Source organism: Streptopelia decaocto (assembly GCF_964273445.1).
Source record: "Streptopelia decaocto genome assembly, chromosome: 4".
NCBI lineage: Eukaryota > Metazoa > Chordata > Aves > Columbiformes > Columbidae > Streptopelia > Streptopelia decaocto.
The window spans coordinates 73060813-73132901 of NC_138658.1; positions in this window are offsets into that span (position 1 = coordinate 73060813).

A 72089-nucleotide genomic window follows, 5' to 3' on the forward strand; every position below is an offset into this window, starting at 1 on the left:
ATTCATTGTTGCCCAGTGTCGAGATTGTGAGGATGCATTGGATGGACCATTGCTCTGTTCTGAAATGGCAATTCTGTGTTCCTGTGTTCAGAGGAGGGAAGTCATGGGCAATGTTTAATGAGGCAGATGGAAAGAATTTGTATCCTTGAAAATTATTTGTTCAGGCTCATACTTTCCTACTTGTCGTCCACCTCCCACCTGCCTGAAATTCTCAATGGTTGGTTTCTGGTAAAGCAAGTGAGGTTGTCTTTTTATGTTCAGGCAGAGTGGAGGGAAGAGCCACTCTAGATGCAGACTACAATAAAAAAAGTCCATCTGCTTCAAGGGGGATTATCTCCATTCTGGCAAGAGAGACATCAGAAGAGTGACAAGACTGCAGAATAACTGGATAATACTAAACTTTCACTGCCTTTCATCACTAGATATAGGAAAGGGATGGCTGAAAAACAAAATGTCAGTGTAGCACATTTCCTTCCATTCTCTCAGCTGAATGACTGTTGAAATGAATAGCCTGGCTGATCTGGAGAAGCAAAACATGAGACTCATGATGCTGGCCAAGTCTGAATTGCCTGGAACTGCTTCCTGGTCTTTACAAACCTTTCTTTGACTTAGTCATATCAAAGTTTGCAGACATATCAAGCCAAATCTGCTCCAGTGAAGTCAAGGAGCATGTGTGGATGTCAAGTGTTACAGCTGTGATGTCTCCTCCATTGTTTCTGTGCCTCATCTGTGGAGATGCTGAACAATTCTCAGAAAACAAAAGCTCATCTCAAATAATCCTATTGTCAGTACCCACAGTGTGACCACTAAATAGAGGGCAGGCTCATTTTAACAAGGGGAAATCAAGCTGCTATTTTCATAGTTGTCCAGAGTTTGCTTGGCCTGTCATCCAGACCACTTAGATGTGAGCCAGCTCTGGAACAGCTCAATAGCTAATGTGACACAGAGCCAAAGACAATAAATAGGGCATGCAGAGAGGAGAGACACCTATGTTTAACACTGGATCTGCAGTGCAGTGTGCCGTGAGCTTTACCATGGCTTTTTTTCCTACATCTCCATTAGTCCCAGACCAGTGGAAATGTCATAATCTCATCTCCACCTGGGGAACTGGCCTGTGCTCCCTTTTCTGCAACCAGCAACACAGCTCACCATCACCAGCTGCATGTTGAGGCATCTAAAATCTGCTGCAGGTGTGAGGTAATCTGTCCTGGGAGGTTAAATCAGTGAGACAAATACTCTCCTGAAGGGGACTGTAAGAGGAGTGAAGATCAGTAACCCCAGTGCCACCTTCTGGTAAAGCTTTTATCATAGGAGTGAAGTCCACTTGGAAAGACCAGTTGGAGAGCTGGAAACAGGTGAGAGCAGAGAACATCTTCCCACAACCCTGCCCCCTCTGAAACTTCATAGTCCCCTTGTATGAAACGTTCAGCAGTATTACAGTGTTTGGCAGTCTCATGACACAACGTTTGGCATGAAAAATGCCAGGAACGTCTCTCTGTAGTAGTGTAGGTGGACTCTGAGTTTATCCTGTGGCAGCCAGCAGGTATAACCTAAAGCTGAGCATCTCAGCTTGTATTGATCTCTCTGTCTGTCTGGAGAAACTAAGTGGTCCATAGGCAAGTGGAATTAAAGGCTGATTAGAAATTGAGAGTTGCGTTGAGGTTTTTTGATCTCTGAAGCTCATTTTCCAATCATTTTGGTTGGAAGGATGTTGAAGAATCATTTGGGAAAAAACAACAACAACAAGTCATACAGGTTTTGTCCCACAGCAAAGTTGAATTCATACTGAGGGACTGTGTCATGATCAACTCAGGAATCAAGGTACAGAATGATAGTGTTCATAAGCCCCATTGTTCATTAACGTGTCTAACTCCTCTGTTTAAACTCTAGAGGAAAACCTAGTGCATGGTGATGGATAATTGCATGTCCAATTAAAAAGCTTTGGTGCAAGCTTATTTTGGAAGAATCAGAAGGAATTTCCTTTTGTTTTGTGAGTAAGAAACCCAGAACTGAACAAATTCATAAGTCTTTTACATTGCCTGTGATAATGAATGAGACTATCAGTCTAAAATAAGGTCCCGTTCTGTTTCCCACGAAATAATTGTTCCTGATTTCCATCTTCTGTATACTTTAATACTAGATGTGTATTTATGGCACACTGACATATTTAGCTGTTTTAATTAAAATAGATGCTATTGAAATTATTCATGCCATTCAGCAATGCCTTATTTCAGCATCTTTATTGCATGCCCCTCTTTTTAGCAAGTAGACTGTATAATAAAATTCTGATCCTACATAATCAGTGTGGTTTTTAATATGATCCACTTGTATCTCCAGGGAAAACCAGCTTCTGTAAAACAAACAATGTCACCACTATGCAGAAAGACTGAAACGTTTGGAGCAGAAAGAAATTTTGCAATTCAGATTGGGTAGCAATAGGAGAAGGTCATTCTGTTGATTTTCATCAAGGAACACAAGAACCAAAAAGACTGAAGACTGGGTTGTTAAATTAGTGCTGAAAATCAGCAGCAGCTTTGTTTGGTTCTTTCCAGAAGTACTCATTTCACTCTGTTATAGCACATTCCCAGATACATGTACCAGGTGGTTTTGAAAAAGACAAAAATCTTTAAAAATGTTTGTAATCACATATAAATTATGGGAAGCAGGACCATTTTGCAGTTCCTTTGTCTGAGTTTATTTAGATGGAAAATCCACTTATCTGCCTCTGTGTTGGTCCCCATGAGAAGAAATAAAAGACCATGGGTCAGAAGGGAGCTAAACCATGTCTCTCACTTCTGAATCCATCATCAGCCAGATCTGGGGACTTGCCAAACCTGGAATATAACTCATTTCACCTAAAAATACAGGATGTGATCTTGTACCTAGCACAGTGTTAGTTTGGGCTCCTGGCTGCTACTGAAAGCAGAAGCTGTATTTTCTTTCAGCTATGATTGTATCTTCTCATAGTTGGGTGGTACCTTTTTTCTTGTATAAGACCTTGTGATTGAGACATCTACATCAAACCTAGCTCTCACCTTGCTACAGAATGCAGTAAATTGTCAGGACTGCAGGCTGCACTTCAGTGTGCCATTTCATGGGGGGAAACCTATAAACATGTATTTTAGGGGAAATGCTTTAGTTTTTCATTGCACCAGCTTGCTGAACTAATTCATCTTGAGGCAGTATGCAAATCAGGCAATGGAAGACAGGTAGGAGAGAGATTAGAACACTTATTTTTAGCAGCAACTTGAAATTGTACCATATTGGGAATCTAGCCAGCCTGGTCAGCAGTAAATATCTGTACTTTACACATCTGAAATAAATTAAGATTTACCACACTGCCTCTCTAGATTAGGTAAGTCAATGTCCATTTGTTGGACTAAACACCTTAAATTCAGCTCAGTCTAAAGGCTATATTACCTCTACAGGAAGCCATGCTATGTTGTGAATAAACTGTTGGTCTAGTGACTAAGATACTGGTCTAATTGTCACAAAGCTGGTTTTATTGTTAATATTGCTGTATAACTTTTGCATGCTTCCCTCATGAGAACTAGTTCTTTCTATAAGTACAGGTTTTGGGGTAATATAGTTTTATGCACACTTGCTGGTCATTTAATTATTTCATTTTTACCTTTCAACTAGAAGAGTGATGGAAAAATGAACACTTGAAAAAATAATTTCCATGTTAGTCTGATCAGCAGTGTTGTAATACTATGTAATTTATACAGATCTCTGTACAGACATGTAGATCTACAAAGATATGGTCTACTTTGTTTTAGTCCAGTTAGTATTGCTGTATTAAGGTAACAAATTTCAAGGTAAATTAATAAAACCTCGGTAGTTTTCTGTCTGTTAACAAATACTGACTTAAAATTACCTATGCATGCACTTCTTTTATTCCAGCAACTTGTGTGTGACTCCTTAAGAACTCCTTAAATGGCATGGATCTCAAGGAAATAAAATATAAAGAGAGACATAGAAAAATAGCCTCATAGGAATTTTTATTTAATAAAAATAAATGTTCTTCTTCGTTTTATTTAATTCAGATACATTCTCTCTTTCATAGCCCTGAGAGTGCATTACAAAGATGAACAGATGTACTGGTAGATTTTTTTTTTTTTATATAGAAGAGTAAAAAGTCTATGATGCAAATGGGACATCTTAGTCTTTATAATAACTTAGACGGTCTCGTATCATCTGGCTTTATTCCATTTAGTTCAGCTTGTCTGGCCTGAGGAGTTTGGGGATTGATTATACAAGGCCTCTGGCTTAAAAAATAACAGCTGCAATGTCCAGAGGTTCTTCTCTGATTAATTTATTAATGTTTAAAACAGTGCTCCACAGAGGCCTCCTAAATTCTGCTTGTTTGATAGACAGGTCTGAAGAACCCTAAAGGAAGGTTGTTAAGGGTGCTTCTCTATGAATTCTAGTTTGCTGTGGTTTTAGGAAGGGGTCTCTCAGTGTCGTCGACCTAAATTTCAGTTATGACTGGGAAAAAATAAGAAGCTTTCAGAGTATGTTGGACACCTTTTTTTTGTAGGCTTTCTTCCTATCCCTTTAGTTTCTGTACTATCAAGTCATTAGCTATCCACAGATAACAGATCAGGCTGTGACTGTTGTCTTTTGTTGCTGTGTTCATTAATTTTTACAAAAAAATGCATCTGCTCTACTCCACGCTGAAGAAATATACAGAAAAATAGGCAAATAGCAGTGTAATCATGGCTCCCATTTCCTAACTTTCCTGTACTTGCTAGGAAACAAATTATTTGAGTGTAATATTTCATTTTCCATCAGTAAATTAAATTGCACCTGCAAATTCTATTTATTTTGTCTAGTAAATTGTGTGGGTTTTATGTGTCTCTTCATTCAACTGTTTATAAGGTAAATATTAGCAATAACCATTATATCCCCCAAAGGAGAGTGCTGCATATTATTTGTTTGCAGAAGCGTCTGCATCCTATAAGGCAATTTCCAAAGAATTAAAAGAGGCAGATCTGCCTAGTGGCAGTCAGGAATGGTCTGAATCTGGAGGCAGAGGAAAGGTATAATTTTACAGTATGTAGCCCCAATAAAGCAAAGTGTGATAAAGAGATCTTTGAACTGTTTTTTCACATCCACTGCTTTCATGCATTACAGCAAAGCATGGTGCAGAAGTAACAACTTCATGCTAAACACACTGTAGATACATGATCACGTAACTGCCTCAGCTAAGAAATCATGGATATCACCACAGAATCATAGAGATGCTGGTTGGAAGAGACTTACAGAGGTCACTTAGTCCAGTCTCCTGCTTGAAGCAGGACCAGCACCCCCAGCAGATCAGGTCAGCCATGGCTTTGTCTGAATTCATCCAGAAATGTCCAAGAATGGAGATCAACATCCCCTTTGGGAAACCTGTTCAGGACTGCAACACCCACCTGATAGAAAAGGCTTTCCCGATATCCAAGCTGAACCTCCCAAGATTAAGCCTGGGACCATTTCCAGTGCTCGTAATGAGAAAAAGATAGAATGTTTTTCTTTGCAACTACTCTTCCAGTAGCTTGGGTTGATATTAGATCACCTCCTTTGTGTCTTCTTCACCAAATGACATAGACCTAGCTGCCCTCAGCTGTCCCAGTAGGTCACATAACCGAGTCCCTTCACCATCCGCTTGAACCTCTCCCCTCACATCCCTCTTGATCTGATGAGCCCAAACTCAAATTTATATTTTGGGTGCAGGTTCTCCAGCAACAACAGAGATAAAAACCACCCCTGATCTGAAGGCCCCATCGCCCTAAGGGAGATTAAGGTGTAGTTTGCTTTATCAACCGTGAGATTACTCTGCAAAACTAACTACTGAGAGCACTGTAACATGGAAATTTAAGTTTAAACTCTGTGTATGCCAGCATACTTTTTACCTGCAAATCTTTGTGCCATTTCACCTGTACAACCTTGCCAAGGTGAGGTTTACTGTGCACTTACAAAAGTGATTTGCAGACTAGCTGCTTGCCTGGCATATGAAATATTTATTTTTTCATTAGTGTTTTGATTTATAATACTTATATATGAAAGTAAATTTCCCAAGCTCTAGGAGATTTTGCTGTAAATTAAAAATACAGTCACAGAAAAATGCACCAGTTATTGCTCCTCCCGGCAAAAAAATAAAAATAAATAAATAAATAAAAAGGAGACACACAAAATTGCATCCAGGTTTGATTAGTGCATCTCGTTTGTATAAAATACAATTAGGATATTTGGTATCTCCCATAATTTTGCAGAAATAGGTAAGCCAAGCTGCTCTGTTACAAAACCGAAGTTGCAGTAGATCATGAGAGAAGTGCAAATTTTTACAATGTGTGACTTTTATGGAATGACTTGTCTACAAAGGGGCTAAAGGTTTAGTTGGTCTTGCTGAATACAGCTGTGGCAGTGAGGCACATGGGCAACAAACATGTCCAAAGTCACCTTTGTATTTCTGACTGACACCTCCAGTTCTTGGCATGGACGCAGGTTTCATCCATCACAACGTGTTTGGTTGGGTTTTTAGCTCTAAAGGCTAGAACCTGGGCTTCTCAACAGAAAGGTATAAACTGTAACTGTTGTGGCCTGAAATTCATGGGTTGTTAACAAAGGTTTCTGCAGCTGCTTCATAAGGTACTATGTGTGTGGAACTACGTTCCTGCCGGAAACAAGGAATGTGGGTTGAACATCAAGACAAAGGGGAAATTTGACAAAGGGGAAATTTGACAAAGGCCACCTGAAGTGTACAGAAGCTGCTTCTTCACATGGTATGGGATTAAGCCATGGAAATCTCTATCACAAAATGCTATACATAATAATAGTGTATATGACACTAGAGATGACTGGACAATTTAGTGGAAAAAAAATGCAATTATATAGTTAATGATTGTAAAATCAACACTGGTTGCTCAGGATATCCCTAAAAACAAGACTGCTGGAGGCGAAGAGGGTGTTTTGGAGGAGTAGTTTTGTGCACACACCCAGTAATTAGTTTTTGCCTAGGCATTTGCTGGAAAGAGGCTTTTGGGATGCACAGACCTCGCTCTGATCCCATGTGCCTTTTCCTGTATTCCATCTCTGGTGCTTCCAGTGGCATCAAGGCAGAAAGTAAAGCTCCTCTAGAACAGGATCAAGAGCAAGGCTGTGAGTTACCGTTTAAAGGAGTTTCTAGAGAATGACCACCAAAAGCTGAAGGGCCATGAGACTACATAAAGAAAATGTTTACGAATCTCTCCTTATATATTGCATGCTAAAGGGACTGTTATGATCATCTCGTCTCACCGCATGGCAATACCAGACAGACAAAACTGTCTTCGTTTTTTAAATTCTGACTTTTTAAAGCAGTCAGCTACTCAAGGTGACAGCTGACTTTTTAAAAAGTCAGCAGCTCAAGTATGGTGCTTTTCTATGCAATCCATTGGTTTGTTTTCTAAAGAAATTCCCAATTGATTTAAAAGTGCTCACAGATATAAATCAAAAGAAGAGAGAAAGTCAAAAAGGTAATGCGGAAGTTTCACTTCAGAGTTTTATAAGTTTTAGGGCCTGAAACATCGTTCAGCCTGTTCTAGAAGAAGGAAGATTTTACATTTTCTCTATGACAAACTGATTTTTAATTCACAACTGGTTTGCATATAGGGCTCTTTGAAACAAATTCTAATTACTTTATTTTTAGACATGAAATATTTCCCTCTTTCACTTCTTTGTTTGCTGAAAAATTATAAGAAGAAAAACCTAAGGCAGAGTATAAACTTGGAAAAATTTGGAAAGGTGAAAGTTTCAGAAAGATTCCAGTGACAGCAACCAAAAGATTATTATTAGAAACTTTTATAAATTCTTAACAGTTGCACTTCACAACCTAGAACCTCAGTGGGGTGAACATATTCTCTAGAACTCAGAGAAGAGCTTCAAGTAATATCTTGCCTGAAACAACTTAGGAAAATACAAGCAAATAAAGACGTCAGGTACAAACAGAAGTTTAATTCAGCTTTTATGACTCTGTTTTTGGTAAATCATATGAGCTAAATAATAATAATAATGATGATGATGTCAAAAACCTGGAAAGGGTTCAAGAAAGAAGGGCAGAATTTGGAAAAATCATGTATCTTTTATTTATTTTCCTTCTAGTTCATTAAGTTAAATAAATATATATTTTATCTAAGAGAAGAAAAAGAGGTGATCAATTCACAGTCTATCAGCAGTTCCATCAGGAAGAGAGATTTTTAATGTAGCCAAAACATCCAGCACAAAAAAACAGAATAAACCAATCATTACATCAAGTGATTGGAAGCAAAAGATAAACAGATGCATGTTAGAAAAATGGGACAAAAGTTAAATGGAGAAGATAATTCACCAGGGAAACAGTTTACTTTTAATATGGTGATTTTTTTTTAAATGAGGATGGGCTGATTTTCTAGAAGGAATGTGTTGGGGTTTTTTAGGCAAGACAAACAAAAATCTAAAAAATGTATCTGCTAAAATTACTGGCCCCACTGGGTGAGTACCCAGTGATGCCTCCTGAGGGTTTGCACACCTTTAGCTCAGTGTGTAGTTTACTGGCTGTAAGCCAAGACTAATCTGAAGTGACACAGGAATGTGACTGCTGGGTATAAGCAAAGTTCTGTGAAAGCCTGACAGAAAAACAAAGACAAAAATAAATCCCCAGGAAAATGATGGCTTTAATTATCACTCAAAACTCGAAGATAGGAAGCTCATGAAGTTAAATGCTGGCTGGTTATGAGTGATATCGGACATGAAGAGCATAAGGCTCGTCCATTTACACAGTTATGAGCATCTCTCTGACCTTGAGGATCTACCAGGCCTAAGATGGTGTGACAAGTGTGTGATTAAAATGTACCACTAGTTACCACATGATGCCCCACATGATGAAATTGAAATTCTGAACAAAGCCAAGCTGTAAGCACAGATTTATGGTACATGAGGAGAATAATTACTTGCTGCAGATGACTGTGGGGTGCAGGAAGGTCGAGACTTATGGAGCTGGGTCACCAACAGTATTTTACCTGTTACTTTATGTGCTTCCAAAGACACTAGTATTTTAATTACTTGAGTAATCCAGAGAAGTTTGTGACCGTTGGGGGAATTGGACCTTACAGGAGCATTCAGCATGGGTTTGTTCGGGATCACAGAGCAGTGCAGCCAAAAGGCAGGGCTTGAGGAAGAAGTTTCTGGGAAAGCTCCCTCTGACTTAAAGATCTATTAATTTACAAGACAATTGTGAAGACCTTCATTGTTAGTTGCTACAGAACTTGCAGTTCATGGAGACGGGAGAGAAGTAACACTAGATGAAATATGTCCAGGATGGAAATTGAGTCATAACATTAATGATAATAAAATACTAATTACACCTCGAGAAGCATTTTAATAATGATAATTCAGATTATGTTAATGTACCATTCTCTTTAAACATACTAACTACCTGTTCAAATTGTAGAAGGTCAATGCAATGTGCAGCTGGCTCTCATTAATTTTTTTCTTATATGCTGGAATTCTTCACTGCCTTGGCTTAAGTCCATTTTCCCTTTTCAATCAGCAGTTTACATTTTAAATTCATTCATTAGGTAATAAAAAATCTTTAATTAAAAAAGTAATTTATTCTTAATAGCTTCAGGTCTTATAAACGGACAAAAAGTATTGCTTTAACCCATTTATTGATGTCTGAGTGACATGTTATCTCCCAGGAATGCTGAAGACTATATGATCATTATCAGTTTTGTTTACTCAGCACACGCAGAGGATTCATGGTTTTGTGGAGTTGTTGGTGTCTTTTATTGCTTAAACACTGATTAGAAGACCTGCTTGGTGACTGCATGCACTAAAAATATGTTTGATATCAGTTTGATTGACCTGTGTTTCAACAGGGCAAGGTAAGGGTTAATACTTTAAAAGGCTTCTTTTGGTGCATTAGTTGAGTTTCAGGATGCTGTTTGACAGAAGCTGAAGGAAGGAGGAAAGCAAATAAAAGGTGCTTTGGCTACACGAGTATGTCTTTTGCCAGATCTAAAGGAAGAAGAAATTGCTGTGAATGATGGAGCATAAGTATACTAAAATTAGCTGGATTTTTATACAGGATAGTCTTGTCTTATTCCTTTCATGTCTAGGGTTAATACTTTAAGTGCCAAGTGAATAATCCACTAGTCTTACATAGCAGAGTGAGTAGGCGGTGGGGAAGGAATAGGAGGAAATAAATTCGGCTTAAAGCCATATTTTCCCCTCTGGGCTTTATCCAAAGCTCAGTCAATGGATGACGTCTTACTAGTTTGGCAGGACATTGTATAGGGACCTATATAATACTGGGCTACAGCATTTTGTGAAATGCAGAATAGACATTCTATGGATTCTGCTGAATTAGGCTTTATTTCTACTTAAATAGACCACAAACTAGACAGGCAGTGTTGCAAATGCCACATTCAGAGAATGAAATCTTGTACTACTCTCTCAAGAGTAGAAACAAGAAAATAAGCAGAGAAACCCTATACACACCTTTGTCCAGCTCTATGGGCCATAAGAGGTAATAGGTATTATGAGATTGTCTTGCAATTGAAATGAACTGGGAATATGTATATGCAATCCATATTCTGAAGAAAAGCCAAATACTTAACTGACCTATCTTGGAAAGTAATTAAGGTCTGGATGTCTGACACTTGCTCTGTAAGCAAACAAGAACCCCTTTCTCAGTCCTCTGTGTAAAGGTACAACCAATACAAATTTAGTAGATTTGCAGACATTCTTCTCTGAGAATAGGAAGATTGATAATTTTTAATGCTTGCTGTTGATTTAAAATTTCCAATCACTCTAAGTATGATTTGTCTATTTTCAGGTCCAAAGAAAGGATTTCAGTGACACTTTAACAAGTTCAACATTTATAGAAAATCAGCGTGTAGGTAGATCACATCACAAGTGAATACTTAGGAAGAAGCAGTTCATGATGAATGTAAAAAAATCAGAGATTAGCTCTAGAAGTGCTAATCAGAATTCAAAAAACATTGTAAATAACAATTACAACTGTCATGCATTTAGCAAAGCTTCAACAATTATCTGTTTCATGAATTGGGCTTTGTCAGCATTTAGGAGAAATAGAGTGAGCAAACACCATAGCGATTTGCCAGGAATTTTCCTTCATTGACAGAGGGTTGAAAAATATATGATCAAATGTAATGATAATTTGTGATGCCATAAAATCAACTTTATTGCCTGGCGTGTTTTGAAGATCAAGATTTTGCACTCTCTGGCCAGGTTGTTCTGATTGAAATATTCCAGCAAGTTCTGGGGCTGGTGTGCAAGTGATGCAGGCTGGAAAACTAGAAACATGGTAACAAAATGTTCTGCACAATTACCTAATTGCTGTGAAAGCTGCTTTCTGCATTTAAAGTGTCCTTTTCACTGCAAAATTCGCACATTATCAAATAGTCCCACTTTGAGGAAATATTTCAGGACCTCACTCAGAGGAGGTCTTCCCAAGGGAAAGACTTTTTCTGGCATATTACTTTATAACAAATTAATCTGAGTCTCAAGATCTGATAAAAAATGAATAAGCACTAAGAGGAGAAGAGATAATTTTCTAATGTATTTTAACTCTACATTCACTGATTTTCATTCCTTTCTTGAAATTAAATTTACATATCGAAGAACTCCATTCCCTTAGTGTATAGGAAAATACAATATGTAAATATAATTCATTTTCAATAGACCTGACCCAAAAGTTCTCAGTTCAAAAAAGCTGAAAACTGGAAAAGGAAGCTGTCTCTTAAACAGTGCATGTCTCATCTTCCGTAACACCCCTCCCACTCTTATCTCTTGGTGTATTTTATAGCACCTTAGGACACAATGGTATCTGTCCGTCTAGCAGTCAGCCCTGACACCTTAATTCAGCATTAGTTTTGTTCTAGTTCTTATCGCACCTTTTCTTCCCTCTTACATATTTCAAAAGTTCAGGAGCATAACTGATTTTTCAGCATACGGGCGTGTTTATAATTTTTGATGGTTGTGTTACCAAAGATACCATGATGTGTTTTACTGAACATGGTAAAAACACTTTTTTCTTTCTTTTCTGGACAAAAATCCTTTTTTATTGTTTTCCTGTCAAGAGCTGATCAAATGATACAGTGTGTTCAAGTTGCTATGGAAACCTGCGTAACAGAAAGTAAAGCTACTTTAGAGATTAATTTTTCAATTTTCAGGTTTATGAAGTCTATACATGCCTTCATAGTTTCAAGGACTGGATAACATACTTAATGCCCACTGATTGCAAAACATTGCATACAGACACACTCAGCTCAAAGAGTGGGTTGTCACTGAGATCTATAAAGATAAAAACACAATATCTATCACTATAATTTGATAATTTGAAAAAAATAATATTATCATCTTTGCAAAATCATAGTTACACTCTATATGCATTCTCTCAAAATGATATCTTAAGCTGGTATCATCAGTTAATTTACTGAATCCAATACTAACTGTAGCAATACATACAAGGAGAAATAAAACATTTTTATTGCAATAATCCCCAAGGACTTCACCTGGTCATCAGATAGTAAAATTGAATATATAAATAGTGAAGAAAACACTTTCCCACCTTCTTTTCTGCCAGTATTCAAAATATATTTTATGAAGAACTTCATGGAATATTGTCTTAAATGAACTGCAACTCTTTTAGCAATCATGCCTTTTTAGATGAAAGACATTTTGAATTGGTCCTCCAGCCAACAGAAATTATCATGGAGGGGAAAAAAAGTAGATGCTGGATATTATGTCTGTTTTCTGTAACTCAAATAGGTAAGAACTTTTAAGGTCACTGTAGAAAGCAGCATTAGAAAGATTTCCATAGGCACTTCCAGTTTGCTTGATTACAAAACTTACCGGGTGAACCTGCTGGCTAATGCAGGGTGGTGTAGCTCAGTAGCTTGGTATCTGTTCAGGGATTTGTACTGAGTTACTGAACCAAAGACTACATTTGAGGACAATTCAAAGAAAAATACAGGATAAAAAGTTTCCTCAGACAACAAGGAAATTTTCCGCACAGGTCCTGATGATTGTGTCATTATGAATTGATTCAGTGCGGCACTTTGCACACATCATTTGGGCTGGACAAGAAGATTTCCCCTTTCTGCATATCAAGCGGGGAAAAAACTAATTATACTAAGGGCTGCATCTGTCATTGTCTACCTATGTCCAGTTGAATTATGCTGAAGGTTTTTTTGTTAAGTGCATAATATGGTCAAAGCTTGTTGGCAGGAGAAGGTGACAAGAGGGAAACCCCTTAGCAGAGTATAGCTCATAAAAACATGAGCTACTGTTCTCCTTTCAACTTCTAAGCTCCATTGACTTGAGCATGGTTTCATGGAGATGAATGATAGGAATATTTTGTCACATACACATGAAATACCCCACCTAACTTTTTCAGTCTACAGGTTGAGTGTTTGGACTGTGCCAGTCATCAAGTAGAAGTTAACAGAGACAAACACCTGCAGAGGCCGATTTTTCACATCCCCAAAACACTGTCCAACATAGATGAGATGAATCATATCCTGAATAGCTCTCTATAAAATGCAGAGGGAACCCAGACAGTAAGTAAAATGAGATGCTAGATCTCACCTCTGGTAGGAGACAAATCTCAACTAATCTCAAGCACATGGAGAGAACAGCATCCCAGAGACTGTGGGATGTGCAGAAAACTTGTGCTTTCACAGCAGCTGCATCCCGAAAGTGCATCTGGCAATCAGAGACACCGAAGCACACAGGTGAAGGCTCTGGGATGCTTCAGGAAAGAGGGCATTCAGGGACATGATGCTCCTTGGCTGCCCCTGATTTCTGTGCTTGAACATGTAGCTCAGCAGAGGAAGATTTACTGTCTCTCAGACCATGCTGCGTGCCAGGCTGAACACTAAGCAGTGGCATGCACGCTACCTAGTTTAAAACCAGCGGGAGTGCCTTTACACAGCAGTGCACTCTGCGGGGTAGGTGCACTCTGTGGCACTCCACGCATTAATTTTCTTCAAGGAAACAGGATCATCAGACTTCCCTGCAGAGGAGCAATCAAGCATACAACAGTCAAGGTGGGACCAAAAGGGAGAATACATAAGATCTGCAGCTATTTCATTGGTTGAATCTGGTAATACACCTCTTATCTATCCCACAGGAGGTAAAACAGCAATGTTTTGCTGGGGTATGAGAATTAAAAAAATAAATAAATAAATCAGAGCTGAAATTGATTTCTAGGTTATCAGCAAATCTACTTAGGTTTACCTTGGGGTGGAGGTTGAAACCTTGTTCATTTACTCCCCTTCTTAAACATAGTGGCACTGAGTCTTTCCACAGGGTAGGATGTCTGGTGTGATGCAAACGTCCCACTCATTCAAACCTCTTGGCCTGTTCTGTGTTTTGCTTTTTAAGGTTTCATCTTCCTTTTCTTCATGTATATCTTTCGTGCCTATCACGTCCAGACAAGGGACTCCCTTGATGTGAGATAAAAGCTGAGGGTCTTCATTGCAAGCACTGAATCCCACAAAAAGTAAATCACTAAAATATGACAGATTCACCAGTGTATTTAAGATGAATTCTGAACAATTATCAGGGGCCTAGCAAGTAATTTCTTCATGTCTCCACCTGCAGCTTGTTAGCAATGCACCTGGTTCCAGCATTGGAGGGATATGGATTTATATTAGAGGTTGTCATGCAGTTGTGTAGGCACATGAATTTTTCACACAGATGCTTCTATGCTTGGGTGATTATTTCAGCAGAAATACTTGCTTCATCACTAATATATTGAATAGGCTGCAGACATTAACAAAAACTTGCTCAACAGAGGGAGAAAAACTATCACATGCTGCAGTCTGTCACCTCTAAATGACAGCCATGTGATAATTATTGCCACACAATAATATAGCTTAGATACTCTCTCAGAAGTCTGGCTGAAATGATGACACCGTAGCTCCCATTGTTACCCATAAAAATGAACTGAAGGAGTGACAGAGAATTTGCCTGGCATGGTTTTGTAGCTGATTGCTGACTCTGTATTATGTATACAATTCTGTAGAGTGGGCTGTGTTTATTCTAGTTTTGTGCAGCACATAGACCATGCTCCATTCCCATATGTATCCAGTGTGAATAACAGGCTCAGCAAATCAGTGGCTGAGAAAAAGGAAGAGTTGGGGCTAAACCATCAGATGGTGAGAGGGGGTGAGTGACTCTTGTTCCTTGGACATGGCAGAAGCAGTAAATAAATGGTTAAACTGTATATACAAGTTTCTTAGGTGTTCCATTGGAGATATTTGGCATTTCTGCACTCTGAGCCCACTTCTCTTCTATTATTTTCCAAATAAAAAACAATTAAACACTGCAACTACCAACCCCTGTGTTACCATTGCATCATATTCACATGTCAATGAGAAAATTGCTACCAGCTAAATCATGAATTCATCCTTTTCTTTATTTCCTGATAAAATCAAGGCTGTTTGATCCATGATTCAAGGTCAGAATTGACACTGCACTTCCAGAGGGCATACTCATTGATCACTGCAGGATGTTTTTCATAAATAACCCTAAGTAGATCAAGTCAATATCTACTTCAGCCTTTTCACACACTCATGTTGTTTTTGTCAGAATTAGAACAGAGTTGAAAAAAAGGCTCCTTTCTGTCTGGTTATAAAGCGATTTTGTTCAGTGTTTTTTTTCTGAGTCTTTCCAAAACAAACCCAGAGGTTTAGCACAGTTGCATTGTTTTGGTTGTTTTTCTTTGTTCACTTAAACACAAAAAAAACCCAACCAAAACAAACCACAACACTTTCTCCTATTTATATTTACTTAGTTTTGGAGAGTCACTTACCTTAACTCTCTGCTTTAGACTCCCCACATAGACAATTGAAAAAAACATGCAGAACTAGGGTGTGATTCAGGCCAACTCAAGGGAACAAGGGATCTCTTAGTTTTAAAAATGGGCATTTCTGAAGCAAAAATCATATAGATCTTTTCTACTGTCAGGAAAATCACCTGTTAACTAGAAAGTAAAACCCACAGCTGGCATTTGATAGAGCAGCCTTAGTACAAAAGACAATGCCTGAGATGGAGAATGCGGGTGAGACTCGAGATTCTCATTTTAAAGCTGTTTTCTCTCCAGCTTCAACTTCCTAACTGCAACTCTTTCACATACAGGCTATACTTTTTTCCCCAAAGTTTTCATATTTCACAGAAGACTGTCTGCCTTTTTAATCTAAGAGGAATTTTATTACCTTTTAGCTAAAATAAGGTTTTGGTTATATTCTAAAAGGAAGTTGCTTGTATTTTCTCTGGATACATAATAATACAAAAAGCCAAGACAGCTTATAGGACTTCTGGCATGTTCAGACAAACTACCACAACAGTGTGTCAAATATGTTCTACTTTTGAGCTGACATAGCACAGATTTCAGTTTCAGTCACCTGCTCACATTGCATGGGGGAGTAGCTGGACCACAAATATACCTTCATATGGCTGTACTTGTATCAAGACAGAAGCTGGATTCCCTTCTGCTTAGGCTCCAATTAATTTCTGGCACTAGAGCTCAAACTTAGCTGTCCCAGGCAGATGCAGTTAAAACTTGGCTTATGTTATCTCTCAGCAACAGTAGTCACAGATTTACCAGACAGGACCACAGGGCTGTACTCCTCCTCCTCTCCTGTTATATGACAGGGAAGGAACTACAGTGCCTTACCATCACTGAGTTTCCAGCCAAACACGAACAGTTGAACTGGAAAACACATGTTGCTTGACAATTGGTACAAATCTGATGCTGAGAATTTTCATGGTAATTAGTCTGGCCATGGTAGTTATTGAAATATTCAGAAACTCATGAGTTGAGTTCATCCATCCGAAATGTTTCACAGATTTTTCAACACAAACATCATTTGATTAAATATTTGTTGAAGATGACTATTCTCCAAAAAGGGTTTCTGTAAGAATATCTAGATTCCCAACCAAACAGTTTCCATTAGTTTGTTTGCCAGCAAAAATCAGGGATGATAAATTTAGAAGACATCAATGAACACAAAAGAAAACATGTAAAACCTCACAATGCAACAGATGAAAAAACTATGTCAGTTACTCATCCCAGTTATTAAATTAATATTTATAAACAAGCCATGTCTTTAAAGACATTCAAGATCAGTTCAGAAAAGGATAAAAGAAAATGAATCAATTTAAACATAAATGACATCCAAAAGAAATGTTTTGACTAGTGAAGTCAATGCAGAATTGATTAAGCAGCTTGATGTGTAAGGGTTGTAGCACACTAGGTCTAGCGTCTGAGAAAATATATTTTTCTTGCTACTAATCCGTCTGTTTTTATCTCAGTATGATGAAAAAGAGTTATTTCTCGTTTACAATGCTGCGTTAAAACATGACCATGGTTTGAGCTGATTCTGCATGTATGTGCTATGCTACGGAAATCTCTATTTAAAATGTGGACAAAGCAGCAAATCTGTAATTTAGGGGTGGCAGGTTCAAAGCAAATCACATAACCAACTGCATGCTTTCAGCTGGAAAATATAAAAGAATAATAAAAAAAACTGTTAAAATAATGTAAATTGAGACGATTAGCTCTGAGGCAGAAATGTAGAATATCTAGTGGTTTTTAATGATAGTAGATTATTATAAGGCAAAAGGGGGGAATTGCTGGGAGGAAGGAAAACTTTTCAGGAGAAATATGCCTGAACTTGGGGGGGGGTGTTTACATTTGTTGAGAAGATGAACACAAAGCTAAAACAAACTTTAAAAACTAGAAATAGGTGTAAGATTAAAGCAAAACAAAAACCCACAATGGCAAGCTGAAGTTTAAAATGGTAGTTTCAGCAGCTAGCTGACAGTTACCAAATTTTCAACTAAATACTAGTCTGAGCACATGATGAAGATCCAGAAAGCAAAACATGATCAGTAATACATCTATGGATGATGTAATTGGGCTGAAGAGAATGAATTAATGACCATGACTCCTCTGACTCACCACAGTGCAAAGACAGGGCCAGAAGTGTTGTGCGAAAAACCCTTCAGGTATTAGGTGAGGGCTAGATGTAGACAGATAGAATGGGAAACAAGAGACTATGAGACAATAGATGCAAGGATGAGGGTGCAATCCCAACACAACATTTGCCTCCCCTTTCCAGAGGTATTCTTGTTCTGTTTGACTAGATGATGGAGCAAATTTCAAGCAGTGCTGTACCCAGTGGTGAATACAAGTGAATGGCCCTGCCTTACCGCTGGTATGCACTGTATGAATTGCATCCACTCATCACTGCTGAACCTCACTAGGACACAAAGTACGCAGACTTAGCCATTTTCTGGTTATTAAACAGATATATTTATCCACTATTTTTATCTACTCCTTTTTACATCATTAATTTTAAGGAAGGGTTTGAAGCAGGATAATGAAATTATTATTCTATTTCCTCCTATTGTTGATTCCAGGAAGCTCCTCTTGAGCATGAGTGGGCAGCTGGGCGAGTTTTTCAGAAGAGGGTGGCATTTACTATGAATGACCAATATGAGGAAGCTCTTTGGAAAATGTGATTACTTATTTTGCAGTTCTAAAAGTAAACACTTTTCAAAATCTGTCCTGATTGTAAATGTCAAAAACTTGCTAATGAATACAAGTGCTTTCTTTGCGGGGAGGAAGGAGAAATGTGGAAGGGCATTTGCTATGCATATTCACAGGCCTGAATTTCACCGTAAGAGCAAATAAGGATGGATTCACTAAGTTTGATTGTTATTACTATATATTTCCGATTCTTAATAGAGCAATATGCCTAGAAGAAATGGAAAACTAATTGGCTACATTTGATTGCTGTACCATCAGTCATTCACCCACCCATCCATCCATCCATGCATTTAATGACAGCCACTGAAGTTTCCCTTGGAAGTAATAACCAAAATACATCCTGCAATTAATTCAGGCACTGCAAGATGTCCACTTAATTTTGTTGGGTATACTAAATCAATTCTATGCTTCATTCAGTCCATTGCAAGGAGCTGGCTGGCAAGAACTTCATCTGTTATTAACTCACAATGCAAATGAAGATAATGCCTTTATGTTATGAATTGTCCTCTGCTATTAAACCTGAAAGTCAATGGGAGGGTGGAATAGTCGATTCCTTTTAAAATACAATAGCTATATTCCATTTTTCACATGCAATCAAAACCTAGTAAAAGCTCTGACTTCCAGCATTCTTTGCTGTGTTTTACCTTGTATAACAAAAACCTCCTGTCTCTGTTTCAGGCAAAACTCATCCTTTAAGTTCTCTCCAAGAAATGGCCCTGTTCTTCAGGTAATAATTTCTTGAGAGACAAATTATGTGAACATAGTTAAATTCAATTTTCATTTGTATGGATGACAGCACTGCACTAATCAAAATCTGTTCTAAACATGGACTTTCCACAGCTTCCTTTAGTTTCTTTTTAAGCTACATTTCCTGAGTTGGTAAAGGTGGTGCGAGTGCTGTGTTTATTTCTTTTCTTTTTCTCTTTTCTTTTCTTTTCTTTTCTTTTCTTTTCTTTTCTTTTCTTTTCTTTTCTTTTCTTTTCTTTTCTTTTCTTTTCTTTTCTTTTCTTTTCTTTTCCTCCTTTCCTTTCCTTTCCTTTCCTTTCCTTTCCTTTCCTTTCCTTTCCTTTCCTTTCCTTTCCTTTCCTTTCCTTTCCTTTCCTTTCCTTTCCTTTCCTTTCCTTTCCTTTCCTTTCCTTTCCTTTCCTTTCCTTCCCTTCCCTTCCCTTCCCTTCCCTTCTCCCTTCCCTTCCCTTCCCTTCCCTTCCCTTCCCTTCCCTTTCCTTCCCTTTCCCTTTCCCTTCCCTTTCCCTTTCCCTTTCCCTTTCCCTTTCCCTTTCCCTTTCCCTTTCCCTTTCCCTTTCCCTTTCCCTTTCCCTTTCCCTTTCCCTTTCCCTTCCCTTTCTTTCCTTTCCTTTTTTCTTTTCTTTTTTTCTTTTTTCTTTTTTCTTTTTTCTTTTTTCTTTTTTCTTTTTTCTTTTTTCTTTTTTCTTTTCATTTTTATATAGATACACGTTTCAATGACATAAAGTTTCACGTTATGTCAGTAATTTTTAGTTTCAGACCTCTCCGCATAGCAACGAGGAGCTGATAAAGAAAATAAGCTGGATAGAGATAAATACTTTCAGCAAGTAAGACATCTCAAGTTCACTGGAGAGTGTTTGACAATGCATTTAATTAAAAAAAATTGTGACTTCTCTGCGTCCCATAATTAATAAATTCAATGTTTCACTTGAGATTTAAGCACTAAAGCCATGGCTTGGCCCTGGTCCCCTGACTGATAAGCCTGTGGTTGAGATCCATTTCACCTTACCTCAACCATATAAAATTTAGGTATGTAGGTCTAACTTAGTTAAAAGCTCCTTGTGTACAACATGGAGAGTTATAGACAACTTATTTGAATACTTATTTAAGCTAGAATGAACCATTTTCTGAAGATACTTGTTTTCTGCATTAGCCATGGAAGTGTCCTAGTCCATAAAAAGATTTTTGCTACAGAAAAGTTTGTGTCACTCTTCTTTCAAGCAGTTAACCCTGGAATCTAGAGTCCTACATCAAGTACCAAAACTCTTTGTGCAGCTTGCTTTGGGATCAGTTGAATGCTTTCCCAGACTCCATTAACTCTATTGACTTGTTCTGCATTGACTGAATAATTAGATACCTTTCTTCCATGTAGAAAAACACCTGTAAGTGCCTAAATCCTGGTGTGGAATCCACACTCCAAATGACTGCTCACATACTTTAAATCAAAAGAAAGAATTGCTAAAATAATGCTGGTTGTTTGGTTTCTGCTTTGCTTTCCCATCATTACCAAATCAGTCACCACTTCATAACTTTAATATTGTCAAAAATCTTTTAATATAGCAACTAGCTGACGAGACAAAACCATAACAGTTATACATTTAAAAAAAAAAAAAGTAACAGTATACTATAAATATTTATTGCATATTAATGATCAATTGCAGTAGTAAAAGACAAAAAGGGCTTTGAATGCGATTTGGGACACAAAGACTGCTCCAGTTTATATGTCTAAAAGATAAATATTAAAATTCAAGCTAGTCAGTTGTAGACTCCTCTAAGAGTTAATGGAAGGGAAAAAGTACCTCCAGAGGGCAGTTCATAGCACTGTGATGTATCATATCTTTCTCCACGGACTAAAGGATGAACTGAGAATGTCTAGATATTTAACTTTAAAATGCCTAAAATTTTTTGAGATTAATTGTAACCAAAATTTCAATGTTATCTCTTTTTATAGGAATAGTATTTTGAAATTAGTGTGATATTGGAAAAGTGGCATACTAAAAGTTGCTAAAGACTAATTTTATGTATTTAGTATTAAAGCTCAGAAAGGAAATAGATATTAAAACATGGGAAAAACTATTAGCATCACTTTTAAAGTATTGAATGGGCATATGACTATATGTCTTCAGATTTTCTTTATTCTTTAAAAACAAGTGAACCTGATTAAAAAATACAAACCCCCTTACGTGTTTCCTGTTAGATGAAAAAGTTTTCACAACATCAGTAACAGCACGACTCAGCCCAGATAACTTGTTTTAAGATCTGGTATAGGGTAGAGTAAGCCTAGGTTTTCTAGAAACAGATATGCAGGGAACTGCATATCTGTCAGTGCATACTATCTGCATTTTATGTTTGTAATAACACCTAAAACGAGTTAAAGTTACATTTTTTTTTTGATGTTTTTTTGTGTGTGTGTGCATATACATACACATCCTATATATGCCTTCCACATCTCTGCAAAGCATTAAGAAAACATTGTACATGAGAATTTTCCTACCAGTTGCAACATAGAGTGTAATATCCTCTTCAGCACAGTCTTTGACTTTGCTAAAACCAGTGGCCAAAGTGCCATCACCTTCATTGGAAATGAGACTTATTTCCACAACCCAGGTTGTCACCATTTCCTACAAGATGTGCAGTTTGGTTTCCACAGACCTATGCATGGGATTATTATTCATATTTTTTTTTGGGATAGACAAAAAGAAACATGAAGCTTTGAAAAGGGTATTCTAGAAGTTCAGCAAACCAGTCAGAGCAATTCCAACGAATGGCTTGCCTGTTGCTCTGAACAAATAAAGGCAGATAAATCTCCACAACTCTTAAACAAGCTAAATTCAGGGCATGAAATTTTATATCTAATTCCATGTGCCAGAAAAAATGCATTTTGTGCATGTACTGCCTATCTCTGTAGTATAAGTACAACAGAACTGATGTGTGATAAAGCTCCTAATTCCCAGTATTTTAAGGTAGAAATATTGGAGCTCCATGTAGAAAGTACAAACATGAAGAGGAGATGAGATGTTTGTCAGGAAAGTATTTTGAGACTGCCCAGTCTTGCTTTTGTCTCCCTTGGCATTACTGCTGTTCAACTCAGTTTCTGTTTTGCAGTGTTGGAAGCAGGGGCTTTTATCTAGTACTAGAAATATCAGACTATTTTTTCTGCAGTCATAAAGTGGGATTAATATTAAAAAAAAATCACTGGAAATGCAAAGAAACAATAATGAGTTGTCATCTGCATTTTTAAACATGACTGATCTTTTTCCCTCCCCCAGAAAAATGGGATTGAAAATTAGTGGGTGTGGTTCAGTTGCCTAAATACAAGTGTATACTACTATCTCAGAAGCCATAAATTAACAGCTGTACTCCAGAAATGCCTGGATCTTCCATAAGCTCTTTGTCATGTCTGTCAGCCCTTTCAGCATATTTTAGACACCCTGTAGTTTATCAGATGTCCACAGTTCCCTGTGTTTACAGAAAAAACGATGATGAAAAAACAGCATCACACACACACAAAACAACCCCATCTTTTTATTCAAGTTCTGTATATTTAACTGAATGAGATAGAGATAGAGCTGCTGAAATCTGTTGCCTGACCTAATATGCAAATAATCCCTTGGACGATGAAGGGCTTTTGGGACTTCTCCCAGTGTGAATAGTTACACATAACCTTCAAAAAGAGGTCCTGATTATTAAATATGATCAAAAAGTTGTATGAGCAACTCAGAAAGGTTTTGTGTTACCTTTAGGGAAAGTGTTGGAAAAGTAGGTCAATCAAGCAGATCAGTCAGATGAGAGAGGAAAGTATAACTGTTATAAACATAGACAAACTTTGGAGCTTGTTACAAGGTAGGACATTCAAATCTTTGAAGTGTTTGTAATGGTTTATATTTTGTTGTTGTTGGTTTGGTTTTTTTTGTTTTGTTTTGTTTTTGTTTTTTCCAGGGACAGTTTGTTACAAACAGGTAATTTAAAAGCTTTTATTTCCAAATATACTGTGGCCAATCAGCAATCAAGAAATGCAAAAAAAAAATACCCACCACCAAAACTGTTATGGAGAACACATAAATGTGCAAGTGCTAAATGTCAAGAAAATACATTTATTTGTAATTGTTTCTAGGGAGGCATTGCAGGTAGAACACCTGTTCCACTTACTGTGATTGAATGCCAGGGCTGATGGATAGGTTTGATGTAGTTCTTATTAACAACTTGCAGAGACCAGCAAACTTTGCAACCTTCTAAAAGGAAAACATTTTTACAAATCAGGAGAACACTAAAGGCAGCAAAAATGTCATTTGAAATAAATGGGAAGCTCCTATATTTATTTTTTTAAAAAAAGGAAATGCAAAAATTCGATTGTTCTGTTTGTTTTAACTACAGAATCTTCAAGCTCTGAGGGTAGCTGTAAAAACATCTAAGTGATGACTAGAGGAAGACTTCTCAGGTTTATCTTTTGTAAATGAAGAAAAGGGAGTACAGGACAGAACCACAGCGATAACCTGACTATTCAGTCAAACTTTGGAATGTGTGATGATGCTGAAGAATTTCAAAACAATCCGTTGTCCTTCAGAGTAACTGGGAGGATTTCCAATAATACAATAACCCCCAGGCCCTGCCTTTGTCTTTTCTCAACCCCTTCCCCTAACTATTCTGTCAGGAGCAGTAGCTCCAAATGCTGTTTTTCTCTGGTAGGAATTGTGCAGCTTTCAGCCAAATTTAGCCTGCAGTCAGTTAATGTGCTTTCACTCAATATTCCTTCCATCATTTTAGCTCTTACATTCTCCAGTAGAATATCAGTCTTTAAAAGCTTTGCATGGCTGATTCTTCTGTCCTGAAAACTGAGGCGATGCCCCAATATTCTGTCATCCTGCTGCTTTTTGTCTTCACAGTAACAGAAGCTACATTCCTTCTTTGCAGCTCTTCTTTTGATTGCAATTCTGCATGAGCAGCTGGGGAAGTTTGCTTGTTATAGGTTTCCATTAACCACCCTTCTTTTAGTGATGTTCTGCTTAGGAGTGCTCTGGAGAAATTTTCAGCACATCAAACAGTGGATTATGTAATATCACCAGATATTTATCTAAATTTTAAGAGGCAGACTATTAAACAGCAAAGGCATGTGCTTATATTTTGAGTATACTTTGCTCTACTGAGATAATGTTTACCTTTCTGGTAAGGGAAGCAACTTAATCATAATGGCCATAAAAGCCAGACTGATCAACTGCATGTTGGCAAAGTAGTAAATTTGTGCAAAAATGTAAGAGGCATCAGGAAGCCAGACCCATTTCTCTTGTATGTGAACTCCTATCTTTAACTCACCTGTTGTGCAGGAATGAAAGTCACAGTGGTTAAAATGGATTTCCAGGTTTTCTGAAATTCCCTGGGCAAGGGACCAAAATGATGTCTGAAGAGACAGAATTCTGAAATGAGGCTTAAATAGTTGAAATGTTTTAAAAGGCCTTGAATGAACATGGGCACAGAAGTTTCACCTTACGCAAGCTTTTTGTGTAGTTGTTGTCTTCAAGTCAGTGAAATCTAAGAAAAATTGGAATGGTAGGCTTTAAAAAAGAAGTTTAATCATCCAGGAAAAGTATAGGTAATGTAAGCTATCTCTTTTAGCTCATTTGGAAGAATTTATGTATCTTCTGAAATTACCTACATTTCAGTATGTAAGCAAATACAAACCATGATTAAAAGATCTAGCTGATATTAAATTGAATGTCCCATTTACATAAATAAATGTTAAATGTCTAGCACTATGCTATCAGTCAGATTGGTCTACAGATGTGATATGTATGCCCAAAGGAATTATTATTGCTTCTCTAAGACTTTCCTTTGTAAATCACTCACATGAGAGTGGCTGAAGCGAATTAAGCAAGAAAGTAATCAGTGTCTTGCATGTGATTTTGGTAGAAATACATACAATATCCATATTTATCTAATTTCTATTTAAGTAAACTTTTTTTTTTTTTAAGTGAGATGGCTATTAAAATTCCCCTGAGGACCACTATGACATGTTGAATTGGAGAATCTCCTCAAAAGAAACTTAACTATAGCTGTTTTAGAGGCTTTGATTGTCAAGTGTCACCTTCCCCATGGCATCATATCTTCATCATTTTTCTCACCTTTTCTTTTAGGAACAACAGCTCTGGCCACTGGCCACTGGCACTTTTTTTTTCTTTATTGAGAGAGATAGTTTATAATTTCTAATATAAACATTCCTTGTACTCTTTTAGTAATATACAGCAATATAACATAGTTTACTCTTGTAGTACCTCAGTAGAGTGCTGATATTTTCTTGTACAGAGACCTATACACATGGCTAAGAAAAAATATTTTGCAGTCAGATACACAACAAGGGGACAACATCTACATCTCATACTTCAAAGGTTCTCTACAAGCAAATTAAATTAGGTCTGGGATGAAAGGCAGTATTTAAAAGATAGTATTATTTCAAAAGTCATGTCAGATGACTAGACTAACGGATTTAGAAAAGTTTAATTTTTTAAGCCAATAGAAGACAAAGGATGATGTTGCCAATACCCCACAAGCCACATAAATCTCCCTTATATCTACCTGGATGGATAAGAAACACATTCGTATCAAAAGACTGTTATGAGGTTCAGGTTGACACTCTTCTTTATTACAAATTTTCTCAATATCTCTATTTGTTTTTCAGTTCCACACTGCCCCCATTTTTGTGTTTCTATGCCAATCTGCTAATAATTACACCATCCTTTTTCATGTAGCTCATCTCATACAATGGACAATTTTCTCTCTAATGAATGCAAATATGGTTCCTTTAATATAAATTACAGAAATATAGTAATAGGAATACATTGAGGTTCTATTAGCAATAAATGTTTTCCTTCTGTGTTGGCAGGCAATATTTACCCTGCTCCCAGATGAATACGTATAGTGTGCACAAATCAGAAAAAGAAAAGCTTAGAAAAGAAAATGTTTTTGTTTTGCTCTCAAACCTTTTCAGTTCTAGCAATCTCAGAAAGCATTCATTGTGTTTTCAGACAATCTTCTAACTGCACATGGTAGAAATAAATTAGCAGAAATTACCTTTTCAGGAATCATCCAATGGTGGTGGAAAAAAACCAGCAAATTCAAGACAAAGGTAAAAAGCTGAATAAAGAAGTGAATATTAATCATTCAACAGCTGCAAGACAGATATCTTTGCAGATACCTAACTTCCCAGCTGGAATAAATCAACAGAGAGCTGTCAGAGCTGTGTTGATTTATGTCAGCTGGGGATTCAGCTTCATGTTGCTCCTAAAATAGGAGACAAGATATCTGTTCAAGTCTCTTCATATCACTAATGGAAGTACTTTAAAGAATAAAAGGCGGATCAAACACCAATTCCCATTTACACTCAATGGCAATTTAATTTCCATTGCCCATTAATGGCTTCAAGGAATCTCTGTGCAAAGCTACTACTTTACATTACCACATTTATGGGTTCACAAGGATGGATATCTTTCCTGGAATTTGTGTCCACCTGAAAGATCATCAGATTTTTGTTGAGAACAACAAATTCTAATCACATGTGTAATAAACCATTACCTTTAAATATATTTTTCTCTTAATTTGGCCTATGAAACATAAAAGAATTTTCATGGTTTTGTTTGGAAAGTGGCAGCAGGTTTAGTAGCAGAACTATAAGAAAAATGATGGGAGTGAGAAATTCATCATCATCTTAATTTGATACAACCCAGAAATACTGTAGTGAAACACATCTTTCCTAACTGTTAATTAGTCTTCTGCATAATCAACAATGTAGTATAGAAATATCAGCCATGGTAACAAAGTAATCTGCATTATGAAAAAAATGTTAATATGAGCTATAAAAAGTGGTCGAGAAAATAGCTGTTATTCCCATTTATTCATATGCTTGTTTGTTTTTTAATTAATAACCAGTACGTAACCATATATCTGAGCTTTGATGATGCATGAGTAACCTGTGCTTTGAGGCAGGTAGACAAATGTACTTCTGGAGGAAGCAGTCTGCCTGCAAAGATTTGCCTTGTGCTCAGAAGAATACATTTCCACCAGGTAATCGGATTGCTTTTCATTTGGATTGTAATCCTTTCAATTGGATTATAACCTTTCTTCCATAAGTGATTATGGATTGGGAGCAAATCCAAGGAAGTCAGTGAAGCTGTTCCATAAAGAAACAACAAAATCTTAGCTTAGAAAATGTTGGTAGCCTTTGTCTGGCAGGGAGAAGCAGACACAGCAAATGTGAAGAAAACAAAGCTGATAATGTCTGCAGAAATTATGTGAGGCAACCAGATATGGCTGGGTAAGTAGGAATTGTGATGAAGGGCAATGTCAGGAGGAAGATGCCACCACCACCGCATATGGATGATAATACTGATTCTGATTATACTTTATGAAAGCATAGGGATTAAAAGATACTTTATCAACAGAAACATCCAGGTTGCATGAGACCTCTGGACGTCTCTCCTTCAACTTTCTTTTCTAATTAGGACTAACATCAAAGCCAGGGCAAGTTTATAAGGACCTTCTCCAGTCAAGGTCTTAAAACTTTTGAGGTTGGAGACAGTCCCACCCCTCTGGGCACATGTTCCTCTGTTTCTGCGGCAGCACAGTGAATAAATTTTATTTTCACCTGGTCAGAATATTCCTTTTTGTAAATTGTACCCATCACCTCCTTTCACAATGTATATCTGGGAAGAGTCTGCCATTCTTGTCATGGAGGCACAGTGTCAGCTCAGATACAACCTGCTGTGCACCCTGACCCCAGGTGGTTTTCTTCAGAGCAGTGTGACCTGGTCTATTGGTCCCTAATGTGTACTGACTCACAAGGCTGTACCATCTTGAGTGCAGGACTTCACATTTGTCATATATATATATATATATATATATATAAAATTGGAAGGGGTGAGTTATTTCTTGGAGTATATATGATATTTAAGTTCCAGACAGATCGTCCAGCAGGACTTTGTAACAGGGTATTGTAATTATAGACAATATTACAGTAGCAGAGTCCCAGGTTGCAAGACTTTCTTGGATAGGGATATTCTGTTTTTCCAGCTGCTAGAGCAGTGTAACTCCAACAGTACTAGAGCAATGCAAGTAAATACATGGTTACTGTTGATTATATTGGTGTTGTATCATTGACAGAAGGGAAAATCAGCTGCCACTCATTCCATCTGCTAAAAAGTATTTGCTTTGTCATAACTCAGATCAAGATGGTGAGCTTACTGAAGTCAGGAGAATTTTTCTTTTTGTCTGGCATAAAATGTCCTACAAGTACTTTAAATCAATGCATCTTAGTATAAAGAGCGGCAACCAAAAAAAGGGATTCCCATCATCCTGGAAATTTCCTATCCTATTCTTCCCCAAAATAAGAGTGAAAAGTCCAATGTCGTTTTCTGATAACTATGTATTCTTAGTCCTTATGCTATCGGGAATATTATGTCAACACTTCAATTTACTTTGGTGGTATGAGAACTTGTATTTCTTATAAAGTTTCTTGATATTATTTAGAAGAATTTCTCACTCTATGTGTATTGGTATAGATCCATCAAAATCACCAATCCTTGAGTCCATATCAACTGAATTTAACTCAATAGTACATTACTTAATTTAACTCAGCAGTAAAAATCCTAACATTAACTAGATATTCTTATGCAAATCTCCTTCTAAATTCTTTACTTGACTGTTTTCTTTGACAGCTCCGTGGACCTTGTCGCTCACTTTTTCCACACTTAAATATACGATATTGTTTTAAGATATAGATCAATGCTTAATACTTTTTAAAAATCCACCATATAATTTGATTTTACTTTATTCCTCAGGCAAATTTAAAAAATGTTATTCTTAATGATATTTTACTGATTTGTACTTGCTGTTTTTAACCTGTTTGATTCCCATTTCCCTTTTTTCTAGCTTTAGAGACTAAAAAGCTCTAGGGATTTGCATGAATTTGCTATTGTTGTACACTATATAACTGTAAAATATTTCTGTACTAGTCAAAGGTAAATAAATCAGTCATGTAAAATTAATAAAAGCAACGAAATGTCCAGATGGAGCTTTCTAACCATCAAAAAGGTAATCAGCATTTTGCTTAGCAACCAAACTTCAATTATACTAGTTAATCTTGGAGGTGGAAACAGAAGTGGAAGATCTGATGCTTAACTAAGACGTATTGGCTCCATAAAATGTCCTTGAATAAAAGGATGGAAATAACCTGGCATTTGGAAACTATTACATAAAGTATACTTAAAATGATTTTGACATCCTGAAGGTGTTTGATTGATCACTTGTGTGTTGTCAGAAAGGTATTTCAATTTTCTAATAGTTTTGATAGTCATCCTTTGAAAGGAAACAATTTTTGGGGAGGGAATAATAAGGTTGCTACTACTTCAGGTGAAAGAGAGGCATGATTTCCAATACGTATGCAAAACAACAATATGGTGAAAACATCAGGCTGTTGACCAATCACTCTTCCTAGTAAAATTAGGTTTTCTAGAAATGCAGAGTGACCTGGTGATAACCATGACTACCAGAACAAGTCTGGGCTGGAAATAATCAGATTAAATATAAACTAGTGAAGCCATCTATTGCCCTGCTATAGTTAGTGGGAAGAGAGAGGCACCTTCAGAGAACAAGTCACCTCATCCCCGAAAGATGTTTTACATAAGTCGGCTGAATCACCTGCCCATGTGCCTTCTTTATTTATATGTGATGGAAGAATGAAGGAGATAAATGTGAAAAAAAATGTGGATGTCTACCTTGGTATTAAAACAATCTGAAATATTTTAGAGAAATCTCTACTTAAAAATTCCCTATTTCCTTCTACTGACTTCATGAACTTCCTTTGACTATACAGCTCAGCTGTAGAGACCTCAGAGTGAGTGAGATTTTCACAGCCTTGACATTTCAGATGTGGCCAACCCAGTTGCTAGTTTGGTCAGATTATGTCAGAATGTCTAAAACAAAAAGATAATGACAAATTTTATTGGAATCTTTGGAGATCATATGGGAACTGCCACAAGTATAATTATAAAAAAAAAAAAAAAGAAAAAAAAGAAAAAAAGAATTAAGTTAGTACATTAAATCATCTTCTAAAATTTATTTCCCAGGATCTGAAGGAATGAAAGCCATTAAAAACTTATCATAGAATCATAGAATCATTTTGGCTGGAAGAGACCCTTAGCATCATCAAGTCTGACCACAACTTAACTAGCACTAAACCATGTCCCTAAGAACCTCATCTAAACACCTTTTAAACACCTCCGGGGATGGTGACTCCACAGTTTTCCTGGGCAGCCTGTTCCAATGCCTGACAATGCTTTCCATGAAGAATTTTTTTCCCAACATCCAATCTAAACTTCCCCTGGCACAACTTGAGACCATTTCCTCTTGTTTCATTTGTTACTTGGGAGAAGAGACCAACACCCTCCATGCTACAACCTCCTTTCAGGTAGTTGTAGACAGGGATAAAGTCTCCCCTCAGCCTCTTTTTCTCAAGGTTAAACAGCCCCAGGTCCCTCAACCGATCTTCATCAGACTTGTGCTCCAGACCCCTCACCAGCTTCACTGCCTCCTCAGCACTCCCTCTAGTACCTCAATGTCTTTCTCATGATGAGGGGCCCAAAACTGAACACAGTTTGTCATCATGTATGATGACATGCTAATGAGATTCTTTTTGTTCTTTCCTTTTGTTTCCATGGAAAATATATTTATATTTTAAAAATCCCTGCAAGTAAAAACTCAGTAAATTCATAATGGCATTGAAGCATCTTTTACATTAAAAAAAAAAACAACAAAAAAAACCAACAAAACAAAAAAACTACAAACAAACAAACAAACAAAAAAACAAACAAAAAAACAAACAAAAAAGATAATAACATAACATTGTAATGGAAAATACGAATATGATGGAAACATTCAATTTAAAATAAGTAACACCTGTGACAGCTTGGTGCTTTACTGAACTCCTGAAAAGACCTTGGAGAAGGTATCACTGGAAACAGTGAAGAAGTATTGCACTAAATTTTAAAATCAGTTTCAGCACCTTGCTCTAGAGACACTTTCATAAAGAATGATGTGTTACAGTTTCCAGCATGATGACCGCTTTGTGATACGCCTGTATTCAAATCCACGCTCTGTATGTGCACAGTGTGGTTATTTAGAGTCCTCCTCCCTGAATGGCCAGACAGGAGAAAAGTCAAACAGGTTGACTTCTACCAACATTATGTTGAACATCTAGAAGTTCAGAAAACTTGCCAGTTCAGTTTAAAAAAAAACCTGATTCCTATGCATTTGATTGAAAGAACTTGTATGATACCAGGATCATCTTCAACTGCACCATCTGGTAGCAGCTCATAATCTTACTGTAGCTAAGTGTGATGAAAGCAAATCAAACAATTAATGCAGATGTCTCTTTAGGGGATTCATTGTATATCTCTCTTCGATGCTATCCACCAGCAAGATTATGATGCAAAAGTCTCTTTTGGCCTGATTTTTATTCTGTTCTTATGAATTTTGAGCCAGGACCTCCACAAATGGCAGAAGACCTTCACATTAGCACCGAAGTCATGTTAGGGGTGAATCATAGCCTCCCCTCTTTTGTTGAAGAAAAATAATAATAATTTTTTCCGTCCCTTGCTAAAACTTAACAGTCTGACAGGTGGTAACCACCATTTCAGTGACATATGCTTGAAAGGCAAAACGTCTATCTAGTCATACTGAGACAATTGCCCTCACAAATGTGATTCCAGTTATAACTATACTGAATTTGAAGCTGTACAGCAAAATTAAACTCATGGTCTCAGGGGCCTTTAAAAACCACTTGGCCTGACAGTAGAATCACTCTGTGCCAGCAAATGCTTTCTTTTTCTATTTTTTTTTTTCTTGTCTAAAATGTCTCCAAAGTAGATAGGGCGTTGTTTTTTTTTTTCTTTTTTAAAGATGCTATTGGTAGCACAGTGAGCAAAAATACAGACAGCTGGACTAGCTCTGAGCCAAATTTCTTGATGTCTTTTCTAACACACTGCTTATCCTTCAGATCTGCTGGAGGGTAAAAAGTAAGAAAAAGCAAAGCAAAGCAAAGCAATACCCCATGTGTACACACGCTAACAAAATCTTGCATCTGCAGTACCTGCTGTTGACCTTCATAGGCCTGAACCAAGGCAGTGAAAAAGGTCTCCTGGATTTAGCTGTGGCTACATTTAGACACAAGGCATCGCTCTATTCCAAACTTCTCTTGTAATACCCAAAGGATGAGCTGCATAGACTTAATAAATGTATGTGGCTGATTACAGTATGATGGGCACTATGCCTTGCTTCATGCTCTTGTCAGTGGGTAGCCCCTACATAACTGTAGACCTGTGGTAGCCTTGCAAAACAAGCTTGGGATGGGAAGCTCTAGGATTTGTGGTGTCAGTTTTACTGCAGATATGATATAGTGTCTCCATATCTACCAGTGGGGTTTGGTCCATCAGTATTTATGCTGTGGTCTCAAGCACTGATGGCTCATGTCATGTAACAGAATTTTTTTCCCCTTTAAATCTCATTGAATGGTCCTTGTGCTGCAGTCACCACAGGCTTCAACCTTCCCTTGGATTAATGTTTTGCTTAGCTCTAACAAAGGCAAGTTCAAAGGCTAGAAACTGTCCCCTACTCTGTTACACAGATCACCAGGAACCAAACAGAATGACAGGTTTCTCATTGAAAAAAAAAAAAAAGCATAAAGAACATAAAATCTGGAAGGAGCTACTCAAAAGAACCATGGAAAACCACAATATGGAGCACTTTCCCTTTATAGATTCTTTAATCTGTGATGACCCTGTCTCTGGGTTCACCTCTGTCTTCATTCTTTGAGTTCAGTATCTCCCCGCATTTTTTGCCATGTACAAAGAAGTTAGTTGATTTTATTTGGGCTGTTTTCTCTAAGCTAGTCATCTACTTTGCTTTTCAGATGAAACTTATCTCGTTTTCTTGGGTTAATATGTGTACAAAAATGCTCTTTTCCTTGGCCAATTGCTTCAGTAATCCATTGGTTTCAGGAAAGGGAGGAAGAAATTAAACAACGCTTCTGCATAAAACAAAATAAATTGAAAACAACTGTTTATACTCTCATTCATATCACACTGACTTATTTCCATGACACACAGCACTCCTTATAGGCAAGATGAGACCACCCTTTTACACAGTGGTTCTTTTAGTAGAAAAGTTTATTCCCTGTGTCTTTAAAAGTAAAAGGAAATACAAAAGTAAGAGCAGGTGTTACTGACTCCAACAGGTGTTCCCAGTAGAGATACTTCATATTTTTGATGCACCCAGCTGTGTGGTCTTACCTCAGGTGATTAGTGACTCTAAAAGATGTGACATTTGCAGCTTACTGATATTATATATCGGCCAGCACTATGTCAATCACTGCTGCCAGATGCAAATGCAGCCTGTCACCAAAAGAAGTCCCTTTTCCCAAAGCAGTTTTATGTCAAGATGAGAGCAGCGTCCTCCTGCTTGAGCTAACACAGACCAGCTCCACTGAAGTCCATGGAACTGTACAAAATTTAAACTAGGTTACATCAACCTATATATGGGAAAACTTTCTTTCACCTATTCCCTTGTAAACCCAGCATGACTACAGAGATCTCATTGATCCTACTGCAGTTTTATACTACCACACCAGGTGTGTGTGTGCAAATTTAGCCCCATGTGTTACTACTGGAACTGGAATTTTTTTCATGGACTGTTATTATAATTGGGAAGCATTCACTATGACAATGTAATATGAGACTGCAATAATTTAAACAGCTTCTACAGGAAACTTCCCTAGAACAGCAACTGTTAAGAAGCATCCCAGCTCACTTCAATCCTTGGATATCCATTTTCTAAAAGCTTAGACTCCTGGGACAGCCGGCTAACTATCCTGGAAATTTTAGTAGTATTGGCTCCTGGATTCCTGCATCTTTGGAGTGCTCCATGACTGAATCAGGAATCCTAAATGTCTCTATTTCTTCATTTGTGCACTAGAACTATTAGTATACCCAGGATTCAAAAACAGGATGTCAGATAGGGCTCATAAGGTTTTCTACTCCCATTTTTTTTTTTTTTTTTATTTTCAGGTGGAGTTTCACTTTGCTTATTTACTAATATAAAAGTTCAGAATTTAACACATTCTCAACATTTCTACTGTCAGATTGCAGGTACTTAGAAAACTTGACTTGGAAATACATATCAAAACCTTGACATTTTCCATGTACCAGCACCACCAGTCATTGTCCAATTCTAGTCACTGACTTTTTGAGATCCTGTTATTACTACTTGATGGTTATTTGTTGACAGTCATGTCCCAGCAAGTAATTTGGGCCCAGAGTCATGCTAACATGATGTTTTCCAAGAGTTAGTTTTCCAGACCAACTCAGAACATAGGTAAAATGAATGTGGGATTGACAGCTTTTTGAGTCTTTAAATATATCTTTACTGGTGCTATCACCCTCTCAGACTTTGATGCTACCTAGTTTTAAATCCTAACCTGACACACCTGAGTCTCCAGAAGCATCCAGGCCCTTTCAGACCTTTATGCCACCTATTTTCAGATGCTAACCTGAAGCACCTGAGTCTCCAATGCTTAAATTGCAGAATCCAAGAGGCAGAGCTCTTTTTGGGTGTATCCTGACACTATGCAGTTATAATTCCTCTCCTTTGTCCCAGATCTTGATTTCTATGCTATGTAACACTTGGAAATAAGGGAAATTCAAGGCAATTCAGATGCACTGATATGCGTCAATCATACAGCATTAAGAACTTGATTTCTCTATATGCTCCCTTGATAATTAGTGGACAGATACCAGCAGTTCCAGTTGGTGACCCAATCAGCCAAAAACTGAGTGATTCCTTGGGAGTGCCTCACAGGAGCAGGGACCTGAGGAGATGTATGTAGCTACGAAATTCAGGTAAGTGTCTGATTTATAGTAGATGAGTAGTAACTGTGGAATGCTAAATGCTGGAGCAGATTCCCAACAGTTTCAGTGGGTATAGACCTATCACAGTGTTTTATCAACCACAGCCACAGTTAGTCCCTTTAACTTCTGTGGAGGACTTCACAATAGTTTGTGGGATACCACTGCAGAGAAACCTGGTGCCTGTTCATCAGTTGCCCGCATTTCTCCTAGAGTTTTAAAGCTTTCTAGTCTTGTAGCTCTGAAATGTTTATAGATGCTCGTAATTACCGAAAAGCCTTCTTGGGAAACATTCAATCTGTTGTTTTAAAAATGTGTAAGTATGACTTGCTTTAACAGCTCTTTCTGAATTCAGATGCAAAATATCCTTTCCATTCACTCAACTTTTGGGCTGGATGTGGGGAGCAGAGGAAAGTCTAGGCATTGCACTTTATCAATTTGCCTTAAAGACCATTAATACTGCAGCAGTGATTACGGCTCTTTTTTTGTTAGGAGCAAAGATGGGTAGAGGATTCATTGGCAAAGACAGTAATCCTTGCAAAATGTTGTTGTTGTTGTTGCATTTTGCAGAATATGAAGTTCTCTTTGGAGAGAAAAGTGGCTATTCTTCTCTCTGTCTCTGCTCCTTCTGGGTCCATCAGTCTGAAATACTCTGGCATTTGAAACTCTACAGGGGGAGGATGGTGGGAAAAGAGAAAGTTGAAGTAATTACTGATTGGCTATTTTCACATAAGTTGTCATCTTCCTAGTCTTGCATCCTATTTTCAGTTCCAGGGGACATATCAATATAAAATATATAAAATAATACTAATAATAATAACAACAACAATTTTCTGAAAACCATTATAACAGTATCAATAATATCACATTGTACTTAGCGACTTTACAGCTTACGGTATTCTATAAAAAGGTCATTAGTATTATCTCTGTGGCTTTTTTAATGGATGGTGAAAGCAGGGAGTAAAGAAGAAATTAATTTGTTCAAGGTCACTCCACAGAGCAATGGAAAAGCTATGAATTGAAATCAGGTTTTCTGAGTCCCAAGCCAGCTCTTTAACGTATGGAGACAATGCTTCTAACAAAGGATATCAGACACTTACGAGAACAAAATATCACAGCACTAAATGAAAAGCACCACATTAAATATTTTTGCTTTGCACACTTTATAGTCTATTCCCTCTTATAATTCCAGGAATTCACATTTATTTACAAGACACAAAGGAGAAAGTAATGATGCCCAGTGACTATTGCTACTAATAAACTTTTCAGCCAGTGGTTTTTACTGAATAAAATGTATTGGGGCAGCTCTGGCAGGTAGGATGTGTGTATAATGAGTAATGGAGTGTAATTACTATTGACGTTACTGTGTTCAGGTGAAGTGAAGATGTAGGCAATATATGTATGCTAGTAGACTTAAAAACTGGCTTCTTGCCTGTCTTTGTCACAAAATATCACACTCCCTGAATCAAAAATCTCAAGTTCTCATATCCCTACATGATCTGAGCAAAACCATCTTCTTCTTCCACTGGGGGAGTCAGGTATCACCTAACACTACCACTATTCATCTTTAAAGGATCAGCAGTTACCACTCATCAGTATTTGAATTTCTGAAGGTATTTCCTATTCTAGTTTTGTGCATGGACTTTCTTGGTATCACTTTGAACTAGTGTGAAGATCTGAAAACAAACAATCCAAAAACCAAAATCAGGAGACGTATCAAGATGATGGGAAAATCTACTTGTGTTGATGCCCTCAAAAGTTAAGTAAACATTAATTTGTGTGCAATGTTCTTTGTCCAGGGCAAATCCCAGTTTGCCAATTATTAACATTACTTTTGATTAGCTCAGCAAATCTCAAAGGGTAAATGCTGCATTAATAATGAGCTGCAGGCATTAGCAGGGTGTGTGAAGTTCTTGCTGTACTGACTGTGGGTATTCCCACTGAGAATATTTGTAGAAAAGCAGTACAAATAAGGAAGTTATTAAAATGCTCTAGATTCTCAAGCACTCCAAATTCTCCAGGTCATTAATTTTTTTAAGATCTTTGGATCTTCATATTATTCTAGGATGGGGAAAATAACTGGATTTAAAACAGTTTGGCAAAAAAAAAAAAAATAGCTTTTCAGTTTTCTATTTATATAATCTAATTTTAACACTAGGCTTGGTCAGGTAACACAGTGGGTCATATTTTCTACTGCTGTAAATTTTTCAAAAGACACTGTTTTTTCTTAGACACCTACTCAGTGTTTCATAAAGGACTGCAGATAGATTGGATGAAGCTGAAAAGCCTGTGTGTATGTGTGTGTGATACAAAATATTTCATTCAATTAAATATTATTTTTTAAATTGCAAACTAATAAAAAGATGGCATTTAAAAGCAACTCCTTTGATTATAAGGAATATGATATAATTAAAAAGGTTTAAAAAAGGCCAATTACTATCACTGCTTTTCGATATTCACCTCGAGAATTCAACAATTAACTGCTTGCTTAGGCTGTGGGATCCCTGGGTTCAATTTGCTATTATTTGTGTCAGAGCTCCTATATCTTAGATGAGACTGTAGAGTTTCGTGTTTCCAAAATCCTCTCAATTTCTTCCAGTATTATTGTTTTACATTGTGTAACTATACATTCAAGGAGACCAGAGCCTGGATTGTTTTTTAATATATACTCCATGTAAATCCCAACAGAAACATGATGTTGCCAAGGAAAACTATGTCAAATTGAGATAAACTTGAACACAGCAGTGCTTTGAACACAAAACCTTGATGTAGGTCTCTGCTCGCAGTTTGGCAGAGGATAGATTTTTATTATAGATACATATAGTATAGTTTAAGACTGTCAGATGGCCTTCTACTGTGTGAGCAGAAGACCAGTTTCAACAGAGGTAGTATGAGATTAAGTTGTTTCTGATGGATGGAAACTTAAGTCATCCTCTACTTGGTCTTTACCACTGGTATATTGTCTCTAACAAAGTTGTCACTACCTGACTTTTTACTTCTATGAAATTAAATAAAAAGTAATATGAAAGCTTTTGAGGAACTGGTGTCTGGTTAAATTTTAGGATAACTGAAAGCTGAGTCTCATGATAAATTTACTATTTTAGAATACTGCTACTAATAGTAGCAACACCAACACATACTTTTTTTTTACTATGACTAACATGAGACTCTTCACAGAACTCAAATGAGTGGGGGAAAATATATAGGTACTCTGAAGAGCAATGAACAATTTGATCTATTTACATTCAGTTGTCAATAAAATTGTCATACTTATTTGACAGCTTAGATAAGAGTCCGAAGAATATCAGATGAGTCGTATTTATCAAAGAGGGGTCAAGAAAAGAAAAACATTTTTGTCATTCGACATATTTAAAAACATTGTTAACTTTCCTTTTGTTTGGATTTTGCTGTCCCCTTTGTGCTTGTGTTACTGTCACTCAGGTAATGCAGGCCTGTCAGACTATATTTAAATCATCTTTATAATCTTTATTTTATGAAAGAAGATGTCCTGTGAGAAATATGCAGTAAAATTTCTGATTCTCATAGAACTTTTTGACTAAAACATCCCAAACAGTTTTTATGGAGTACCTCCCAATATTAATCTTTAGTGAGTGGACACCTTCCCAGTTATCTCAATAGGCTCAGTTCAGGTCTTTGTGAGGAGAGAATAAAATTAAACATTCCAAAAGATTTATGTAGCCCTACAAAGTCTCGTTTAGTGGACTTGGGTCAAAATATGTCTAGATATCTAGTGTCATAACAACAGTTCACAGAGATGCTCACAGAGGTGCTCAGGGACACAAATGAACAGAGTACAAGATGATGACTTAACACAAAGTGTTTTTCAAGTTAATTTAAAAAAAAAAAAAGGTATGATTATTAAATAATTGAAAATGTTTCTCCTTTTTTAAATTATTGTTGTCTGCTACAGAAAAACAGACATTTTAATTAAGACCTGAAAATATTTGCATTCCAAATTATTTTCTTTCAAATTTCCTTATATCAAAATTATGTTCTTATTTGTTTCTATTTCTAAATGAAGTTAATAAGAAAGTCATTTTCTGAGAGAAGCTAAAAGTGTAGATAGAAATGAAATATTCAATTATTTTCAGTTAGCCAAAAACTAAATGAAATTTTCTATGCAAAATAGTTGGACTAGCCCTTCAGCAGCTTGAATAATGATTCCTGGGAAAGAAGCAATTATATAAAAAGATTAGACCTGATTTTCTACTTTATAAAAAGCAGCATAATTTAATCTAATTCATTGCTTTTCTTCTTATTCAATTTAGGATTAAATTGGGTTCTTTAGTTCACAAATATATATCTGAATTAATAAAAAGGTTTGGGCTTCCCCATGTGCTAAATTTTCTATCATATGGGTTAATGCAGAGATGCAGAACACCAGTCAAGGACTGAGAAATGAGCTGGTACTTTTTAAGGTGAAAAGGCTGATTGTGTTCTCACTGTTTAATGTCTTTAAGTCTCAAAGTTTAAAATATAACAGTAGAATAACAGTTTGGTGTATGTGTGGATCATGTGTGGTTTGCCATGCTGAAACAACCTTTCTATCAAATATGTACAAAATACTTTGATTATCAAATATACAAAAAATATTTTAAAAGCTATTAAAAGCAGTATAAGCATCTTCAAGGCCAGAATATTGCTAGAAAATGAACTTGTAACATTTATGGACATTAAATACAGTAGAAATGCAAAATAACATTTATTTCCTTTAATCATTAAATCTACATTGATGTCATAGAAATGGTTGGATGAATGAGTGAATCAATGAGAGTCCAAAATATCCACTATAATGAGACCGCTATAAATGGAATACAATATACTTATTTCATCCAAACATGGATACACTTTAAAAGTACATTATAAGTTACATTCTAATAAAACAACAATAAATCCATGGCTGAAATTTTTCTGGTCAGTATTATTTGTCTTTCTCACTGGCCATTCTCCAAAGACTTTGAGGTTCTCTTTGCCTCTGCTACACATTAATCAAAATATATGTTTTTGCAGAGTTTTGGACTTTGATTCTTTAAATAAGTCAATGCAGAGTTTGTTCTCTAAAGACAATAAAGCATTTATACTTAGTGACCCTCAACTGAATCTGTAATGAAGCAGCACTTAGGCTGGGATGGTCAGTCTTGCAAAACGTAGGTCTGTCACTGAAGCTGAACCCTAAACCTGGAATCTTGTTTTCCAATAGAAGTTTCAAACCAAAATTTTTCACAGCCACTCATAAACATGTAAGAGAGATTTTCAAATCAGTTGAAGAAAACAATAGCTCAAAGAAAAACAGATTCTTACTTATTCATTGCCTACTATGGTGTTGACTCCTAGAAAGTTAACATAGCAAATTCCATAGTGCAATTCACATCTTATCTGTGTTTTATTAAGTCGTAAAGGTAGAATTAGGGACTTTTATATATTGGAATTTTAAAAAGCTCTTAACTTCTCAGGTTCCAATTAATTTGCTGTGCATTTTTAAACACCTAAATGTCTTTGAATATCTACTTCAAAACCTCTGGTCTTTGTGCCCATTGGATACAATCCCCTTAAGTATAATAGCTGAGCAGTTTGTGGTTTTTTATGTATTATGTATTTTATCGCTGTGTGATAGGGAATTGCTCTCACAGCTTTGGTGGCCTGAGAATGGTAGATGTAATAGGTTCAGAGGCTTTCCCACAGTTACACAGAGAATCTGGGATGAAGCCAAAAAGTGAACTCACATTCCTCAATTCAATCCAATGATCTATCTGGTCACCCTTTCTCTGTTCCTGGAAAGGGCCGGAGTGGGAGCAGACAGGATAATGGCTTAAATACACTTTTGTCTCCTTTTCATTTTTGTCTGACTCCTTCCCTAATTATTTTACTCCTTCTGCTAATATGCAACAGATTGTCTTGAACATGACATGGTCTACTAGAATCTCACTTCACGGCAACTTCATTACTTGGAAATGTAATTGTAATGCTTCATTTGCCTTTGATGTTACTTCATAAGTGACAATTTTGAGACTCTGCAGAGAGCAGCCTAATGTTTCTGCAGTCCCTAATGTGTCACACAGTACTACTGTACTACTGAACACTTAGAGTTGCTGCTCGTGCATTTCTTCACAATGCTCTGCAGTGATAGTTAAAGGCTAAATAAAGAAATATCCCTCTGGATTAGGGTTCAAGCACTGAATTGCAACTCACTGTGGGGAAAAAAACAGTTCAAGTGAGGCAAGATAGGATTAAGAAAACGGAAAAAACAGAAAAGAACTAAAATAAAAAAATTATTTTTTTTTTGTTCTTTGGGAAATCTCAACTCCCTGGATTTCCATGCTTAGCACTACATTTTTGTATTTTCTGAATGAATGGAGGAGTGTGTAGTGAGAATCACCATGGTATGGGAAGCAGCACAACTAATTTTAAAAACATGTGGAATTGTTTTCATTGTCTCTTTTGAATCATTGCTATATACAGTAATCCTATTTAATATGAAAAAAATATAATTTTTGAAAGTGCTTTAGTTCTTCACATCAAACCCATTTGAAAGCCCTTATTCAAGCTTTATGATTATTTTTATGCCTCTTGTGGCTTTCAGCACATAAAGTATTCTGCAGACAGCTCACCACCCATCCCTTAAGTCATTAGTTTACGAAAGAGGTTTGTGTCTGATTCTACAGCTCCCCACTCCTGCTGCTTCTCCTTCAGCTGAAGTCATATCGAAGTGAGTGAAATCTCACTTATAGGAATATCATTAGAGACAATTATGACCTCAGGTGAGGAGGAAGCAGCAAGAATAGATGAGCTGTTCAGAAGTAAATCTCACATTTGAGTAGAAACATTTGTAAGATCACATTTAGAAATCAGAAAAAAAGGGAAAGAAAAAGGCAGAAAGTACCACTACATGGTTTGAACTTTCTCTGATGGATTGTTTTCCAAGATTTTTGGGATGCATATGGGAGCGAGAGTGCAAATATGGTTACATTTTACTTGCCAAAAGACAGCAGAGAAAAAATTAAAGTCGTATCACAGCACATAGATCTGAATTAATTTTTCTCTCCTCTTTATCTTCCTTCAACTTTCATAAATGACCTCTACCACAATAAAGTCTAAGAGTCTGGGCAAACCTACAGTGATGTAAACTGATACAGTTCTTCAGTGAAGCTTCATTAGTTTGTAGTGGTGGCAATATGACCCTACTAACATCACTGGAATTATATTTGATGCCTACTACAAATTCAGAAAATGGCTTTGAAAGACATGACTGATTATGCTACATTTGCTTCTTTGAAATAAAGTGGATATTTCTCTCTGGAACTTTTAATCCTCTATGACATTTCAAGTGTAACTAGTATAATCATAATCAAACCCAAAGGATCAAGAAATGAAAAAGAGTAATTACATTATCAGATTAGACGAAAAATTGCCACAGTCTTAAAGGGATGACAGGGGTTAAATTGCCATGTGAAAAATGTTTCATTTTTGCAGAAAAAAGGCATCTTAATACATCCTTCAGCGTAACCTTCATGTTGTGTTCTGTGGGAGGTGAACATGTGAAACAGTATAACACACTCTGGGTTTCTGAACGGAGTAGGAAAACCCAAATTTTGTTGGTCTGAGACTTAGTACAGGTGCAAGGAGAACAACTGGGGCACAACAGCCTGCGGCAAGGTGGGAGAGGGGAGGGATGAGCCTCCCAGCTCCTCTTCGCTATGGAGGGATGGGAGGCACATGGAGAATGAATATTAAAGTCGAAAGTATTTGTTTTCTTTCTTTTTTTTTTTTTTTTTCCCCAGTAATAGCCATTACTACGTGCTCCTGTCTGGAGTGGCAGAATTAGCCAGTAGCACAGGCAAAGCAGGAAGGAGGCTGTGGCCACATTGTTATCTCTGATGGTCTACAGTTAGAGGTAACCACCTCCTCTGTCTAAAGCTACAAATGGATTTGTCCATAGAAAGGTTATAGACATAAAGCAGAATCCTTTCAGACAGGAAATATGCAGATTTATTAACTTCTCAAAGATACAAAGAAGAAATTATTCCGAATTAAATTCCACAGGTCCTCGCAGCAATTTCTACAGAATGTTATTGACGTTTGAAAAATCATTTTTGTCTTTGCCAATGCTTGCTATGCATGTCTTGGTCTATGGACTATGTCTACACTAATCAATGAACCAATGCCACAACAGGCCCTTGCAACTCTCTTGCAATCACCCACAAGTGTTCAGCCCTTGCCATTTTTCACTTATGTGGTTTCAGTGCTTGCTGGTGTAGCACCACAAATTCCAGGCACATCCCAGAGCCTAGGAAATGTTTTCACAGGAGAGTTTTTCCATCACCACCCTGTTTTGGGGTAAGTAGGAAAGTTCAGCTGTTTAGAAATCAGTGGTGTTGTACCAAGTGGACCTCAGGGAGAAGAATGTGCTGCAGACTGCTAATCATCCTCTCCATCCTTGGATATGATAGTTTAGGAACCTTCCAAGCTAGATGTTAGTCCCATTGGCATGGATTAATTGCATTCATAACTCCTATCTAGAGGTAGAACTTATTAACTGGGGCTTGATGCTGTGTTCACTCAGTTTCTGACTATTTTCTAGTACAGACATGTAGCCATGAAGCTCTCTACAGGTGACTTTCATGACATAAGCAAAAATGTACTTTCCAAAAATGATTTGTCAATTTTGTTTGTAAATTCAATATGCCACTGAATTGGCTGTTTAATTGAAGAGCTAGTAGAGGTTGAAATTTCAGTACAGCTGCATTATTCTGCTAAAATCAGTAATAAAAAATACAAATCTGAGCAGTGGCCAGCTGCCAGGACTTCTGGATTTATTTTGCCAACACATTTCAGAATCCCAGTCATGTTGTCATCTGAACTGGAGTGCTACTTTCTTTGTGTTCTCTACTGTTGCCTTGGGGTTTTTTTTGCTTAAGTGATGGCTTGCTATTTTCCTGCTGAAGTGAACAGGATGGGATATGACACACATTATATAATTGAAAATGGGAGCACAGGGAAAGAGTACTGATTGTTAGACTCAGAATGGGCTTGACAATAGCAATTTCTCCCTAACTGGCCTTGAAAACCCAGCAGATAAGTTCAGGTACTTACATATTACTTTTTGCCAATTTATTTCAAAGTATTTCACAACCTTTTGTTTTTCATAGCTTAATGTGGAATAAAAAAATATGCGTCTTCCACCCATCTGCATATTTCATAATCTTTAGTTCCTGGTTTCCTAACTTCTTGCCCTTATGAGTTGGTCCTGAGAACATCTTAACTTCATGAATATGTAGTCTGCTTCAAGCATAACAACCTGATGTTCTTATGGCAGAAGAATCTCTATGTTTTAAAAATGTTAAAGTTTTAAGTGTTTAACTCAATGTAGTGTATTACCTATTGAGTTACAATGCATTTGAGAGTCAGTTTCAAAAAAATCCAAAAATACTTACCTTTTTATAGTCTTCCGGGCCTCATGGTGGACTCTAAAAATCTTAATTAATTCTTAGAGTCCTTAAATTTGGCCATTGCAGAAACTGCTGTTCTTTCTCCTTCAAAAACTTTGGAAAGTTGGTTACAAAGAGTAGAGGAAAGAATGTTTAACCAAGATGAAAATCTATATTTCAGAGGAAGTGTAAACATATATTTCTGTTCACAACTCGGTATATTTAAGATTTCAGACTTGTCCTTTATGACAGCATTCAGAAAATTACTGATGTGCCTTTAGCTGAAATAACACATTTAGCAAAATAAGGAATAAAAATTATAAACAAATGCTACTCTGTTTCCAAGTATGAAGAGTAAACAAGGTTACAATATTGTCTGAAAATTTATAAAAAGCTCAAAAAGTCAGTAATGCTCCAATAAAAACAGGATTAATTCTAACAGTTCTAGCAATAGTCCCATTTCACTAGCACTATCTTTCTTGAGTGTGATTAACAATTATTATCCTCATAACCCTTTTGCCATTACCATAAGCTTTGTATTGTGTTTTCAAACCTCAGAACTGATGCTTGTCAGGCTTGCTCTCTGAACTTTTTCCTGAACTGCAAATATGTGGGGGGTTTGGTTGGAGTTTTGTTGGTTGGTTGGATTATTTTAATTTAGTTTAGCTGTGACAGCAATTTCTCTAATTGACCAGGTGTCTGTAGCTAATTTGTTTTTCTTTTCACAGAATCACAGAACGGTTGGGGCTGGAAGGATCTCTGGAGATCATCTAGTCCAACCCACCTCCTAAAACAGGTACAGATAGAGCAGGTTCTCCATAGGATTGTGTCCGAGTGGGTTTTGAGTATCTCCAGAGAAGGAAACTCCACAGAGACTTGTTTATCTCTGTGTGGTACCACCATAGTTTTACACAGATAATGGTAACAAACTGTTCTCCTAAATCCTTGAAAACCGGAATGAATTAGAATGAAAAACACTAAGTACAACTTTATGATAGGAAAAATAGAGCATGCAAGATGTGATTCATGTTGCTCATACACAGATTTCAAATGCCATATGCCATGTCATGGAAACAACTTGCCTAACCATCAGCTGGTGCTTCAGAAGGACACAGGTCTCCTTTATGTGCTATGTCATCTCTATGAGCCCTATACAGAAGTTTCAGAAAACTCAGGTCATCTAAACCAGCCACAAATATTTATTCTTAGGCAAATAAATGCTTCTCACACAGTTGATCAGATTAATCCAACAGAGAATGAGTTGCAGTTGGTACCACAGTAAGAACCAATAGGTGGCATCTCAGTCATGTGAAAATGCTATTCTGATTACACAGTGAGTTTTGGCAATTAACAGGGTTTGATGGTCATGTGCAAGTAGAGTTTTTGATTAAACCCTGTCTTCTGAAAAGAAAAAAAATAAAAGGAAGTGGCAATGTAGGCCCTTTTAGTTCAATGTAAGAAACTATATGTTTCTTTATCTGGAGCCAGTATACCAATAAAGGTGGATGCAAAATTTACTCAATATGTCCCTGTAATTTCTCTTCCTGAATTTAAAAAACCCAACAAAAACAGAAATAGAGTTAGAATAAATACTCAAAGATTGCTGTTGGTTCAAGACTACTGAATGCCCAAGGGGTGAAAGGAAGTAGTAAGACTGGGAACATCTTTGGTGCTGTAGCCAAATTATACAGCCAGACAAAGCTGCCTAGCAGAGGCAGAAATCTTTCCCTTTTTACACTATGTGAGGTATCCAAAATACATCTGTATAAATAGTTTTTCGCTAAGAATAACTTACTTAGGGAAAACAACAATTTATGCCGCTTCTGTCTCATTTAACACATAAACCAGAAAATCTGTGTGGTTGAGGCATGGATAACTGCCAGGGAAATATAAACAATACAAAGGGAAAAAAAGTCAAAATTATATACCCGCTTTGCATTTTTACTGCTAACACAATGGTTGAAATTGTAAATTGACTCTTAACATCATAAATGGCTTCCCACACATTGTAAAGTAAATCCCGTAGACTTTTATTAGTATCATAAATGGCTTCTTAACATGTAAATGGCCTTCTTCGCATGGCAGTGTAAATCCCATAGGCTTTTATTGACAACATAAGTCATACAGTGTATTGCGTTTTGCTATCTTTGTTGGTTTTCACTTAAAAACTAAATAAAAGTTTGAGGAAATAAACCACAGGGATTTACACATTTCCAATTGTGGCCACCCTTGTTTTTCTATTCCTTTGATGTATGTTAAACATCAAAAAGTCTTGATAGTTTTTTCTTATGTTTAACTCCCCTTTGTAAAATTAAATAGCTGAACAAGAGTTCACCAGCCTGTATTTCAGAAGGGGCTGACAAAATGGAGGTAAGAAACTGTAAAATGGTAACTACAGTCACTCCCATTTCTTTGGCACCTTTCATGCGCAAAGATTCCAGAGCACTTCAGAAAATACATAAAATGCATGTCAGGAAGCAATACAAGGAAGAAATTTTCATATTAAATTTATGATACAGCCACATTCTTAAGTGTAGTACTGCCGTGTTGCTTGGCTTTACCCTGAAATCTCTGCCTCCATGTGAGTAAACAGCAATAGCTGTTTAATAGTAAAACTTCAGCATGTTTTCAGACATGAAGTATAAACCCAAATATTTTGTAAATCTGGATAACCCTGTGGGCCATGCCCTAATTATTTAACTATTTTTTTAACTTAATACGAGACCGAAGATGGCAAGTTATCTGTGTGAGATAACACATAAGAAAAATATATTTCATATACTATATATCCACCTATGCATTACTATATTCAGTAATTAAAACATTAGAACATTCACTGACACTACAGGTACGTGTGGGTTAAATTCTTATTTTGCCCTAAGAATGTTGTATGTGAGATGACTCTGAAGTGTATTTGCCTGGGCGACTACACCTTAGGTGAGGACAATCATGTTCTAATCACTGTTATAGTAACAGCTCACATATTTTATCCAGTGACAGTTTAAAGCAATGTACTATAAACCAGTGACTGTCTAACACAGTGGCTATTCAACTCAGATTCCTCAGGGAGAGTTTGGTGCTTGAATAGTTTTGAGGAGCTACATTAAAGTGTCAAAAGTCACGTTTGAAACTGGTATTATAAGCCCTAAACCAATAGCAAGATTGACACCTTCTTATCAGTCCATCTTGAAATTAAACTACACAAGCTCAGCTAACCTTATGGTCCCAGCTGGTATGTAAGGAATCTGACATTTTAACCTGCTCTGGTAGGACAGCAACATTTTCTGTATTCATGAGCAGTGCAGTTCCTTCCAGGTTTGTTTGATCTTTGGCTGTGCCTTAATCACAAAGTCAGTAATCCTGTTTTAAAGGAAGGTAGTTAATGATACTTTCCCTTTTTTTGGCCAGTAAATAGTGAATAACAGCCCAAAATTTCCTCAGATATAGACCAGCTCAAACATAGTTAACAAAATCATGACTGTTTTTAACCAAACTGAGTTTTTCCAATATGCAATTACATTAACATACATATTACATTTCTGTTCACATAATGTAACTGGACAACTAGATCTTATTTTCTCAATTTAAGTCTAAAAGGCAATTGCTGAACACATTCAGACAGCACCAGCCTCAGAAGGCTGCTTAACTATTTAAATATTTAAAAGTTTCCTTTAAAATTGCCTTGGAGGAGAAAAGATTATATTGTGGAGTTGATCTGACTTTCAAAGTCAGCTCATTAATCATAGTTAATGCTCCTTGTTATAACAGATAGTAATCTGCACTTCTTATAAACTGACACTGCCCACAGCATGAAAATATTTCTGATTCATCTAATAAAAAATTATAGTGCCATTCACTTCTAAGGCTGGTGTCTTATATTCACTGTAGCAGTTATCTATGAAGTAAAAAAGTTTCCAGATGTACTTGAAATGTTTTATATATATATATATATATATATTAATTTAGTATGTTTAAACATAAACATACAGGTATGATATATATATATATATATATGTGAACATCAGGTTGTTCAGGATTTTGTCTAGACAAGTTCTGAAAAGCTGGAGATGCGTCCACATTGCTTGTCCTCTGTTCTTGTGTTTACCAATCTTATAATGAAGAACTTTTCTCTTACATGAAATAAACATCCTCAAAAATAACTTGTTCTAATTAGTTATGTTTCAAAGGAAACAAAGCAGCTCCGTAGATTGAAAGGTCTGTATTCAGATGCTAATTGTGGCTGCTGTTGGAAGCTTTTGCCATTTCCTTCACCTTGCACACTGTCTAGTCCCTGGGTGATGCTCCCAGTGGCTTTGTAAATTCTGGACCTAAGGGGGACTCCAAATCTCAACCTCCAATCTGAAAAGGCTCTGAAGTTGCATTACTGTAACAACTGTGACACACTGAATTTGTTGCACATTAACTAAGCAGTTGTTTTATGTATCTTCATCATGACCACTTACACATGACCATTAGCACCTACAATTTCAGGTGACGTTTCTTTGACTTCCTAAATTGCCGCTCTTGCTAAATGGGGTATCTAAATATCTTTCTCCTTCCAATTTCTGTTAGTGATGCAAAAAGACGTATTTCTGTTTGCCTAAACGTCTGAAGGAAGCCTAATGTGCTGGAATATTTATACCATGCCTTATTCACTTGCACTACACAAAATTGAGTTTAAAAAATGCTAGTGACAAGACTATTGTCTCTAAGGCTGAGATGCCTTGATCTGCCCTTGTGTGGTAGGGATCTAAAGCACCTTCATCTGAAACTGAGGGGCTAATCTTCATGGGAAATTCCTTCTGCTAATTCGGAGAGAAGACAGGAGTAGTCACTGCATAGCCCTGTGTTCAGGAGTTCAACAGAAAAGCAAAAATTGAGATAAAATTTCTAGTGTGGCAATAGCAGCATTTAGCTGCAGATAAAGCAACTGGAATTCTGATTCTTGTATTAATTCTATTTTCTAGCTAACGACTTCTTAATACAAATTGCTTAAAAAGCTGAGGGAACAGAATCTGGGATTCATATTTCAATGAAAGTTCCTTTTGCTTTTGTGCTTGCAGGTAAGATTATAGTCCCTTTTAATACACATTTTTTCCAATATATTTTAGTTTCTTGTTTCTTGATGCACACTGTCGCAGCATCAGTGGAAGAGGAAGAAAAAAATATAGAAATAGTTCATAGTATGGTCAGTAGAGGGGGCTTCTTTGATTCTGAGAATGATCAGTTCAAATCTATTCAGCTGATGGTTTTAAATACATTATCGAATTTCAGGCTCTGAGAACTCATGTCATATTAAATGATAGACTTTAGAGTATCTGCAGTCCTGCAAACTCTGTTGAACAGTTTTTTATATACATTTTTGTGCATTGTTGTCTTGTAGATTGTAATATCTAATGACTTCTGCTGAAAGGTTGTTCTCTTTTTTTGAGGCTTATGGTCATGGCTCAGTGCTAATGAATGCAGATAAAAAGATGACTCTCACAGTGGCAAAAAAAAAGGAGCAGGTTTGCAATGGGAACTTTTCAGATATCAGGACCTGAAGGTCAGAATTTGTTACATCTTAAATGCCTCATTGGTTTTGCATACTGCCATTTGCTGTGGTCTGAGGATTGCTCCTCACAAGCCACGCTGACAAGATGTCTCTTAGAATAATTTTCGAAATAGATGAAGGCACTATCAGAGAATAGGCATAGAGGAGGACAACTCCCACAAGCTTTCACTCACACATGCTCCCACGAAAAGAAAAATCTCTTCCTGGGCATTGTATGCAGTTGCTTAATTCCCCTGACAGTCTGTCAAATCACTCGTTTCCCAGGTGAAGACTGAGAACACACATTTTTGTGTGTCAGTTGCAGTGAATTGCTCCCCACTGCTACATACAAACAGCAGATCACATCTCCTTTTTTATGGGCATCTGGCTTTCCCCTTTAAATAGCATAACACAACCTTTATTTTAATAGTTTCTCCTATAAAAGAATGTGGGTTACATGAGAAGCCAGCCAGGGTCCTCAGCAGAAATTTGTCCATTGAAGTTAAAGGGAACCTAAGCAGATTGAATTTCTTATGCTGTAGGTGATGCTGTGGACAGCTGTGGAAGCACTAGTTTCACATTAATAATCCTGGGATGCTGAGAAGAAGAACCAAGAAACAGAATCAGCATCAGTGTGTTTTAAGAGATTATTACATACTCAGTACTGATGGCAAATAAGTTGAGTTTCCCAAGAGTTTCTTGGAATGTATTCAACTCTTTAAGACACTCTTTGTAAGAAGAGATGACTTGGCTTTTTTGATGTAATTTTTCTTCTCTGTTGACTCTAGAGGGAGCAAAGACTCACAGGTACTACAAGTTAATTAAAATAAATGCCACTAAGCAATAAGAAATTACATAAGTTTTCTTTGCCTCTTCATGGAATCTGTATAAAGACATGACACAGTAACTACTCCTTGTATGTAAGATATAAAAAAAAAAAAAAAAAAAGTTTTGCTTCCTTTTAGGTTATGCCAGATACATAAAAAATCACAGAATGATTTCAAAACCATGTAAAGAGAAGCATATATCCTGACTTGTTTCATTTCCAACAAAGATATATTTCCTTTCAGACATTTCTGTCTCTTCAGCAATCAGGTGATGACAACCTCTGTTGAGGCTGGGGTGTGACTCTGTATAAGTGTAAACTTCAAATAAAATGCTGGGGGTTTGTTTCAAAAGAGATCTTTATTTTTTCCTTTGATACATAACTGATCATCCCTAACTTTCAGAGTTTGGAAGATCAGAATTCTCAGAGGAACTGATTTTCTGGTAAATTATCACAAAACAGACTGAGGTGAAATAATAGATTTGAATATGGGGTCAAACATTTTCATATTTTTGGTATAAATTTCACAGCTAGAACTTGCACTTCTAGAAGAACCCAAAATCTAACACAGAGCATGCTTAGCATTTGGAACTTAATCTAAATATTTTTTTGCAATGACCACATCCCTCCAAAAGTCACAAACAACCAGCAACAAACATTCTGATTAGTTCTATGTTTATTGTACAATGACCTTATTACTGCAGAGCAAGTGAATTTCACATGAGAACGCAACATAGGAACAAAATGTATTGGAATGCAAAGGTCAAAGCTTCAGCAGCAAATTATATTTCCATGTAAGATGATGAATTGCAGTTTTTTGATTTAATGAAAGTTTTATAAAAAATAGATCCTGAGACTTCTCCATCTTATTAGAGCATAAACGAAGAATAACCCCTTTGATCTAATTTAATGTAAGCTATAATCTAATCCTCCCTTTTCTTTTGGAGTTTATTATCTGAAAGTGATTGGTGTTCTGCAGCATTTAATAGAACATTGTGTTATCTATCATCAGTTTTCCTCCCTGAAACCAGTACATCATTTAGCTTAAATATGCTTTAGGAGTGTAGAGAGCTGCTTAGAACAAGGTATCCTTCTTTATGTGAACTTTGCACTACAGTAGACTAGTAGCTCTACGTCTCCCTCTGCTAAGTGGAAGGGTATATTTGCTTACTTGCAGAAGAAATTGTTGACTTTGACAACTGTACTAAGATAAGTAGTTTCCTCTTCACCTTCACCTTGCTACAACCTTCATGGCTAGTTATTGACAAACAGGATACTGTAGGCATCTTTTGTATAAATGCAAGTGTGAGAATTGGATAGAATGCACATAAGGTAGATCTCATCTGGAAAAGCTAAGAAAAGCACAGTCTGTGAGATACAGAACAAGTTGAGGCATTACTTAAGCCCCTTTCCCTTTCAAATTAATTATTTATTTGGGTAAAATGAACAGCAGGAGAAAGTACTATCTTTTCCAAAGAAAGTTCTTTTTTTTGTGTGTGTGTTTGTTTTGTTTTGATTCAGGTTTTTGCTTGTTTGATTGTGCTTGTTTGGTTTTCTGAGTTTGTTTGTTTGGTTTGCTTGTTTTGCTTTGTTTTGTTTTGTTTTGTTTTTTTCCCAAAATAGAATGACCTCCAAGAATGTAAGAAGCAATATACCACAATGAATGATTCCAGTGTAATCCTAGTGGAGAGCAAGATTTTTTGTTTGTTTGTTTCTAATCTAATGAGAATTATAATATACAACATTATAGTCACAGAAAAAAAAAATGTCTCAGGCAACAAGCAAACAAACCACCAAAACAAACCAACCAAACGAAAAACCCCAAGAAAACAAACAAATAAACCCATAACCAGTCTCTTACGTAGCACTCAACTCAACTTCTGGGAACAGGCACAGAAAACCCAAGGTGTCAGTTCAACCACGAGATGCAATGAAATTCTTTGTCTTGTATAGTACAGCAGACTCTGAGGTGAACACCTGGATAGCTGCTGGGTTTTAAATAAATGGATCTAGGCAAAACATTTTTCCTTTTGTGGAAAAAACAGCCTGTTTGAGCTATTCAACCTGATCTCCTGGGGTCACCAGCAAGTGTGGCAAACAGTCAGGTCAAAAGGGCGAAATGAGGAGCATCAGCAACACAGTGACAGTACTGACAGCGTTGCTGTAAAGCTGAGGTGCTTCAAAAAAGTCAAGTCTGAAAGAAATATGTTATAGTGACATTTCAAATGGGTACATCCTCTCTTTTTTTCCTTTCAAAACTCAGAACAATAGGCTGCATGCTCTCATACTCTTCTTTTTGATCATAGGTTAGGTGAAATGGTTTCCTTTTTATCTATAAATAAGTTTGGACTAGCAGTGAGCATTTTTTGATGTGAAAACTTATGCTATGAGCTCAACAGAATACTTTTTATTAGGCAGTGTACAAGCAGTGCAAAGGTAATTAAAAGACCAGACAAACTAACCATAGCCTCAAGGCAGGACTCAAATTTGGACAGAGACAGATGTCTGGATAAAGAAAGGTATTATGTTACTTGTTAAAATAATGATATAATGAAACAGTTACTGGATGGAATATTATTTCTGTACCTTTTAAAAACCTCAAAAGTTTCATGAGCAAACTTCTGACTTTTTGTATGTTATCTTCATTTCAGCTGTATGCTTCCCTTCCAGATGTTATGTCTTTGCCCACACAACCCCGATCATATTGTGTGTTTTTGTTTGAACTCCTGTGGGACTTCTTTTTTTATTGCCTTCATAGATGCCAGTCTGAATTGCATTGACTGATTGTGTGTGACCGTCTAGGCTGACAAACTGTGACTTAAATGGGGCAGTGTCAATTTTTCTCAGACAGAGAAAGGTCATTTCAAATTCGGAAGCCTTTATCAAAATGATCCATTGAATTTTAGTTATTGGTTTGAAGGTTAACATTTCAGTCATGTACACTGTCATTAATATGATTAGTATTTTCTTTGTGATTGTCCAGTCATAACTGCAAAAACAATGATACTAAAGATGGTTGTCTTCTAAGCCAAAACAATGTTATAAAAAAAGAATTTTGAAAATAATTGTGAAACAGACCTGTCCTAGAATCAGTGTCACCGATCAGGAACACAATTTGAGAAAGACACTTGATATTACACACCTCCTGTTCTCCAGGCTAAACAGCACCAGGGTCCTCAGCCGCTCCCCATCATCCTTGTGCTCCAGTCCCTTCACCAGCTCTATTGCCCTTCTCTGAACTCCCTCCAGCACCTCAAGGTCTTTCTTGTAGTGAGGGGCCCAAAACTGAAAACAAGATTCAAGGTGGGGCCTCACTATTGCTGAGTATAGGGGGAGGGTCACTGTCCTGGTCCCACTGTCCAGGTGATTTCTGATACAAGCCAGGATGCTGTTGGCCTTCTTGGCCACCTCTTGGTCACACCAGGCTTGGAGCCAGGTGCTGATCTGATTCTTCATGTTTGTCCCCTCAACATTCTCTGCAACTGGAAAGATAGAGGACAACACTTGTGCTCCTGACCCCTTTACCAGTTGTCCCAAGGCCTCGAGGTCTACCTTGGTTGCCCTCGGACTTCTAGTTGGAACTTCATCACTGTCTATCTGAAAAATCAATGACAGGTAGTGATCAAAGGGACATACCAGAAAAAGGGCTCTGTCCCTAACATCCTTCATCATCACAATTCCTTTTGACTTTAGCAGTGAAGTTTTGCCCATCTAACCTTATAAAACAGACTTTTTGAGTTATTTTCTTTAGGATAAGAATATCTCCTGCAAGCAAAGGTATGCATTTATCCACAGATTACACGTCTAGAACTGGATATTAGCTTTTACCGTTCACATTGCATAAAAATTAAGTCTCTCCTGATTTTTCTTTTACCAAACTACAGAACAAATCAAATGGGTAGTTTTGAAGATTATTCATCCCAAGGACCCAAGGATTCAGGGTGCACCCTGAATCACTGGTGTTGAGAATGCACCAAGTTTGGCTACTTGTGAGCTGGATCATCCAACATTATCCCACAATTTACTCACGTAAGCATATATCCCATATGCTTTCCGTTCCAGGACATGCAGTGTGTATTCTGAGTTTCACAGTATAAAAATGCAATTCTGATAGGTTGAAACAAAACTCCTGCATCACCTCATGAATCTTATTTCTTATTAGGAAAAAGTATGCAGACATAGTTCTCTAGAATTAAGACAATAGAGTATTAAATAAGTCTGGTTTCAAGAAATCACATGAACACCTGGAAAAAATGTTCTGATTTTACAGTGCAAACACATACACCAAGATTCACAAATTTGTTTTTCACTATGTATTGTACAGTTTAAAAGATCCAATGACTGTCCAAGACCTCATGAAATAGAAATGACTGACTAGTCTGAGATTTAAAATCGCGAGTCTCCTGTGATCTAATGGTGTTGACTTTTTATCACTGTCATGACTTTCAAACCTTTATCAACCCGCCAACTGCTACAGACCATGCTGTGTTTCTCTGCTGGTATGCTTGTCTACAGACTAACATAAACTCAACTCTCCTCCCAAACAGGAGGATCATCTGTGATAAGATCACTCCACTACAATTGCATAAGTAATTTTCTGTTAATATAGTTCCGTGGTTACTGAAAATTTTCATTTTGCAGAGGTAAGAAATACATAGGAATATAATTCTGGATATGTTTCCATTAGAAATATTTTATTACTTAACAACCTGTTATATTTTACTTGTTTTAATGTGTATATTATTATTAATTTTTTATTACTAGCTTGGAATCTAGCTTTGAGTTCCAGTTTGAGAGGTCTTGAATTTCCATGGGTTACAGGCAAAGCTCACATCTTAGACTTTGACCTTTGTTTCTGGATGATGCAGTTTTCCACTGTTGCATGTGCCTGGTTTTTCATTCAGAACTTTTTCACCTACCTTTGTAAAGCTTTTGCAGTAAACTTTGCTTACACAATGGGTATAGATACTAATGAGAGTTTTGTTCTAGAAGTGGAAGGATTTTTTTTACCACTGTCTCCTGTTAACTTCATGACTCCCAAGAAAGACATTAAGAGGATTTAATTAGCCATTCTTATAACTTTGCAAGCTAATATAAGAAGTAAAAAAAAATAATAAATAAGTCAGACTAAAGGGGGAAAAAAAAAGGAGTTTGAAAATTCATCATTTTTACTTTTTGTTGTGGAAAATCTGCACCACTTTCACTCTAGTTCTCCATAGGTCAGTAACTATTACTTGTCATACTTCAGTATATAGTTTACAAGTATTTTTTGCCATAGAGTTGCAAGCACAAACAATAATATGTATTTATAACTGGAAGTCATTCCTGAATATTTTTCAAGTAAATATTAATCAAGTTTTAGTTCTCAACAATAAATATGAGAAAGCCAAAAGGGAACAAGAATAACAATAATAGAGGTGATTGAGTTGAATTTATACCAAAAAAAACCCTTTTAAACCTCCCATATCCAATAGCAGCTAAATACAAACCATCAGTGAATAAATCATCAGTTTGCTATAGAAAAGATATTGAAAAAAACAACCAGCAATTTGTGGTATTGTGTAGACCTGTACTTTTAAACTTTTTCTGTGTATTCTGCTCTTAGATCATAAATAATTCCACAGGATATTCTGCTATCACTTGAAATAGTATTCATAGCTATAGATATAAATTACCTTTCTTGAATGCTACTTCTAAATCTGTGAATCAGCTGACTTGATGTTCTGACCTAACAAAAGATAAGGAGGTCAGTTTTCTTTTCCAGGGAATAACATTTTGGACTTACCACTTACTTTAAAAGTCTGTCTAAATTCCTACTGATTACCTCTTGAACAAGGAAATCTTGGATTACTGACTTCTGTGTGATCATCTTTAAATATGAATCAATTTTCAGAAGTGGAGAAAGTTGTTTTAATGTTAATGAGTAAGTTATTGCCAGAGTCTCTATTAATAAGTATGATACCATAACTGGATTTCTTTGATATAGGCTAGTAAATTAATTTTTAATGGCCTGTATTTCAGGTTTTAATTATCATCTAAAGCAAATGCTGAAATAATTTCATGGCAGTAGACAGTACCTCCAAAAAACTAGATGTTTGTCCTTCTAGAGATGTTATATATCCTTCTCTACATTGTAAATATCAACTAGTGGCTCTGAAGGTCTATCTTATCCGATTGTTGCTTAGCTTTTCACATTGTATCTCTTGATGCATTCTGTCTGTAGTACAGAGAGAAAAATACTACAAATAAACAGCTGACAGTGAAAACATCTTTGCTAGTATTTGAAGGTAATAAAAAAGATCTGAAAAGTGATTCTTCTTGCCAAGGATCAAGTGCTGTTCTGGAAGAGAAGTTGCGAAAAAGTGGTAGCTACAGCATGACTTGATGATATACTGCACAGAAAATCAGGGGGAAAAAATCAAACCTCATATCAATGTTAACAGTTCTGAAACTCTTCTGTAAGTAAAAAGGTGCTATAAAGCAATGGTAAAGCATGCTTCTGCACTCACTATTAGGTTTCTGTCTAGCATTAGAAGGATTAACCTGGGCTGTCAGTGTTGGGGTTTTTTTGTTGTTGTTTTCTCTACATGGACAATGTTAGAAAGATGTGATCTGTTGGCATTTCAAGTTGACTAGACCTGACGTCAGTCCAAAAGCTATGTGGACTTTTTAAGGTTGTAGTGGGTTCTAAATGTTGCATATTTTTCCTCTGAGTAGGCTTCATTGACCTAAGCTTGGCTTTTCACCCATGTGCTTATGTATTTTTAATGCTTGGAAAGCCAGCAGTGTTGCCTGAATATACTCACAGTATGATGAGTATACAGGGACATTAGGGCATGAGTGTTGACTCTCCCAGTAGAGAGAACATCATGATGCCAATACGCAATTCACAAATACCCAACAAAGTGCTGAGGGCTTTTTCCAAGATATTTTTTTCATCAAGGTTCTCCAGAAATTGGTAGGAAAATGATGCTGTACTTAAATGAGACTTAAACATTGCCTGGGCTTATAACAGGTCTACATTTGCACAAATAAATCAGTACCATGACACTGTTTCACCTCTGTCTGTAGTGTTAAGTTGTTAGCACTGTTCTTGTCATGGTTTTACCCTATGACAGAGTTTTGCCCCATTCCACCAGGATGCCATCCAACAATTCCTGGTTACAATTCTTTTAATGCAGATACTGTTTCTAGAGAGTTGAGGTATATGGATGGAATATCTGTTGTGCCAGTTTGCTGCAGAAGCATCAGGAATTTGCATTGGTTATTCATATATTTGAATATTGAAGACACAGTCATAAAGAAAATAATTTATTGTAGTGTTTGGATTGATTATAGAGACATAAAGGTTTGCCAACTCTACTGGAATACCTAACTGACCCATTGATTCAATCTAATTACTTTGCATTGATGTTGTTTAGTGTACCTTTCATGCAAAATAAATTGATTTTATTGTATACAGAATTAGCCCTTGAAGACTCTAGCTTTTGGCAGAATGTAAAAAGAGCCACAGACATTAAAATTAGGGATGTGCGTGTGTGTGTGTCTGCATTTGTGTCTCCACATCACAAAGGTTAAAACTGCGGACTTCATTTTGTGCTGGTTTCCTTGGCAACTTGTCCTGTATATTCTATATCCTTTCCTATTTTCTTTAATATTTTAATTATGCCTTCTAGGTGTCATTACCCTTAGCAATGTGTCAGTTTCTCTAAGTTTCTTTATTCGTAAAGTTTTTGATACTGTGTGAGAAAAATCTTTCTCTCAGCTTTTTTCATAATTTTGGTTACAAATTAACAACTTTCTACTTGCAGCTTCACAGAAAAAAATGTTTTGTTATTAGTACTAATATTATAATTAATATTGATTATTCTGTCACTAGTAACATCAGTCCTAAAGCTATCATATATATATACATATGATTTTACATCAAAACACTTCTCATAAGGTTAAAAGTTCTTCATGCACTATTTCACAAAGTAGCAGTACAGTATTATATATCCACTAAAAGTGATGTTTTGCATGAGTAGCGGTTTTGTAGTGGCATAAATCAGGAGCTCACAGGAGCTGGGACTAAAGTTATTTGTGTAACTTTAATTCAACATTTGAGGCTCCTTCAGCTGCTTCTGTCAGAGGTTCTGAACTTCTGCAGTTCTCAGTTTTTCTTCAGTGGATGTTGTGAATATTCCAAAACCATCAAAATCAATCTCCAAAAGTCTTAAATAACCCACCTAGAAAATGAGCAACACAGTGAATACTTTCTAGGAAAAGTTGTTTGTTTGTTTGTTTGTTTAAGTATCTTTCCCAGCAGTTCAAGCAAAGCCAAAGATCAAACTTAATTGATAAATACCAAAGATAAAACATCTTCCTTCTATGAATTCCCATCCCTTCATCTCCATTTCATCACTCACAATACAACTACCAATTTTGTGCTGTGTTTGTACCTGTGAAAAATGCTAACTTTGATGAGGCTACTCACATGCACAAGGGGAATGATAAGATTTTCAGAATAATTGAATAGTATCATAGAATCATCTGATTGGAAAAGACCCTCAAGATCAGTGAATCCAGCCATTAACCTAACATTGCCACTAAACCATGTCCCTGAGAACCTCATCTATGCAAGAAACAAGCCTAAGAGCACAAGGTAGCTAATGTCTTTTCCCACAGTAGTCAAAGATGCTATTCATTTTGTTATAACACAGCTCAAAACTTTGCAGGACTCTGATCAATGCAATCTTTCAAGGACACTTAGCTCTGATTCTTCAAAATCAACAGAAATTTAGGCCTGGATTTAGCAGCTAGTCCTATGGGTTATTAGACTCCCCACCATTTAATTTCTCTTTAGATTGGAGCTGCATTCAGTCCTAGAGAGGGCAATGTGTTATCAAGGTGTCCAACAACATTTGGAGCAGTTTAATGTGACATCTGTTAAAACCGACATGTAAATTGTTAATCTCAAAGAGACTGATTAAATGTGCCATATTAATCTCATTTTATTTTCTTCTGCATACAGTTTTCATATAACTATATATAATGTTGTCTTATTATTCTCTCTGTAATACATATATCAGATATATTTCAACATATTTTTTTTCTCCTCTGGGAAGAAGATGTACAAATTTGCTTCTTAAATAGCAAAAAAAATTAAAAAGTTATGAAAAATGAAAGACGTAGTTAAACCATTTTCTTTCCCACTCATTTAACAATTGTTGGTAACTGGTAATTGCAGACACGCTTCTTGAATGGAAGGAAGCAGAAGAGCAATAATTTATAATTTAACAAAATCAGCTTTGCCATTCTTCAACAAAGTTGCAAATGATTTTTCATTCAAAATGATCTCTTCTTGCAATGCATATTTTAGTGAGGAGAGTATTATATTTTTATTATAGAATATAGCATTTTATTATCAGTAGAAAATATAGTTTAAAAATGCACTAAATTTACTACTTATATGAAGCAGTAGATTTACACCAAAGATGGATTTCCCTAGTCAAGACTGAGAATTGAGAAGACAAAATTGCTGAAAGAATGAAACTGTCCTATTGCAAAGGGTCAACCTGAGGTATATGTTACATCTGAAAAATGTTTCTTCTCACCTTTGAAACCCAATATTAGAAAGTTCAAGGCCTGCCTTGCATGAGGCAGACTGTCCACATTACATAACCATCCAGAAATTAAACATAGATTGAGAATAATCTAGTCCTGCGGTCTATCTTTTGAGTTAATACAAAGTTAATAAAATTAAGATTGTTTGGATGCCTGACTTTTAGATGTTTGCAACTGAGATAAACCTAATATTTTGTATCTTAACTGAAAAAAATACAATATGAAGTTTCCAGCTAATCTTGTCAGCTGTCACCTATACATGATAGTCCCAGAGCTGAGACACTGGCTCAGGAATTTAAGCTGAGGAAAACTGAAATATCTTTATCACTCTCTGCTAAGTGAAAAGAAATACAAGGCTAATCTATGTGTAACAGAAGCCATTAATCTCTAGTTTATAGAGTAAAATGTTCTCTCAGTGATGTAGTGGAAGATCTGACTTCCACTTTTTGTTGGTTTTTTTTTTTTTTTTAACCAAAGTCTTTTTTTAAAAGTTGTATAAATGATATCAAGGACAGAATTTTCTCCTCACTGCCCTCCCCTCTTCTTCCCAATGTGTACCCTCTCCAGGCAAATGGAGTGAAATGTGCCTTTTCTCTCTACCTCTCGTCCAAGATCCAGCACCTTCCTGGAGCTCCACTGAGACTCATATTCTTTCCTGCACAGTGGAGAAAAGACCTCTCCCATAGCCTGCACAGGTTTGAATGTCCCTCAGTTACCTAAAAACCCATTCTGCCTCTTTCTGAATTGGTAGAACAGCTATTAATTTATTTCATATAAGACTTTCATCATCACTGACATCATTATCCTGGACAAAAACTGCAAGAAAAATAATGAATCAACTGAAGTTCTCCGACAGAACCGAAGGAAAAGGAACCTGATATCCAGAAAGGGAGAATGTGAACCTGAAACAAGAATTCATCAACTTCAATCTCTCAAGCTCATTTCTTATGGTTTCTCCTAGCTCAACTTGCAGGAGGAAATTTTCTCCCCTCTGATGCTTGTATTTCATCTTATGGAGGACGCTGGAACACCTAGTACCAAGCTTTTGGCTGTTGCTGTTTTAGCTGGAAGCTCTGAGCACATATATTCTGCTCTGCTTCCTTCAAATGACCCCTCAGCCTCTTTTCCTTCCACCCCAAAGGCTACTGACCCTTCAGATTTTCCAACATATCTACATGAGTAGTGACTCTCTAAACTGATTAGATCAAATACAAAATTAGAAAAAAAAAAAATGTCTGATTATGCGATTATGTGGCTTGAACCTGCCTAGGGAGACATCACAGAATATATTATGCTGGAAAACTGGAAGGTGCAGACGTGTTCATTCTTTACACAGTCAACAGCAGCTTGGGATAAATTAAAACTGCAACTTCTTCACCTAATTCAGCTTCAGCCAGCAAGTGAGACACGACTGCAGTGTGAACTTTTCGTCTCATTAACCTTGCTCATATCTTTTCTGTGGACAAAGTAGTTGTGTAAAAATGGATATTTCCCATTTATGAAGACTATGGAACTAGGTAACAGTTTTCTGCAAGCTGAAAAAGTAGTTATCTAACTATCCAGAGACACACAGAAATGAAATTCTTGATTCTCCTTCCAATGCCACCATGAATAGATCGAAATAGGAAAGAGTAATGAAAATACAGGGAGCAATCAGCCACTATTGTGAACATGACTTTTATAAGCCTCCAGAAATATTATATGCAACATAATTTCAGTTAGAATAGCATTTCTTATTCTTTTTCTGTGGAGGAAATAATCTTCCAAAGTGTATGACCAAGAGTGCCGGCTGACAGAAGGAAGGGAAATAGATTCAAAATGAATTTAGTTAATATGTTTGTGCTGTTTTCTTTGGAAAAAAAAAATACAGTGTTAATGATATTATTCACTATGAGAAATTGAATAAAATGAATCACGACAAAAGTGAAATCCAAATCCGTAGTCAAAGTACAGTCATCACCCTTAAGTCATTACCATCTGCTTATGGCCTCAAAATTTATAAAAATATTGTATGTGCTATGTCAGTAAATTGTTGGCTGATGCATCTGCTGTGAATATTTTACATAGAGTCTAGAGTCATAGAATCATGGAATGTCCTGTTGGAAGGGACCCACAAGGATCATCAGGTCCAAATCCTGTCCCTGCATTTAACAACCCCACAGTTCACACCATGTGGCTGAGGGTGTTGTCCAATTGCTTCTTGAGTACTAAGAAAAATTGTCACCTTTGGCAACATCAGTTCAGTATCTACCACATGTGCTAAGCGTTCTCCAGATTAAGCATTAAGAACCCTGAAAAGACTGAAAAAAAAAAGGAAATCAGACATTTTTCTCTCTTTCTGTTGAAAAAAAAAAAAAAACATAGTTAACGTTTCTGAAGGAAAGGAAAACAGATGGAAAAGAGGTAGCTAAAAGTAGCGGCAGTGAATTATATTCTTCGTGATATATCTTATAACTCTTGAATGTCTTTTTTTTTTCATAGACGAGTTTCCCAAGGCTACATTTAACAGTTCATTTGAAAAGGACTTATCCTTAATCCTCCCCTAAAGCCCCTTTCTGCCAGACATCCAGCTGACATACTTTGATAAGAATATAGTAATCTAGGGTTCACAGTGATGTCCAAAGAGAGACACAAATATTATATTCAATAAATATTTTAATTTGCTGCAGTTGTATTACTACATGCTGAATCTCATGCCAGAGAATTCCGGTTAGTCAAAGTGTACTCTTTTGCACAGTGATGTGCACTGAAACATAGCTAAAAAAATTCAAAATCCTGTGAACATTTTCATTTGTAAAACACTGTAATCTGATAGGACCTTTTTTCACCTGATTCTCATTCTGGAAGTTAAAAAAAAAAATTAAAATAAATCTCTCCCAAATTTAGGAGTACACCGTGACTATTTTTAAACCCAAGTTGAAAATTTAAACTTACAATGTGTTATATCAATACAGTTGTGTAACTGGGGCCTTATTAATCTAATATCAATTTTTTTTTTTTTTTTTGAGAGAGATGATTTCTTTTTTCATTTTTTTATAATTTTGTAAATTAACCTAAAATAATCCAAAATTCTAGTATCTGGTAGTAAATTTTGCAGATAACTTTGTTGGTGAAAGATGGGTTGAACAGCCTTGTGTTGATGCAGAAAAGGACGTCTGTATGTACTGCATAGAGAGAGGTAAAACTGACAAGTAAAACTTCAGTGAGAATTTTGGGCTACTTAACAAGAAGCACAATGAACAGATAGAGAAGCCTCCTATCAGCTTCCCAAACATGCTATGAAAACGAATGGGTTTCCTCCCAAATATTGTAAAACTTGTGCACCTTCCAAACACTTTGAAAACTTAAGTCAGCAAAAAAAAGCATGCAGTAGAATTCTGATTTTTATTGTGCTAACTCTGTGATTTAATTCCTTCTTTGTCATTAGGTGAGTTCTCAATCAGCAGCATGAGGGTTACTTCGTTATGCGTAGTTTGAGATATTTTAGTGCATATCATGGCTTTATAATATCTCTAGGATATAATTTGTCTGTCTTACAGCTGCTTCTTCAAAATGATGCGCGAATCTGAGCCACAATGAAGCAGTGCAACAGGTTACCAAGAGAGGTTGTGGAATCTACACCTTTGGAAGTTTTCAAGATCAGACTGGATAAAGCTTTAAATAATCTGGTCTGAATTAATGGTTGACCTGATTTTGGACAGGGAATTCGGCTAGAGACCTCCTGAAATCACTTTACAGTCTTGTGGCTTTATATCTTCCAGTCTCATTCAGATGTGCTTGTTATCCTAAGGTTATCTAATAGGGCGCTATATACCCACTAAATAATGGAGAAATATAAGCTCCCTTGAATAGAAACAAGCAAACAAACAAACAACCTCTAAAGGAAACAGTTTTTAAAAGGGACAATGCTCCTAAAAAGGGAAATTTTCAGGTTTCAGCCATTGTTTCAGGCACAGCTAGCAAGAAAATAGGCACGATAGACTGAGAGGTCCTTTATGAAATCCGAGTTCTAATAAGACAAATAATCATTCTCATGAAGATATCATTTGAAAGAAGCATGTGTTGTTTACCAGTGCTTATAAAAAGGACTGGGTTGGATGAAACCCTAAAACAAATATGTTGAAAAAATCCTCCTTGCACATACATTTTTGCTTCTTAGAGCTCCTTCCGGGTGAAAAGGATTGCAAGCCAATGCCATCTAGAATTTGAAAAGTTGACAATCTCCCTTTATGTCAGTTAACACAGAATATGGTAGGGCTACTGCTGCAGTTCATTATGCAAATTGCTGTAGTCCCAAGGAAACCAGCTCTTTGATGCAATTAAATTGTTTACAAGCCTATTTATATCTTAATAATGGTTTAGCCTGGGTGCTTTTTTGTTTCTGCTGGCATGAAGCATTTAAGCAGGATCTTTCTATTATCCATATGACCCACGTGTATTTGTGAGTTGTATGCTGTGAAAGTGATTGAATGGCTCATTTCTATGCAGGGATTCTTTCCTATATTCATATGAGTTTTCAATCCATGAACCACATTTCCAGGGGTTAAGAAAAATTTTTTAAAAATAAGCAACAACCTCATGTAATTTCACCAGCAATATACAACAATCAAACAGCTCACTGCAGAAAATGTGATGTTTCCTTAAATGTTGCAGATATTTCTTCTATGTATTAAAAATGAAATGAATTAGCTAAGTATGTTTTGTAAATGAGACTTTTTTTGCCTGTAAGAATTTTAATAGTAAAGGAATGGAACATTTAGCTAATAAAAAAGACTTGTTAAAAAAGCAAAATATGCTAAGTAATTGTGTTTTAATTAAAAGAAAGGACTCCATTAGCTAATACAACATTCTTGTGGGGTTTTTTTTGTGGAAGAAGGAGCTAGTTGAAAACAAGAGGCAAAGTCCATCCTTTTCATGTTTCTTATTTCAGAAATCTATTCTCAACATTTAAAAAAATAAAACATCGAGTATGTAAGTTTGATTTGAATAGAATGTGAAATAAAAGCAAACCAAATCCAACGAGCATACACAAAGTAAAAAACGCGCATGAATGCACACAACAAAAACATGCTGATGCCCGCCTCATCATCTTTGCTTCAGTTTCCACATTTTAAAGTAAATATAAACTGCTACATTTGGAAAGGTGACTGGGTCACAAAGAAGATTATAACAAGATGCTTCTTACTTTATCTATTTTTTCATTCTTTGAATTTCTCAGTCTTTTCCCTGCTGTGTCCTATCTTCGAGAGAGATAATGTCCTCTTCACTTAAATCATACAATTCTGCCTAGCTTGACTGGGACTGAATTTATCTGAAAGATGTGTGTTTTAGTCCTGTCAAAGCAAGAGTGTCATATAACCTTATACATAATCTTTTGGTCTCAAGTTTTGTGGAAAAGAGAAGTGGCACCGCTATTAATTTCCTTTACAGATAAAAAGACAGTTAGCTACTTTACTTTAGATGACTTACATGTTAAAGGGCAGGATATCATTTTAGACTGTCAATCCTGACCTTGTACAGATGCCTAGGTATTCCTACTCAGTACCCACAATATATTAATTGAATGTAGCTAGCAATGTATGCATAATATTGATAAGTTACATGAACAGCCAATGTGGTGCCAGGCATACAGAAAAAGCCAAACTTTTTAGCGCAATCATGCTAAATTTGCTTACCTTTTTGCTCCAGACAAGGAAAATCTCAAAACTAACTATATGGCTGCAGACCAGTTTATAAAAAATGCTCTTTTTTGTATAGCCTTCCAAATTGCATCAGAAATTTATTTTTTAAAAATCTGATCATTAATCACGCAGACACCAACTAGGACAGCATAAACATAGAGTCTCTGATAAAAAGAAACCAAGGAGTCTAATCTCAAGAAAAGGCTAAAACTGAACAATTCATCTTAAATAAAAATTTGATGTATTAAATTCTGTATTATTCTGATGAATGATCAGTTTTTAAAAAACATTGATTTATTGATTTAATGTTAATTATGACCTTCACTTGATCACTACATTAATGCAGCCTTAATTAGCTGAGTAAAATTTTCATATATGAGCTTAATAAATTAATTTCTGTAGTGCAGCTTTATCTTTTTCTAAATTCATAAAAATTAATCAGGGATCCTTGATTCCATCACTTTCCAACAATGGTAAAAATCTCATTAAGTTTCTCTGGATAGAAATTAGTATATCATTGGGTCCTTCTCTCAAATGTAAAACCAGGTAACTCAAATTGCCAGGGAAGAAGCAAAAAGAGCTATGAAAAGAAATCCCTTGAACCACTGATCTGAGTTTCAACCCCTTTCAGTCCATTGTCCCACCTACAGTGTGTAAATCTGCCTCTGCCTTGTCTTTGCAGTTCATGATGGGACACTATGGGAACTATGGTTCCATAGTAATGACATGCACAATAAAATCCATTAAAGCTTTAACTTCGTTGAGACATTCATAAGGTTTTATCCCTCTTTGTGGATTCTCTGTTGCCAGGTCTATACAGAAACCTTTTCTCCTGTTGATATAGAAATAGGTTTTGTCTCAATTTTTCTGCCTTGTTTCATGTTTGTTGTAATTTAACATATTTCAGATCTGTACTACTCTCTTGAATTTGGTTGAGACTGGAAAATATGTTCAATATTAATGGGAAGCAGAAGTGCCAGATGGACTAATCAAGAAAGAATGACCTCATAAACCTCATTTCTTAAGGGGATTAGGTAAAAAATCCCTGTCAGAGTCTGTTTTTCTAGTGTGACATCTACAAAGAGTGTTAATAGAGTTAATAAAAACATTTGTGTTTGCTTATGTTTAACATAATAAACACATAACCCTGTATACTAAGCTTGATGGAGCATATCTACTTCTTCCTTACCTATTCCTGCATCTTGCTTTGCTCCTTTTTCTTTGGACCTTCTCATAAATAAAATTGAAAAACTTTTTGTCAGAGGCTATTAGTGAAGCTGACATTTTGAAAAACTAAAGGGAAATATTAATAATATAAAAATAACTAATAATTGAACTCTTCAGTGATGGATTTGGACAGAATTTTTTATTTTTTTTAAGAAATAATTGAGTTCTACTCAGTTTCTTCTTACAAATTATCGAATTTCAAAATATTTAAGAAACGCCACATTTGTTTGCTTGTAGACCACGAGTATTGAGATCATCGGAGTCTTGTGAAAATCAAGTCTGACAACTCTGGCAAATCTCCATCACTGACTGTCACAATAAAATTTAAAGTATATGGAATGCCAAACTATAGAGTCTAAGTAACAAATCTAAGCTGTTTTTTTTTTTTTTGTTAGAAGACTACATTGGTTTTTCTTTTTCTGATGGTCAAGACCCCAACATAACTAATCATACTTTACATTCACAATGTAATGTAACTAACAAAGGAAACTTTAGTACTACTACAAAGCCTGTCATGGTAAATGGTATTATACCAACCCCACCGATAGAATCTAATTCAAATGCTTCATTCCTCCTTCTTTTGTCCTGGGACTAATCTAACATGAATTGATGTGTTCAATGTGTTGAAAGGCACTGGTGTTCTTAGTATGTTTTTTCTCTGTCGGATCCACTTCTATTCTGTCACTTGTGAAAGAGACATCATCTTATGTCTCTATGCTTATGAAATACTTTCTCTCTCTTTCTTCAGCTCTCCCCACATTACAGACACGAATGTGTGGGCACACACATTTATTATCATAAAGGGTGGAAATGCAAAAAAAGGACTTGAATACCTCTCCAACTGAAACATCAATGCACTGTCCAATCTGTTTGATTGCCCAAAGGCTAAAACTATTAGTATTATTATGAACAATTGTGATCCAGTGCTTCCCAGTGAGCGGACTGCCCCTGTTTCCTTCTTTCTTCTCTACCAGGGAGCTTAGAAAACAGAATGAGGACTCTTCCTAGCTTGTGCTAATTTTGTACTGATGCCAAAGGCCTTTTCCTCTTTTTGGACTCTTCAACTAAATAAAAATGGTGATGAAAAATAAAACATCTCTAAAATGACAGCGAATATATCGCACACCACTTGGCTAATGGAGCTCCCATGGAAATCAAATCATGGAAGTCTGGTGTTCTTATTTAGGACAAGTGCAGAGGCATCTGTTTTTGCAAAACCATCAGTATGGAAAGCACTTGTGTAAGTGGAAGACCCAGGTTCAGCGCTTTTTAGTATTGAAGGGGATCCAAATTCAGAGGTAGACTGATAAGAATGTCTGTCTCCTGTTCACTGTGAAAGAGAAAGAGGGACTAGAAAATATCTGACTTTTCAGTTTAGTGCTGAGAGCATTTACTATAAATTCAAGTCTGGATTCAGTCTCTCCTTGAATCAAAACGACTGAAAAAAATTTAGAAGATGCAGTTCTGGGAGTAAGTACTTGAACACTGATTTGTTTCCTGCTGGGGTATTCCCTTTTGAAACTATGAAGGAGCCCAGTCTGAGTGAAATCTATTGTAAGTGCAGCTACTTGAGGAAAAGCTATCACCTTACACTTAAGTGATGCCCTAAAGTAGGAACTATCTGCAGTTCCTTGGAGTGGTTGAATGTGAATTGGACCTATTGTGCTTAAAGTTGGCAGAAAAAGCAGATACAAAGATTGATGATCATGGGCAATTCTCAGTGTAATGACAGGATATACAAAAGTCAAGAAAGAAGATCCTTGGAAGTGAAGCAACTCATTCAAAGCCAAAAAACAGGAAAATGGCAGAACCAGGTAGCCAGTCTTCTTGAGGTCTCATATGTGCTGAGACTGCCTTAGGACCACAGCCGTTCAGAGAGCACAATAAAGTCTAACTGACCACTTGTTTCGCTGAAGTTAGAGTTTGAGTAGGTCCATGACTGTACGTCCATTGGGTTTAGGGAGAAGCAATGATTTTCAGAAACTAAAAATTTGCCCTTCAAATACACGGTTCAATATTAAGAGATTTTCAGATACTTCTTGTTTTGTCCCTAGATATCTTTATCAAAATGTAATAAACCACACATATGTTTGCTTCAAGTTAGCTTGAATTGGATATCCTAAGATGAATAAGAAGAGTGACTGGTGCTGGGGAGTATGAATAAATTTGCATGAAGATCAATGGTTGTACATGAGACAATGTGAAGTACTTGGTGGAAACTGGAGGGTTTTCTCAGCATTCCTGATACCCACAGTTGAAACAAAACATAGGAAGCATTATGTTCTATAAGTCCTCTGCTTGATTCTCAAGCAAAAAATATGCTAAAGACAAAAACATGGCAATATATGCAGCTATTCTTCGATATGTTTGTGCTTTTGTTGGGTTTTGTTTTGTTTTGTTTTTCTGAACTGAGCTTACTGTACATAAGCCCACACTTACGATTTCTACATGGATAATACTAGAATCTGATGCATTCAGTAACTCTTCACTGCACGAGTTTTTGAACATCATTGCTGAATTTATAACTTTACAACACCTGAAGAAAGATTATAGTTGATGAGAAAGAAGGTGGAAGTGGATTCACCAACATTTATATTTCTATTTATCTCAATGCTTTAACCTATTCTGGAGCACCAGAGGGACAAAAGATTAAGATTGCTGGTCCTCATTGCACCTGCTGTCTACGCTTACACATCTGTCATTAGAACAGTGTACTCAGAGAAGAAGAGAGAGAAATAGAAAAGAAAAGGACTATTTTGCTGGTATAGTCATAATAGCAGCAGTAACTTAGGACAGTGACCACCAGCTCCTGCAAACATCCATTTAAGTCCTTCAGGGCTGCCCAGCCACATGGCAGTGGTGGGATAGATGCCATTAGTGACTTCTCTCCACAAGCTAATTGTGCTGTTTTCTATCATCACCTGGATGCTTCTGCAGTTCAGGGATTAAATGCTAAACAGGACTTGAGAGGTATCTTGGCATATTGAGCTACAATAAATAGAGGTAAAATAACTTACTGGCTAGATAAGCTTGGGCAGATGTGGCTCTATATTTCCTTTATATCACCATATTTAAGTTAGCAGATACAAAATGCAGTAGACTACTGTGCTATGAAAATCCTGTCTCTGTGATCTCTGACTAGAATATCTTTTTACAAGAGTGAAGATATTAGTCAGCTATGTGGCTAAGAAAGCATATGCCTTAGCACCAGTGACAGGCTCCTTCTGCATTTTTTCCCTCCTCTGTTTCTAGTACATACATAAACTTCTAGCATCATCTAAGTACATCTCAGTTTATTTTAATTGAAGCAGAAGTTGCTAGCAATTTGATGTCTCCTGTCCCCTGTCCACACTGCCATGAGGTTATGTCAGCACTGCCTTCATATCAGTGTCAAAATATATTCTGAATTCCACAAGTGAAATGATGTAGAGCAGTTTCCATTCAATATATATAAGGTCTAGAGCCTTGTGCTAGTTAGCATCCCAGTAGGTAGTTCCCAGTTTCTCTTCCTCAGGGAATTACCTGGTTCATTCAGGCACAGGTGCTGCTCGTGAATTAGTGTCTATGGAACACAGGTCTGGTACTTCATTTTACCACAGAGAATCAAAGACCCTTTGTGCACAAGACTTGTCATTCAGGCAAATTTACTGAGTTTGGCTTTGTTTTCTCCAACACACTTTCGAGAGTCTGGGATGTATAGGAGTTTTGATTACACTATCCCATATTTCATTCTGAACTGCATTTCCACATAGTCTGTGAATACATAATGTGTTTCAGTTTTCAGTCTTGTCAAACGGACATTTTCATGAATGCTTCAGTCTAAACATGGTAGAAGAGAGCTAAGGTCATCAGCAACAAGGTTCTGATGTGACTGCAAGTATAATATCTGAAGAGAAGTCTGCCTGACAATTTTCTCTTCACACATACAGAAAAACATCCTTCTGTCTTTACTTTAAACACCTGCACTGTTCTGAATAGTTGTGTATCTTCACCAGGATCTTTGCTTGGGAGCTTCAGCTGTCAAACAAAACATACTTCTGCAAAGGAACGGGATTTTGTGGAAACAGTGAAATCCATCCTTTAGATCTGCACCTTGACACATATAATGACTTAGACTGTCAAATAAATGATTTTAATGATGCACGGTTTGAAGTTCCTTTCAGTAATGTAATTCCTTTAGTCAAATCTTTTAATCCATCCCAATGACAAAACTCCCTCTTTAGTGCATTGTTTAGGAGCTATTCTCGCTACTCCCCACACACTTCTGCAGGTGATATAGGAGGAAGACTGCTCAAGTTTTACTAGAGACGTAATGGGTGAGTGGAAACAATATTTATGTGAATCTGTAATGGGTCATCTGCTTTTTTGCTCCAAGGGCTACAAATGATGTTTAAAGGAATTCTTACCTCCTGAAGCTTTCAACACCTTTTAAGGTTTTGAACTTTGGTTTTGCTCCTCAGTGGAGTAAAAACAATACTTTGAACAGTTTTCCCCGTTTT